General features: G+C 30.2%; 3 protein-coding genes across 3 annotated transcripts; 2 read left to right on the top strand and 1 right to left on the bottom strand.

The window, feature by feature from the left end:
• The first annotated feature begins 15,516 nt into the window (after positions 1-15,516).
• LOC111688699 (endocuticle structural protein SgAbd-6-like) lies at positions 15,517-16,035 on the top strand. The gene is made up of 2 exons (XM_023451202.2): positions 15,517-15,528; positions 15,596-16,035. The coding sequence occupies exons 1-2, from the start codon at positions 15,517-15,519 to the stop codon at positions 15,977-15,979; spliced, it is 396 nt and encodes a 131-aa protein (XP_023306970.2). The 3' UTR covers positions 15,980-16,035.
• Positions 16,036-37,616: 21,581 nt separating this feature from the next.
• Positions 37,617-42,837, top strand: LOC111689160 (signal transducer and activator of transcription C). The gene is made up of 4 exons (XM_023451658.2): positions 37,617-38,005; positions 41,467-41,697; positions 41,751-42,009; positions 42,073-42,837. Exons 1-4 carry the CDS (start codon positions 37,985-37,987, stop codon positions 42,651-42,653), a joined length of 1,092 nt encoding a protein of 363 aa, XP_023307426.2. The 5' UTR covers positions 37,617-37,984; the 3' UTR covers positions 42,654-42,837.
• Positions 42,838-45,598: 2,761 nt separating this feature from the next.
• LOC111689155 (pupal cuticle protein 36) lies at positions 45,599-66,063 on the bottom strand. The gene is made up of 4 exons (XM_046955300.1): positions 65,788-66,063; positions 46,890-47,661; positions 46,713-46,835; positions 45,599-46,283 (listed from the first exon to the last, which is right to left on the bottom strand). The coding sequence occupies exons 1-4, from the start codon at positions 65,806-65,808 to the stop codon at positions 46,057-46,059; spliced, it is 1,143 nt and encodes a 380-aa protein (XP_046811256.1). The 5' UTR covers positions 65,809-66,063; the 3' UTR covers positions 45,599-46,056.
• Between the last annotated feature and the right edge of the window lie 6,026 nt (positions 66,064-72,089).

Below are 72,089 nucleotides of genomic sequence, written 5' to 3'. Positions count from 1 at the left end.
CATACAACTGAATCCTCCAAATAGGTCTTTAAAGTTCATAATTATGTTAAATATACTCGTATCTCGACAAAAAGCTGCAAATCCAAGTTCTATACTAGCCTTGATGACCCTTATGAACTTTGTAATTATAGGACCTCATTTGACTCTAGCCCTTATTCGGGGATACAGTTGTATGGGGGCTAGGTGAAATAATGGACCGATCTTAACCATTTTCAATGGGGTTCGTCCCTGTGACCATAGAAGATCATTCAATTATCTTCAAAATTACGGCCTGTAGTTTGATTACAAAGTTTACTTGGAAGAACAGACGGACGGACATAGCTAAATCGACTCAGAAAATGATTCTGAGCCGATTGGTATACTTTAAGATGGGTATAGGACCAATATTATTGTGCGTTACAAACATCAGCACAAACCCAATATACCCACCCCACTAAAGTGGTGTAGGGTATAAATATCACTATAAAGAACTTGATTATAACGAATCAGTCCCTCAAGTACAAATTCATACAATTTTCATAAAAAATTTTAATCTAAGATCAATAAAAGTATATATATACATATATGTATTATAAATCATTTTAAGCTTCTAATACCATCTAGCCATGTCCGTCCGTCCATCCGTCTGTCTGTTGAAGAAACGATAGAGTCAAAATAGAAATAACTATTTTTAGTTGATGCAGTTTGTTTGGTATTAAAACAAAGACCCGTATAATGTCCCGTTCCTAACTGTCTAAATAAAGCATCTATAGTGGTGAAATTATGGTTAATGATGTTTTTTTCTTAGGAACACAAATCTATTTGTTAAATTTTATCGGTCTATAATTGCCTCCTACATAAGGTCCCCTTCATTAAATCGCTTTAAAGCTCTTAAAATCGAAGAAAGCAGTGATCGACAATATATTTTATAAGAATCTAAATCTTTTTGTTTAATTTTATAAAGACTGGTCCATAAATGACCATACCCTTCATATAATGTCCACTTCAGAAAATTACTTTAATGCTCATGCAGCCTTTTAAAAGCATTTATAGCAATATAATTCGACCAAGATGATATTATAGAAATTTAAATTTTTTCTTCAAATCTTATGAGGTTCGAGATATAATTTACCTTATACTAGGGATACCAAACGGGAATTCCCGATTCCTGAAAATCCCGGAATTTTCGGGATTTGAAATTACCGAAAACCGGGAATTTTAAATATGAAATCCCGGGGATTTTCGGGATTTTAAAATCCCGAAGTTTTTTTCCTCTAAATTTATACAAAAATAAGCAGGATCATAAAATTTTAAACATTTTGAACTATTTTTAAATCGAATTACATTATTTATTGAATAATTAACTTAAGATGACTCTACTAACTTACAAGCTGAAATATCAAATATAAAAAGGGCAATAAATAGGCATAGACACTATCGGATATCTAAAAATAACAAGTAAGAAATTATGATTTAGTTTTCATAATAGCGCATTTGACTTGATTTGTACCTCACCTTCGATATATTTAAGCAATTTATTGTTAAAAATTAATTTTCTGATATGCGCTTTATATAGGGGCTTCCCCCAAAGCCTCCTATTTGAGGCGATCCTCATAAAATAAATAATATTTATAAATTTACTATAAATTTACGGTCACATAAAATGTATTTACGCTGAATTTCACTATGGCACTAGTCATTTTACGCGGATTGTGGATATTAAAGTCATTTTTTGAAGGGGGGATTTATAAGGAGGCTTGGGTCAAAGGAGGCCTGAAATTTAATAGGGTCTTCAAGGCTAGTATAAAACTTAGTTGTACCAGTTTTTGTCGATATACGAGTATATTAAACATAATTATGAGCATTGATACTATCGGATATGGGTATATCAGAATATATACTGGCAGTCAACCTGTTAATAAGATGGCGAGATGATAATTCTCTTATTTGGGTAAGAGGACACGATATATAACTGGAAATAATATTGCTAATAACTTGGCAAAAGCTGGAACTACGATGGCTATACTTGATATAGACCAGTTTTGTAGTGTTTCCCTTGTGGCCATTAAAAACCATATATCCGATATTCAGCTCAAAACGTTTGGTCACATGAGTGGTGTATTTAGAAGCACTGTATTTAAATAACTATTTTTTTTATTGTTAGTACTTTGAATTAATTTGTTTTCCAAAAATTTCACAAAATACTTAAGGAAAAGCTTTCTGTATTAGTATACGCATACTTAATGTATTCATATTGTAATATGAAATAGAAAATGTTATTTTTGTCAGTAAATTATTAAGATTTGTTGAAAATTTATTTATATTTTTCGGGATTTATAAATCCCGAAAATTCATTTAAAAAATTATCAAAGAGTGCCGGGATTCATTTAAAAATCCAGAATCCCGGGACTTTTAAAAATTAGTCCCGATTGGCATCCCTACCCTATACCTACATAGAGTCTCACTCAAAAATTGGCCTCCGGTAGGTTAGTGGTTAGTGTTCTAGCCTGGTAGACAAGAGGCACTGGTTAAGGGGCGCATAACAGACCCGATAAAGGTTTAGGTGAATTTCTTCGGAATTGATGTATGTAAATTTGTACATTCTTCTTTCCAACTAACTAACTTTACCATTATTTTAGCAAGAGAAAGTTTAAGAATCTGTTTGATGTGATTCATGGAAGTTTTGAATGGACTTTTAGTTGTTTCAAATTTTGTGGACAAAAATTCGTTTGTCATAAATTTCGCAAGCAAGACGCCTTACATTCTTTGATAATTTTTGGCGTAAATAAACATTCTACATGGTTTTAATGGCTATCTGATTATATGTAGTTATATGGACTTACTGTTAGATATCCGGCAGCTATTTTGAAGGCATTATTTTAAAGAGTTATGAAAATTTTTAAAAAGTAACCTCATATACACCTAGGTTATATCTTTTAAACAATTTAGAAATATTTCGAATTGTCCCTGTTATTATGTTATTTTATAAGCTGTTTATAAATTACATTTTGTATGGAAATTTTGTTTTATAAACCTTTAATAAAATAAAAATGTTGTTTGTGAATAATGGGTTAGAATACAAAAATGTTCGCTGAAAAAGTAAATTATTGTTTTAGTTGACAATATGTGTCAATGATCTTTTACAAAGTTTTGTTATAATTTGAAGCATATTAACAGATATTTTACTAAAAGCAAATGTTTAATAAGTTTTCATACAAAAGTGTTGAAAAATTACTTTTAGACATTTGCTTAACAAAATGACAATATACTCCAGTTTAGCATACCGTGTGTAACACCATGAAAGATTTCTGTGAGATCCAACAAAGTTTAAAATTCTGAGTTGATTAAGGTATTTCCTTCTGTCCATCTATCTGCCTTAAACACACTCAAGTTAAACTTAAAGAAATCAATCAAATTCACCGAAAATATTATTATCGTATTTGGTATTGAAAATATGCAAAATCGGTTAGAAGTTATTATTTTCATAAAATCTTATATAAAGCACAATTACAATAACTCCATTAAAATTTTTTTCTAGATCGGTCAATTTCATTGACAATCAAAGTTATCGGGATTAAATTAAACTTGAATACATTTTGTGTATAAATACATATATATCAATAAACGGAATCCTTAACGGATTGGTTCATATTTAGTCATAGCTCTCATATAAGATTCTATTCTGAAAATGACTTAATACCATTATTAAGTGATTATATCCGGATAAAATTCGACATGAGCATCTCCTACGTAGAAATAAATCAAATGTTTTCCAATTGGCCCATTTTTGTTTGTAGATCCCATATAAGGTTAATAACAAACTTAAACGAATATAATTTATTAAAAACATCGATGTCAGAGTAAAACTCGACAGAAATTTGTTGGCATCGGCTAGATCTGGCCATAATAGGTACTCTACCTATCTTACCTGAATTAGGTGAGAATTTCAAAAAGTACTTTTGGATTATTGTATAATATTGAACCAAGGGACATAAAAGGGAACATTTTGGTGCTTTTTCGTTCTTACCTTGACTGGGTAAGAACCTAGAAAAATGGACTTTTTGGTACTTTTTCGTTCTACATAAAGTATTTTTTAAATTTTCTTTAATATTGGACTTAGAAACATAAAATTAAGTGTGTAGAGCCCGGATTCGTCGAAAACCCTTAACCCTTTTGTACTTTTTCATTCTACAAAAGGTACTTGTTCAATTTTCTATAATATTAAACCTAGAAACATGAAATTAAGTATGCAGAGTCCGGATTAGGCGATAAAACATAAACCTTTTGGTACTTTTTCGTTCTTCTTAAGGTACTTTTTGAAATTTCTTTAATATTGAACCTAGAAACATAAAATTAAGTATGTAGAGTCTGGATTAAGTGAGAACCCATAAAAGGGAACTTTTTGGTACCTTACCGTTTGTAATAAAATTCGTACTGACTGTTTTTTAACACATCATGGTGAAGGGTATACAAGATTCGGCACAGTCGAATATAGAACTCTTACTTGTTTTTATTCTGTTTGCGTTTCCTTATTATTTGTGATTATTTTTATTTTAACATTAATTTTTTCAATTCTATTTGTTATTCGAGATTATGACTTGATCTTTTAAAATCAATCATTTCACATCATATTTTAACTTCAAACAAAATCATCTTTTGTTATTTTAGTTTGAAACATAAAATTAAGAATGAACATAAAAAATGAAGTTAAAAGAGGTTTTCTACCTTTTTAAAAACAAAATTATCAATGTATATTTAATTTCTGAATTGGAAACAGGTATTGTTTTCAAAACTAGTTCCTTAAGTGATTGTCTATGAGATTCACATGTTTTTCTCTTTTTTGCATTTCTCGTCATCGTATTTTTATCGACAAAAAAAGAACTTAATTCCAGATAAAAGGAATATTACGTATAAACCTGTTGAAATATAACAGATCAAAGATGACACAATAAATAACTCGGCTGAAATTCAGGTATTGATTGTTCGATTTATATCTTAAGGGTGTTCAAAAAATATATTTTTTTATGTTATATGTTTATTAATGAAACTGACATCATTGTCATAAATATGACAAGACAAATTATCAGATAATCGACTCGAATATGTTAAACTTAAATAAATTTTCAAATGTCAAAATTTTGACAACAATGTCCATCTTTACTTTAAAACGCATATCATTTATGTTTTAAATACAAAATACAGCATTCAATCAGCACATTCCAATTTGTTGGATGTTAAATTTATTGATAGTATTACAAGATTTTAAAAAGGTTCTTTTGTAAAAAATGCAAAACAAAAAAAACTTTTAAAAGTAAACTGTAAACTGTGATTGGTGGAGAGAAGCAGTACAATTAATTATAGACAAATAGCAAACAAACATTTGAAATAATCATCAATTGCAATTGTTAAAATTCCGAATCAAAATGGAATTTATCTGGGGATTGGCCAATTCTAACAGCTGTCAACAGGCAACAGCTTAACGTACATTCATTTTTTGCCAACGAGGAGGATTGACTGTCTAACAAGTGTAGGTGAAGATTTACACGAAAAAAAAAACAATTTTTATTAAAAAATTAATATTATAAATTTTATATTTAAAATCCGAAAAAACTCTCACACCTTACAGCAAAGAACGAGCACAAGTTGTATTGTAAATTTTTACATAAAAATATTTTCTATTTATGGTTTTTTTGTTGCAATTTTTAAGACTATTACAATGAGCACATTGATTGTGAAAAAAAAAAAAAACTAAAAATAAAACAAGTAAGAGTGTTATATTCGGCTGTGCCGAATCTTATATACCCACCATCAAACCGTACGACGTAAAAGGAAATCTCCCCTATAAACATCAGGGTAATATTTTTAATATGGCTTAAGTCAATTATGGCCCGAGCTCTTTTAAACTAAGAAAATATTTATTTTAGTTAAATTTTTAAACCGTAGGTGTATGAGTAATTTTCTGATGAAGACCTTTATATGCGTCAATTATGAACCGATACACATAAAATTTTGTACATAGATTTCGTTTGTATAGAACCTGTTTATGCAAAATTAAAAAAAAATGGTGATTTATCGACACATTCCGCATGAAGTTCGGAGCGAATTTCATAACCGTATTTCACAACTCATATTTTTAAGTCAATGATGATCGTTTAAGTAATTTTCTGAAGGTGACCTTATATGGGGGGTAGGGTCAATTATGAACCGATCCACGTACAATTTTATAGAAAGATTTTGGCTCATATGAATCTTATTAAAGTTGGAGGTCCACTTGTATGGGAGCTATACGAAAAAGTGGACCCATATAGACCATTTTCAATACCAAACAAACCTTAGCAATAGGGAATATCTAGCTTTTTTCTTGTGGTCCCTATCGTGATTTCAACAGACAGACGGACGGACATGGCTATATCGTCTTAGAATTTAATAAAGACCCGGAATATGTATATACTTTTATGGGTCTATGATTAATATTTTGATGTGTTACAAACGAAATGACAAAATCAATATATACACCATCTTTTTTGATCGTGGGTATAATTAGACATAGCCAAACTTATTATAACCTACATTCAATGTGTGATCATTTATGCTTTGATCATCAACACGAAAAAAATATCCATTAACCCGAGTTAGAGAGTTTTTCGAAATTGGTCTTTATGAACGTCTTTATGTGATGATATTAGGATCAACATAAGACCTAATTGTTGTTGATATTTACATTCATTCAAGTTTAAATGATTTTCGGGAATGTCTATGATCAATTACCAGCCGATCGCAGCAGAATTTTTTTAAACGATTTATATTATTTGCATGTATATGAACATGTAAGACCACTTCCTTTAAAGTGGTGTAGGGTATAAATTGTCTCATATAAATATAAATGGAGTGTTATTTCAAATGAGAATGAAACAAAATAAATAAATTAAATAAAAATACATTTATATTGTTTTGTTCTTTAAAGTACATTGTAAGTTCTTGTATTTGACACTTTTGACAAATGATTATACATTACGAGTGTAAATAATAAATATTTTTTCTATATTTATTAAAATGACATTTATATGCAAAACGGGTAATACTATGAGATTGCAGAGTTTTAAAAATATAAAACCTATTTTTAGCAAGCATTGTGGGTAATGTAATTATTTCACGCATTCCTTGGTAATGAGTGGTCGTTATCAATAACATTACATATTGTTTTTTTAATTCTTCTAATAGGGAATTAGTTAGTGGTTCTTATTCTAGTCGATATTAGAAGTTTTAAAAAAAATATTATTTTTTACATTTGTGTAAAAATCATTGTAGATAGCATGATAAAATAACTTGTAAACATTGAAAATTACTGCAAAGCAGATTTGCAACCAACTATTTTTTGGTCATCGTCAAACTAAAATTAGTAGTTATTCACCCAAAAAGTAACTACCTACTTACACATTGCTCCAATACTTCTTGACTACTTTTTTTGAACCAGCACTCAGGTTATGACCCCTACATGGCATTGTGCTGGTACTACGAAAATAGGTTGTGAGAGGGAGGATAGAGGGTGTAGTGTTTGTGGACATTTATTTAAAACCTTTACTCAAAGAAAGTGACGAGAAATACTTCGGCAGGTAGTTTGTTTCATGAATTTTTCCTATAATGTGTTGTGCAGTCCACTGGCTAATCGCTAAAAAATGGGTGTGTTCTTGATGACAGTCGTGTGCTTCGTAAAAATATACGGGTATCGAGAAGGAGTTCAGAGGAACACATTTCATTACAGTACTGATAGAACAGTGAAATATACCAGACGTTGCGACGATGCTCTAGTGAATCAATAGAATTGGATAAGTTCTTTCGTCCATGTTTGTACGCGGTCCAAATTAGACTACGAAGCTCTGGCCCATACATGGGAGTTGTATTACTTTCATTCATAAATAAAGTTGGAATTTTGACATAGAAGGTCATTTATGAATATAAGAAATAGGGTAGGAGAAAGAACGGAGAATTGCGGTGCCATTGAATTAATATTGAATTCGTTTGATGAGTTCCCATCTGTAACAACTCGTATAGTGCGATCTTTTAGAAAGTTCGAAATAAATCGAGTGAAGTTATAACCGACACCAAATGTATAGAGTGCAAACCATGCCGCACGCCTTGGAAATATCTAGAGCCACCATTTAACTTTCGCCAAAATGGTGAATGGAGCGTAGAGCGACTCCTACGAAAGCCATACTGGCGATCGCTAAGAATGATGTTGGTCTCTAGATATTTGACAAGATGGAAATCATACCTTCCATAACTTTGGAAAGTGCAGAACAAATTGCAATTGGGCGATAATTTTCAGGGTTATTTGTCTCTTCCAATTGAACCTTCCAATTTTGCGGAGGCTTCTTGCTATGCTATCGTTATAGTTATTCAGTTATTCATATTTTATGATTCTACCCTCCGTTTCACTATTCCAACAGGCCTTATGGATTTCTTTCTTCAAAAATATCAAATGGCTCTGGTTCACTCAGGTTAATCCAAAATTTTATTACTCTAAGCACTTACTGAGATATGTGGTTTTTACTACTTATTGAGTATAAGTGCGTGGCACATCGGCTACTTACAATTTTAAAGTGAAAGGTAGCCTTTTTTCTTTCAGACATACAAGATTACCCTGTATAAAATTAGGAGAAATCGGTCCAGTCGTTTAGGAGTCTACGAAGTCAAAACAAACATTCAAAGTCACATTTATTATACCCTACATCACTTTAGTGAGGAAGGGTATATTGGTTTGTGCTTATGTATGTAATGCACAATAATATTGGTGCTATAACCACCTTTAAGTCCTATACCCACCTTTAAGCTCAGAATCATTTTCTTAGTCGGTTTATCTCTGTACATCCGTCTGTCCGTCCGTCCATGTAAACCTTGTAATCAAACTACATGTTGCAATTTTGAAGATAATTTTATGAAATTTGGTACATTATCTTATATTATTACAGGGACGAAGAAAATGAAAATGGTTAAGATCGGTCTATGATTTCACCTAGGCCCCATACAACTGAAACCTCTAATAGGTAATCAAACTACATGTCGCAATTTTGGAGATAATTCAAAGAAATTTGACACATGATCTTTTATGGCCTGTTGAAAATGGTTAACATTGCTCCATTATTTCACCTAGCCCCCATACAACTGAACCCGCCGAATAGGGCTTTTAAGTTCATAATTATGTTTAATATACTCATATATCGACAAAAAGCTGCAGAAACGAAGCTTTAAGAGCTGACTATCAACGTTACTCGTTACTCCCGACCCTTTAATAATGTGTGTCTTAATAAGGTCCGCGGATTTCCATATTGCCAAGATCACTGCCTACATTTGTGAGGAAATCTATAAGACACTTTTATATTGCCATCTACCAAATAAAATCTGGCCCAAATGACGCTGAAGTAAGATACACAGAAAAACAACTTAACTTCGGGGTCCAAATCGCAAAATTTCAACTTTTGCGCTTTTAAAATAACTTATTACAAAACTTATTCGTAGATTTATTTGTTTCTACTTATTTCTTGAATTCCTACTGAGTAAATCGTTTGTTGTGATGTAAGGTCTCATAAATTTTTGTAATTATTCGTGTGATCCGGATATTTAAATTAATAAAACACCTGAATAAAATTAATGGTAATAGTTCAAAATCAATAAGCAAATTCCCAATAGTGTTCTAAACCATTCAAGCGTCACGATTTAACGTAACAAATATTTATTTATATTTGTATATATCATTAATTAATAAATTAAGATGGTAGAAATTTACGATTGCAGTTTTTATACCCTACTCAACTGTAGTGGAGATAGATAGTTTTCTATAAATTTTCCACAAATACTAAGGTAAGATTTCTTTGATATAGAAAATGGGTAATATCGGTCCACAGTTTCACATAGCCCCCATACAAATGGCAGGCTGAAAAACAGATGGGCGATGAAACTCAATATAAATAAATCTTAAATGAATCAAATTATCTCTACCAAATTTAATGAGGATCGGTCCATATTGACTCTACCCCGCCGAATATTACTTTAACGAGCATTACTGTTTTTAAAAAACTAAGTGAAAATTGTTAACATCGGTTCAGTATTTTACCAAGCCCCCATACAACTGAACCCTCGGCCTTGTGCGGTAACTAAGTGAAAATTGTTAACATCGCTTCAGTATTTTACCAAGCCCCCATACAACTGAACCCTCGGCCTCGTGCGGGGGTTCTTTCTTCACCAGTTGGAATCATTTATTTAGTATGATTGCACTCCTTTGAATTTCTGACAGCATAATTCATGAAGTAGGGAAGTGGCGCGGTGAATGTGTAGAAAATTACTATTACTATTCTTAATTAAAGAACATTGTTAATTTTGTGTGAAGAAAACACAATTTTTTTCTTATAAATTTTGAGTTTTTGTTTTTTTTAACCAAATCTCATTAAAATTAAGAATTTATTAGCTTTTGATTTGTTAACATTCGTAGTTATATTTTATAAATTGTTTTTTTTTTAATAAACAATCTTGTCCAACTTTAAAACTTCTTTAAAATTTAGCACACGTACAATATTTTATTTTTAACGATATTTAATTTATAATTTGTGATATGCAGAAAATAAAAATTGCTAAAATTTTGTTTTTTTCTCAGCGACAACAACATGCAACACCAACGCATCCCTTGTATGTGTCTCGGATTGAATAAAAATATTTTGAATTATATAATACTTCTAAGTTGCTAATAAAAATTTTGATTTTATATCAAGTAAAAACAAAAATGCTAATGATTATACCCTACACCACTTTAGTGGGGAGGGTATATTGGGTTTGTGCTGATGTTTGTAACATACAAAAATATTCGTCCTATACCCAACTTAAAGTATACCAATCGGCTTCTGAGTCGATTAAGCTATGTCCGTCCGTCTGGCTGGCTGTCCATGTAAACCTTGTGCGTAAGGTACAGGCCGCGATTTTCAAGATAATTGGATGAAATTTGGCACACACGCTTCTTTTGGCCCAATGACGGTCCATTATTTCGACTAGCCCCCATACAACCGTACCCCCCAAAAAGGTCCTTTGGGTTTATAATTAATTTAAATGATCTATTATGTCAACAAAAGTCAACAAAACTTAGTTTTATTGAACTTTAAATGCACAACTGATTTTTTGTAATGATCGGGCTTCATTTGACCCTATCCCCCATACAAACTCCCATTCAGAAAATGACTTAAAGGTCAAAATTCACTTACAAACACTAATAACTCTTTTAAATTCTACATAAATAATATTGAAGAAGACTTAACTCCCCCTACCAACATTTTTTAGGATAGGGTCATGTTTTGGCCTACTCCCCTTTGAGCCCTCTTAAAAAAATCTCTTTTTTGCCAAAAAAAAGTAAAAATATTCCGAAATAAAGTTAAAAAACAAACCAAATGTTTTATTTTTTTAAACAATCTCCATTTTTAACATACATACCGACTGGTATAGTCGGCTGCGCCCGACTATACATTCATACTTGTTTTTATATTGGTCAAGCGCTATAAATCTATGATGATTTAGCGACAAAGAAGTTTATGCAGATTTTGATTTTCAAAAGTCTTGGCATTAATAAGATATAGTTTGAGTTTTGCGATTTAATTAAGTGTCAGCATTAAAATAAATTTAAATTTTCCTTCTTACACTTAGCCGCAAACTCATTAGAGAATATTTGTTTAAAAAAACGTTTAAAATGTCGTTAATTCTTAAGTAAAAATGTTCAAGGTTAGAGTTTCTGCTTCAATTCAATTGATTTCTTTTTGTATACCTTTCAACTGTGTTAGAATGTGTAGTTTGTAATTTCTGCATTGTCTGTATTTTTGTTGAAATAAATTTCTTTATACCCCAGATAAAATATTACTTACGCCTTTCTAACTCCCTAATATGATCTATTGGGACAATTTCAAAAATGCAGTCCTGCAGACCATTCGTTTAGATCCGTTTAGGAGTCCTCTGTTATGCAGGCATGTAACATGTTTATCGTTAGTTAGTTAGTTAGTTAGTTAGTTAGTTAGTTAGTTAGTTAGTTAGTTAGTTAGTTAGTTAGTTAGTTAGATAGTTAGTTAGTTAGTTAGTTAGTTAGTTAGTTAGTTATTTAGTTAGTTAGTTAGTTAGTTAGTTAGTTAGTTAGTTAGTTAGTTAGTTAGTTAGTTAGTTAGTTAGTTAGTTAGTTAGTTAGTTAGTTAGTTAATTAGTTAATTAGTTAGTTAGTTAGTTAGTTTGTTAGTTAGTTAGTTAGGTAGTTAGTTATTTAGTTAGTTACAAAGACGGAAAATTTAATTCTATATCAGATTTAAAAAAGTCGAGACCAAACATTGTTAATCTACCCTTCACCACTATAGTTGGGAGGGTATTATACAGATGTGCTGATGTTTGTAACACGCAAAACTATTGGTCCAATACCTAACATAAAGATTACCGATCGATTCACAATCATTTTTTGAGACGATTAAGACATATCCGTCCGGCTGGCTGGCTGACCATGTAAACCTTGTGCGTAAGGTGCAGGACGCAATTTTCAAGATAATTTGACGAAATTTGGACCAAGCATGTGTTTTGACACAGGGACGAAGCATAAAATGGTTGAATTCGGTCCATTATTTCACCTCCCGATTTGGGTTTTTTATGCCATAATTACGTCAAATATACTATTATCTTTCTAAAAATTGGCACAAATAAGTTTTATATAAGTATAAATGATGCTGCAGACATTCGTAATGATCGGCCCTTATTTGACCCTAGCCCCCTTCCAAAAATGTCTTAAACGTCTAAAATTGACATGTAACCATTTGTAGTGCAATGAATCTCAACAAAAATAACTGTTATTTAAAAATATATCCTTTTCCCAAATTTACCGAGGATCGGCCCATGTATGACCTATATATACTCCTATATAATGCGTCATTTAGAAAATTTTGTTTTTATCAATAAATCATAAAAGTTTCTTTATGGAAAACAAAAATTTTAAAAACATTCTCATGGTGTAGGGTATTATATGGTCGGCCATGACCGAATATACTTTCCTACTTGTTTTCTTTTCTATAAGAGAGAGGGCCGAACAATTTCGGATGTTTTCTTTCAAGTCTTTCAGGGTCATATGAAGGATATATGATATACATATATATTAAGGATTTATTTCGATATTACCTTAGAGGTAAAAGCATTGGCAAACAGTGAAATGTTTGCCAATGCAAGCTTATTGGAAATAAATCTAAAGTTGTGCCACAGGACAACTACACTTTTTAAGTTCTTTATTGATCCTATCAAAGCCAGGTGGAATCATTACCGCTCTGTACATTCAGTAATAAATGCGATATGAAGCTTTAAGTCCCATTGGAAGCTTACAGTCGTTGAAAAATTATAACTTATCATGAAAAGGATTTTTGTAAAACAATAATCTTGTCTGACAATCGTGTAAATACATTAAGTTGAGATTGCTAGATTATTGTCTAACAATTTTTATTGTCAGTTGTGCGAATTGTCAGATAAATTTTTTCTATTGACAACACGGAGCATTAAAAGAACATATGCACATAAAATAAGATCTGGCAGCAATCGGACAACAATCATTTTCAGTACATTTCCAGACTGATCTAACAACATTGCTAGATCTATCAACCATGTATACATTTCTTGATTTATCTCTAGTCGCAACAATTATTGGTTATCATTCGTAATTCAGTTCTGGGTGGATAAAGACCTGCCATTATCGTTTAAGGGTAATCAGGCCGTCCTTCGCATTGGTTTAATGTGTGTCGCCGCATAACTGTACCGCGTTACGGTTCTTCGAAGTTTTATGTATTAACCACATGCATTTTATTTGATAACCCAAAAATTTCTTTGATACATGGTAGAGTACCAAACAAAACTCATTTAAGATTTTGGTGGATACCAATAAACTCAGGAGTTGGCTTCCTATACGAAAGTATAAGTCGGATTGGCAGGTCTTGGACGAGGCTCTTTTAGGCGAAAGCCGTAATTGGTGATGGCGTTATGAATATTTCAAGGCCAAATAATCCCTTCTTAGTGGTATCATACTGTTAAGGGGGCAACTTTAAATTAAAACAATTAAACAAATATTGGTTATTGTAACAATTTTAAAATATAATATTATGATTAAAATATTTCATCATAATATATTAAGGGTTTTCATTTAAACGTTCAAAACTCTGGTAAACTGTGCAACCTGTGCATGTTTCCATCCTCGCATTTGAATTGTATGAAAATTGACTTGCACAACCCTTATAAGTTTGAGCGACTATTTAGACTGGCAAACTTGAGCAAACTCATTGTGCATTTAATAAATCTGTTCACTTATTGGTCATTTTTGAATTTATGGACTTGAATATTCACATTTTTAACATATTTTGTACCATTTTTTGCTAAAATACTTTATTTTTTATTTTTTGATTTCGTTTGATATTGCTGTAAAATGTTTATAAATATTGTAATTGAACAGAATTTGAACAGGGGTTTCATGAAACAAGTCGAATAAACTTGCCCACTTGCACAAATGGGAAGCGTTTAAATGAAAACCCTTATTGTATTTACAATAATATTGTTCGCTATACATGACTACATTGTGATCCAATTTGATCACAATTTTGTTAAAATATATCTATAATGGTTATATAACAACATAACATATAATGATTATTTCAAATTTGAAATTATTGTAAATAAGTATTCATTAACCATTATTTAGTTGTTGCAAAAATAATTATGTTACAGTGAATCATATTTAAATTTATATTTGCCATCAACATGAAAATGATTACAGTAACTAAAATATTGTTTAAATCTAATTAAAATAACAATTATAAGTTTTTGATTATAGTTATATTATATTTATATTTATTAAGTTTAAAGGGAAATTTATTCTCTCTATGTTTATCGGAATTATTGAGTGTTCAACATTTTTAAAAATTATTCTGTTCGAAAAAAATAAAACAATAAATCTACAAATTTTGTTAACATCTTTTTTGGCCGACGTTTTAAATAATTTGTAAATGAGTTTTACAATATTTGTATACTAAACATGCGCCTAACTTCTAGATCTAGCTACAAATGGAATACGATATACATAAGTATATAAAATTTAAGAAGACCAATTTCAACATTTTAATCTATTACAAAAGAATTGTATGAATATTATGATGTTAATGTATATATCTAAATATAACAAAATTCATTAACCAATATTCTGACTGATCTATTTTAAAATCAAATAAACAGTTCATAGACCTTTAAACTATTGTTAAAACAGCAAACATAAGCTGATTACAAAATTTATTAAAAGAAACCTTTCAACACAAATTTCTATGACCCAAATTTAAACATTAACATTAATGGTCCAAACAAAATTATATAATAAATTAAAAACAAATATATATTTAAATATTTTACTAATGAAAACTGGTCCAGTATAAAAGAACAACTTTCTCAGAACAAGAAACTAGTAAGATTTAAATCATTCAAACATTAATTCTAATTTAATATTCTAAAATGTTTAGAACTGTAAATTTAACTGTTTAATAACTATATTAATAATTTATGAATTGAATTAATTTTTTTTTTTCAACAGATTATATTTATTGCATTCTTTAGTCTAACATTGGCCGCCAGTATAACCAACGACAAAGCTGACAAGTTTGTGCACATCTTAAGGCAGGGTGAGGAAAAGACAGAAGATGGTTCATTTACATACTACTACGAAGGGGCTGATGGAGCAAAACGTCAAGAGGTGGGAATTGTTAAAAATGCTGGCACTGAAGAAGAAACCTTGGTAATTAAGGGTTCATATAGTTATTTTGATGAAAATGCTAATGAGGTAATTGTAGAATATATTGCCGATGAAAATGGTTTCCAACCGCAAGGCACACATATACCACAAGTTATATCCCAGGCCGCTCATGATGCTGCTGAACGTTCTGCTCGTTTACAAAATACAACAAGTAGCCGTATGTAAAAATTAATTAAAATTTCTGATAGGTGTATAAATTTAAGTACTTATTTAAAAATAAAAGCTCATGTGTAATTTATAGATCAATTTGTTTCTGTTTTTTTTTTTGAAATGAATTGAAAAATATGAACATCTTAAGTACCCAACTTAGTGGCCAAATGTCAAAATCATTAAAACAACACCAAACTAATTGTAAATTTGTAACCTTTTTCTACCGAAACAAAAATAAAACCAAAACCTTATATATAAGACAATCATAAATGTTTGCATTTGACTATGACGAAGAAGCAAAGAGTATGACTACAGATAGTCGTTCGTTTTCAAAATGCTCTATGCATCCACTATGTACAACAATAACAAGTGTAATAAAATATTTATGTATAACACCTCAAGCCTTAGTGGTGCCTCTTTCTTCAGTGACTTTAGTCAACGAAAAACACCTTTAAATTCCAAACAAATTAAATTCACGAAGGCGAATTAGTTTTTTTACACAAAATAATAGTGTTCAAATCATCTCCACTGAAAAAACAATCTATATAACGTTTAACGGTTTATTGTACATTTAACCCTAGTACATCGGTTGAATAATGTAAAAAAGGTTTAATTTGATTCCAGCTTTTTCCCAAATTTAGCAGGAGTTGCATGCCGCAAAGTCATAAAATAGGTAAAATACTATCTGAGCTCCAACCTGAAAAAATACATCTAAAATTTAAAATATTTACGTTTGAAGAATTATATTATAATTTTGAAAGCTTAATACCATAGTCATCGATTTTAACAAAATAGGGTGAGCACGTGAGGAGCGGTCGACAGTTTTGAGAAAGATGTGATGGACTCTGTTGAGTTTGCAACAGACCTACAGACGTAAGAAAACAGAAGTACGAATACATCAAATAACCCAAAGACATTAGCAACTCTGGTAAGAACAGAGTTTTTGTTGAACATACCTGGACAAAGAAGGAAAATTCAATGGTATAACATGTTTTTTACCCATCACCCTTCAACCCTGCACACTTCGAATTCATCAGATACAATTGTAAGATAATGACATACGACAGACTCACCGTAGGTATACAAGCGGATGAGATCTCTAAAGGTTATGTGGTTATGTGGTCAAATCATTCCAAGGGAAGTCCGAGAAGTAAATTGACATCACCAGTTTGTAGTCCGGGAAAACTAAAGGTACTGGTAGCATATATTTACCCCAGGGATTACAATACACCAAGATGTGAGTTTTTCATCTAAGAAACATGCATCGGGGGTGTCTGTGTGTATCTTAAAATTAGTTTTCAGAAGACCCAGATATCTGCGAGATCCAAATCATGAATAATTCTATCAGGCATACATTTGGGGAAAACGTTATTTAAAATCAGCAGCTTTATGTCGAGATACGACTATATTAAACATAATTATGAACTTAAAAGCCCTATTTGGCGGGTTCAGTTGTATGAAACCTAGGTGAAATAATGGACCAATGTGAACTATTTTCAATAGGCTTCGTCTACGGTACCATAGAAGATCATGTGCCAAATTTCATTGAATTATCTCCAAAATTGCGACCTGTAGTTTGGGGCTTACTAGCTCTATTCGGGAGTACAGTTCTATGGGGGCCAGGTTAAATAATGGACCGATGTTAACCATTTTTAATAGGGTCCCTGGGACAATAGAATATTATGTACAAAATGCATGCATGGACGGACGGACATAGCTAAATCGACTCAGGAAATGATTCTGAGCCGATTGGTATACTTTAAGGTGGGTATTGGACCAATATTATTGTGTGTTGCAAACATCAATACAAAATACCTTCCCCACTAAGGTGGTGTAGGGTATAAAAACAAACACTGCAATACAGTAAATTTTGTTCTTTACTGATGAAGCTATGTGTTATTGGAGTAAAGCGTGTAAGTCTCGGAGTTTAAAAGGTATTGAAGAGTCTATATTAATGAACCTAGAAACATGAAATTAATCATATAGAGTCCGGAATTAGTGAAAACAAATAAAAGCGAAATTTTCGGCAGTTTTTCGTTCTTGAAAAAGCCTTTTTTAAATTTTCTGTAATATTACAGCTAGAAACCTATAAAATAGAACATTTTGGTACTTTTTCGTACATTTTGAACTTTTAATAATATTTAATATATTATTATATTAATAATATTCTATTATCCCGCCAAACAATATCAATTTATATGAGATCAGTATATCAAAGTTTTTGAAAAATTCTGTATTTTGTATGGAATCGGAAACGTCCGAAATATTGGTCATAGGACTACAATTTAAATATTTTAACGAGGTAAGTAGACGAGTTCGATATTCAAAACTCATTCTCTGAAATACATAATCTCGACAATATTGGCTTCGTGTATTATATACATTCATATTTAAATATACTAAAAGTACATTCTGTACATTATTATGAGTAAAACAAATTTCTGTTATGTCTTTTAGACATTAATACATTTATTTAAATAAAATACACAATAAAAAACTACAAGTTACTTAGGAAATTTAGTACCGAACATTTTTGAAATATTTTATATTACAGTTCTATTTGCTAAGGTTAAAGAGTCAAGCAACAGCATCACAATGCTTTGATCAAAGGGAGCAGTTTTTTTTTGCATGTTCAGAAACTAGATTTATAGTTTTTACAATCGACAAAATTTAATAGGGTATATAAATTGACTCGTGATTATATTTAAGAAGAGGATGTTTTACATTAAGTAATTAGATTTCAAATGTCACTTACGTGTTTTATAGCATTTATACAGTCAAAGGGAATACAGAATATAGAATATATACACTGATCTTTACCTTACCCTATTTCTTATCTTCCCAAAAGACCTTCTATGTCAAACTTCCAACTTTATCTACTCTAATAGATAAAAAGCATTTAAGTGTCTCGAATTTTTGAATCGATCTTCTTACTATTTACACCATTTATATCCGACCGAAAATTTAATGCAATTATCATGTATAGGCCGGAGCTTAAATGTCAATTTTGGAGCCACTCGACTTATTGTTGACAGTAGGATATTCAACTCAATTGCTTCACCGGAATGTGTTGCTATGAAATTAGGGAACTCGTTCCCGATAGCCGTATATTTTTACGCAGCACACGTGGACGATGGTGCACTGTTCGTATGTGGAACAAATATCCTGCAGAAGTATTCTCCGACACTTTCCATTTTGAAATTGTTTAAATTAAATGTCTATTCTTCCTCCCACAACCTATTTTCCGATATCAGGTGATAGAAGTAAATCTAAGACCTTATTAAATTGTAAGAAAGCTTTAACTGAATACTCCCCCAGAGGTAAGGTTTACAAGATCTGTGTAACAGGGCACTCGGGAGTAGTCGGCAACAAAAGGAAGAATGTAACAGCATTAAAGGGAAGGGACCTCGAGGTAGTTAACCTGACAAACAAAATCTAAATAAAATTTATCGGTGAAAGAACCACAAAGATGGGATGACCATGATGAGAAAAAAATTGGCCGTGCGGATTCAGACGAATGCAGAGTATGTGGAGAACACAGCGAAACTCTGGAAGAATATGGTTAGAACCACAAACTAATTCCTTATTAGACATACGCTTTGTACAATTGGCTACTAACCATACTTAAAAAATGTATGAAATAACTACATATTCAACATGTGAAGGAATTGCTAATTATTGATCGATCCTCTTGAGCTGTTGTTGGTAGTTTTATGTTCTAGTTATTGTTAGAGTTTTAAACGTTAAGTAATTCTCCGAGAGTGGCATATATAATAGCTTGCAGAAGAGTCTAGAGTAGGGTTCTATAAATCGACTTTCGAATAATCAAACAATCAACTTTTTGACGAAAAAAGGCGAAAAGTTCTTAAAAAGTCGATAACTCGACTATCACCTATAAAAAGGTCGATTTTGTAAATAAAAAAAGTTAAAAACTATAAAATAGCCGGAAAACCCCGAAAATGTCGAAAAGACGGAAAAATTCGGAAATAGTAGAAAAAAGTCAAAAATAGTCGAAAATTTTAAAAAAGTGGAAAAAGAAGTCAAAAACTCTAAAATAGTCGAAAAACCCCGAAAATATTAAAAAAGCAAAAAAAAACGGAAAAATTCGAAAAAAGTCGAAAAAAGTCGGAAAAAGTCGATGAGTCGAAAAGTCGACTTTCAATTAAATAAAAAAGGCGAAAATCGACTTTTCTTAAAACTCAAAAAGTCGAATAGTCGACTTTTAACTAAATGCAAAAAGTCGAAAAGTTGACTTTCGTTTCAACTATAGAAGTCTAGAGTTACCAGTTGGGATGAACTCATGTATTAAAGATAACCATCTTAAATTTCTTACGGTATCGACCTCCCCTTTATTCTAAAAATTTTGTTGATCAAATATAGGGTATCGGTCGTGTGCGATTCAATCCGCCATATTCTATAACTAGTTTTCTTATTTCCTATTAATAGTAGAACTATTTTTAATATTATTAAATATAATTAATTATGAATTCACAATTATCAAAATTAATATTTATTTAGATCAATCGAATAATAAATATTCAAATGCGTTTCAAGCATTTGTTTAGTTTTGTCTGAATTTTTTTAATAATAAATTAAAACAAAATTTTAAAATAGCGAATAAATATTAATAGATTTTTTTTCTTTTCGTCGATTTTAAAAACTTTTAAAACAAAATGTTTATACACAGATAAAAAATTCTGAAAAAAGTAGAAATAATAATAATTGAAATTTTGACAGCATATTTATTAAATTAATAACTTATCTGTCAGATTGTTTATGACTTAAATACATTAATTATTTGGCAATAAAAATGTATTTTAATTTTATTTGAAATGTTTCTTTTAGTTTTATTTGCAGTATAATTATTAACAAATCATAACAATAATAATTTAATTTAGCGAACTTGTAGTGGAAATAAGTAAATTTCTTGTAATAAATGTTTGTTGTTAATTGATGCCATTAAATTGAATGTCTTGCAATTATTTCATTAAAACTAATATTTTTTATGTAAGATTCTTTTTATGAATTTAAATAACTTTTTAATTGCAAGTTAAAGGTCATGAAGTTATTAATATGAAAATGGTGTAATTTTTATTGTGAGATTAATAACAGTTGTTTTTTATATAAAATCATAATAACTTCCGTCTGATTAATAGCATTTTAAGAAATAATTTATACCAAAATACAAGGAAACACTTAACAATTTGTTCTTAATGAACTAGTTCTAGAACGGATTCATTTCAAAATCATATCGCGTTTATTACTTCATGAACCGATCTACATTGTAGCGATTCCGAAGTAAGTTTTTAATATATCCCAATGGAAGCAAGATAAGTAGCGTTGGTTTCCCAAGAGAAGTTTCGAGAGTTAAAGCTCATGATCTGCGAAAGTCCTGTTGTTTTTGTATGCCAAACCGCCGATTTATAACTGTATGGAACAAAAAAAATTAACTGAGTCTTTAAAAAACTACATTCCGATCGAAGGTAAAATTATTTCCTTCCGGTTTTGATAAGCCAAACAGAATCAATTGTACATAAACTCAATATATAGTAATTTTAATTTGTTGTGTTCTACAAAATTCAAAATTTAGAAACAAAATCGATCGGAATAAGAGTACGAAATTGAAACCGTTCTGATCGAAATGTGTGACAGACCTGTATATACTTTTTTATATAATTATACCCTGCATGAAGATTGGGCCTCATTTGACCCTAGCTCCCATACAAAGTCCCCTTCAGATAATTACTTGAATGTCCAAAATTAACTTATAAACACAAATATCGCGATGAAATTCATCAAAAATAAATATTTTTATAAATATATTCACAAAACTTTATCGGGCTTGGTCCATGTTTTTCATAACTGGTGTAGAGTATCATATGGTCGGTCAAGCCCTACTATACTTTCGTACTTGTTAAATATTTAACGATGGAATTCCCAAAGACATATATCTTCTCTGTACTCATAAACTATGAAGAAATAAAACCAATAAAGTAATAAAATATATAAAACTAATATGAACACTTGTTCGTAACGAGCAATTAAAGACAATGTTGAAAGCAGAACTAGAATGACCATTTTACATACAAATGTCCATACGTGTTAAATTAAAACTAGTAAGAATATTTTGTCTGACATGGCCGACTATATGAATTCTTTACGCCAGTTGTGAGTATATTTAAAACTTTTTTGTCGTATTTACCCAAATTCTTATATACATATACCTTTAGATACAGTTTAAAAGGCGTTTTGTACCAATATCGATATAACCCGCTCAATCGGTCAAGAACTGTCCGAGTTTGAGAGGATCAAGAACTGTCGGAGTTTGAGAGGATCAAAGTTGGACATTTTGGTTATACAAGGTTTTTCGAATGAGGATAACTTTTTACCTAATGATTATAGGAAAACGTGTCTAAAGAAATTGCTATCTAAGCTATTTCTTCGCTGTTTGAAAAAAGTAAACATATATTAATTATAACCATTATATATTTATTTTAAATATATCAATAATTATAATGATAAATTTATTCCCTACACCAATTTTTGTGAGAGGGTATATTGGGTTTGTGCTGATGTATGTAATGCATTGAAATATTGGTCATATACGCACCTTAATGTATCATTTTCTGAATAGATTTAGCTCAAGGTCAAGCCTTTTAAAAATGGTTAAAATCAGGTTATTATTTATTTATTATAAAAAACATATGACATAGAACGTTACGACACCGATTATGAATTGTGTAATATTCATAAGTAATTAAAAGTAACAGAAAAAATTGGATTCAATCCGAAATATTTTACTGCATTTTTAACAAATTTTAAATTTTAACCGAAAATTTGTAGTACCCCAGCAAAAACTGGGTAATGGCTTTCAATTGTAATTACTTACCTAACAACATACCTTTCAAAGACTACTCGATATCGCCTGGATTACATAAAGGTAATCTAATAAGGTTTTACTAATAATGTATTATATAAATACTTTCTAATTCATTAGTCATCTTGCGTGTAAAAATATAGAAGCTGTATACGTTTTGTCGTACGATTTGCAATGACAACTTTTTCTAATTACTTGTAATCGTTTGTGGTAAGTACTTGCCTCCAATGACATCACCGTGTTAAAATAATGACTTAAAATGGTATTGTGTAAGTAAATTTTAGCATTTAAACCACTTACGTGAAAGTTTTTACTGGGACTTTATTGAAATACTGAAATGAATTTAGCCGAAAGTATTGTTATAAGGATAAAAAAAATTTTAACTTCCTTGCAAGGCAATCTAGTTATGCTGCAATAACTGTCATCATGATTATACACATTAGTTAGTTAGTTGGTTTGAAAAGAGGATGTATACACATCAAATCCTAAGAAATACACATTAGAAAGAAAATTTTGTGTAGATTTCCATGTTGTTAACTTTGGAATTTAGTTTAAGTAAACACTTCCAAGAAGTGGCCTAAACAATGTCTGTATAAAAAACGCAATATCTCAGCAGAAACATGGCAATGATTTGCACTTATTCAACATCTTACCTTTTTAATTACTACTACATACTGCATTACTTAGAAGGAATGTAGTAATGACTTATAAATAATATATTATGAAATTACTTACTATTTAGTCATGACATATTGTTTTTAAACTTTTTTTAACACAAATGAAAAAAAAAAATTATTTGTTGTGTGAAAACTAAAAAACAAAACTATTTACAGGCGATCGTAATAAGTACTTATTTATTTTCCTAATTATAAGTGTGTCAACTAGTTGTTTCTAGTATCATCCCTGTTTTAGGAGATTAAGGTAAAATGCTATTGCGTATGTAAAGTGTTTGCTGGGAATAAGATTAAAACTTGTAACAGTTAACAATTTATAGTAGTTTAACGATACTCTAATGTGTCATTAGTTAAAAGCTTATTGGAATTACGGGCAAATTTTAATCAATCAAATTTAATTTATCTAGTATATTTTGTGTGTACTATAAACCAGGGATGGATGCATTTAAAAGTGTACTTTTTTGAGTCCTGTTTAGTGCCAAATGTATATTTTTGCAAATTTAAAAGCATTTCAAGCCGACTTCTTCAGTCAGTAAACTAATCAGTATTTTTATGTAATAAATTTATGTAACAAACTTTGACTACACAATAGGCTATTATATAGAAAATATTGACGGGAGACTAGTCTATAACAACTATATAGAGTTTTACACTATAGTCCAAAAACTAATTCATAGGATAGTCCCTAGAAATATTTGAAAATACTAATTAAAAGTACTTTAAAACTACACATAAGTCGTTAGATAAATCAATATTTGAGACCATGTAGTCAAGAGACAGGTTCTTAGACTAGTCAATAGACAGTTTATTATCTCTCTATGTACTAGATCACAGAGTAGTTTATAAACTAGACAAAATACTAGTCTATAGATTAGATATTTTATTAGTGTGTTGTTTTTTTAGTCGTTTAAAGAAAAGTCCACATAACAGTCTAGGGACTTATACATAAAAAAAGAAAAACGAACGGTTGTCTGGTTATCTCTGAAGTTTATTAAAAATTTGATGAAGTTGGTAGTTATTTCAACAATTTTAAATTTTACAATTTTTAAATAATTATTTCAATAAGGGAATATTTTTTAAAATTGTACAAATTGAGCCATTGGTGAACTATTGAACTTTTGAAGATCGAATTGTACCAACAAATGTACAATTGTACTAATTTTGCCAACCTTGCTATGAAATATGTTTTTCTTAAACAGTAATTGAATAAAACCATTTTAATATTGTATGAATACAAATCTAACCCAAAGAACAATATGATTTGTAAAGAGGAAAATCAGACTAACCAGAAGTAGAATGTGAGGAGGCAAGAACTTAGTTTGTAAATGAATCTGCTATTAAAATAATTATTTGTGTATTTGGCAACTTCACACCTCAATCATAAATAATAAAAAAAAAAACAACATAATAATATACTTAATCAATTCTCCAAAATAGAAGATGAAAAAATTAAAAAAAACACACAATCTAAAAGATTAACAAAATTTTAAAGGTGTTGTTGCATGCAGAGAATTTTAACATGAAAAGAATTTGTAAAATAAAATGATGATGTTGATGATGATGCACCTGAATTATGAAAACATAAATTGCTGTTGGATGAATATTTCTAACTTAAGAGTATAAACTCTGGTAAGTAGCTAAAATTTTAAACAATGATTATGAAGAATACGTTACAATTACAATTCAAACATTCATGAATGTAAAATGAATGAACGTTTTACGATTTTTTAATAAGTTTTTCATTTAGCGGTTGCCAAGGTAAATGCCAAAACACAAACCAACCTTTAAATCCAACAAAGCAACAACAACAACATATAAAAATATATGCATACGCTTCAAACTCCATTCATTTTTTTCTTTTTGATTCATCCACCCCGATCATTAGCCATACTTGGACCACAACGATATCTCTACAACATGTATGTATATTATTGTAGTCGTATTTAGTAATGTTGTGCAAATTATGATTTGAAATTGCAAAAATTTATTAAGTTGCCACATAAATGTTAGTAGATTCTCAGATCCAAGAGAAATAAAATTAAACGCAATCAAACAAAAATTTATAGAAAACACCCACTTTAGTGGTACATAGTGGAAGATAGCAATACTCTTTACTTAAGTGATAGCTTTCGAAATAAACATGACCAACTCTTAAGCGTTTTAAGTTTTGTTTGTAGTTCCATTGTAATAACAAGTAACTGACCGAAGACATGAATCTGGAACTTCGGTAGTTAGGACCCTAGTGAGATATCATGTTTGATTTGGATCTACAGAATGTGTTGTTAACTCAATACAATCGGTCACATTCAAATCAAGTGTTTATTTTAGATACAACAAAATATTAAGTGTCTCTATAAAACTGCAGTGGCAAATATCAAAATTAAATAATATTTCTTAGATTTTGAAGCAACAAAAATATTCATAAAACACTAAAGATGTAAACAAACTGCAGTCAAGTGTAAAAATATGCAACATCTTCCGAATTAAATTCACTAGAGTATACAAAACAAGAAAAAAATTATATTAAGAAAAAATTATATTTGAAACAGTTTCCATTTCAAAAATGTCAAATTACTCGTTCAACCTCGATCATAAAAAATTATTAAATATGATTATGTATTTCTCGCTTCAATGTTTTAAATATTTATTAACACTTTTTGTCAGTAATACACGTTCAATTTAATCCAACTCAAAATGCCACATTTTTTTTTGTTTCATCTATATGGCAAATGTCACTTGAAATCATTTTGAAAAATATGTAGAGTTTAAAATATTTTATTGTACATTCAAATTGAGATTTAGATTAAGATTCACATTCATATTAAGATTCTGATTGTTGTATTAATAAAATCATTTATAAGCTCCTACACAAACTCACATTAACTGAACCTGTGCCTGTAATTTTTAATTGTAGTCACATACTTGTACCTAAGAGAGACAGACAGAGAAACAGCCAGTTAAATGGACAGACAGCTGGAGTTTTGAATAGATTGTGTTATTTTACATTTTAATAAAAATAATGTCTAAAGATTTAAAGACAAACTATAGAAATATGTTTGAATTTAAATGATTTTGTTTAACATGATTATTTACAAGTACATTTGTACACATCTACACATTCATTTACATGTGTAGACTTGCATGTAAAGAATTGAATTTACAAATAATTTACTACAAATTGCTTATAAATTAACAAAAAAAAATATTTGTGTTTTAACGTACAAACAAAAAAATGTTAACGAATGTCAAATATTTTAATTTATTCATACGTCACCACATCTATGAACATAAACGTTGGTGGTGGTACAAAACTGCAATTTATTTTATAGTTATTTATTTGGGTATACAACCGTTTACTTTTTTATGGTAAAAATCTTGATATGTTTATTTAAACATAAATATATAAATATACAAACATATAGTCTGAGAGGCAAAAATTTTAAATGGTATGCAGAAAACAAAGATATGGATGTAAACTTCGAGTAGTATTAATAAATTGTTATTCTTGACACCTCAGCATATAGTATGCATAGTCCCGAGTCTAGTTTAATATATAGTCTTGTCCATAGATCAATCTAATATCTTTATTAAAGATCAGATTTTGATTACAGACCAATCTATAGGTTTTACTATAGATTAATTTATAGTGAATATAAGTATAAAATTATCTTATACCTTGGTAAAACTATAGTCCTTAGTATAGATCAATCAATGTATATAGATCTTTCTAAAGTCTTTACTAAAGATCAATCTCTAGTTTTGACTATAGATCAGTCTATGGTCTTGTCTATAGATCAGTCTATAGTCTTGTCTATAGATCAATATATAGTCTTGACTATAGATCAATCTCTAGTCTTCACTATAGATTAATCTATAGTATTCACTATAGACCAATCTATAGTCTTCATTATAGATCAATTTATAGTCTTCACCATAGATCAATCTATAGTCTTCACTATAGATCAATCTATTGTCTTGACTATAAATCAATCTATAGTGTTGACTATAGATCAATCTTGACAATAGATCAGTTTATAGTCTTGTCTATAGATCAGTCTATAGTCTTGTTTATAGATCAATATATAGTCTTGACTATAGATCAATCTATAGTCTTGACTGTAGATCAATCTATAGTCTTCACTATAGATCAATTTATAGTCTTCACAATAGATCAATCTATAGTCTTCACTATAGATCAATCTATTGTCTTGAATATAAATCAATCTATAGTGTTGACTGAAGATCAATCTATAGTCTTGACTATAGATCAATCTATAGTCTTGACTATAGATCAATCTCTAGTCCTGACTATAAATCAATTTAAAGTCTTGATTATAGATCAATCAATAGTGTCGACTATAGAACAATTTATAGTCTTGACTATAGATCAATCTATAGTTTCGACTTCAGATCAATCTGTATTTTTGTATATATACCAGACTACAGTCTGATCTAAAGATTAGTTAAAATTGGTAATATTCTAAGAATTACCATTCCCTTATGTTAAGAGTTGACTACTGGCGTTATTTCTATTGGAATAGATCTTATTTACTACTGACGCATCTCAGTGACAGTCCAGATCATGGAGATTAGTTCCACTAAACTAAGGTCTGTGATATTGTATGGCTATAGAAGGAACATGATAGAAGGAACATAGTGCTTCTTCATTCGACTTTCAACATTACATTTTCTCGTGAGCTTAGAGTCTAAACCAATAAGATATTTGGCGAATCGATTATTGTAGATATGTTTTTTTATAACCAAAAGAGATGCCATAACATACTCTTTTATGCCTTCTCTATAGTTCCGACAATGCCATACAATGATGTATCCATCAACACCCCTTTAAGATATGCCCGAAGTTATCCGAGAGATAATGAAACCCTACATAACATTTAATATGGGTAGTTTTTAAAGGTACTTTTCAAAAATAACTTTTATTTACAACTTAAGTAACTTTTATTAAACATTATATACATATATAGCATTCTAAAATTCTCAAATAAACTTATCAAACCAATAGATCTTACCACACATAGAAGATCTAGATCAAAATTCATTGTCTTAAACATAACAACTAACCGAATAAATTTACTGCCGTTTTTAATTAAAACATTTTTCAAAATAGTATTTATTGAAATCATACTATTTGTATAAAACCAATGAAGAAAAAATCTTCCCATCATAAAATTAGACAAACCAAAGAAAATTCTCATAGAACTCATACGACTACAAAGACAAAACTTTTAACACACATTTACATATACACCTACACCATCAACAAACTAAAATAATTTATTCCAAAGTGCAACTGCAACAAAGAAAAAATTAAATAAAATAAACAGAAAAATAACATCTAATAAATTAAGATTAATTGTATTGTTAGAAATGAATTTAGCATCACTTTAGGTGATGGGTGTAAGCATTAAGTATAATTTCTTGTCAGAGAATTGAGAAAAACCCCAGAAACAAACAACAACAACAACAAAAACAAAATCTACTTACAACAATAGCTTCTTCCTTCATGAGGCAGACTTCATGTCTATTGATTTCCCATAGTGGCATGACGACTTACTAGCAAAACGAAATAAAATCTCAAAAGATTAATGAATGTAATATTTTGAAATTCAAATTTAAATCTAAAATAAAGTACATTTTTCAATTAACTTTTATTATCAAATTGATATTTTTATTTAGACAAATTTGTGAATTTATTTGCAACATTTTAATTGTGTTTTTGTTTCGTTTTGACTTAAATTTTTGTGTAAATGTTGCACAGCAACTCGTTACTGCGGCATATACCGCAAGGTGGGCAAAATTTCAATGACTTATCATCGCCGTTTGCTAATAATGAAGAGTTTTTATGTTTTTATAAGGCGAAGTGAAAAATATTAAATGTTTTTATTTTATTTAAGTTGATGCCACATTTATGTTTATAGCCGCAGGCAAATGAAATTTGTTTTTTTAAATTACTACCGCCAAATATCAAATATTAAATGTCAAATATTTTTAAATTTCAACTTAATTTAAATGTAATCAAAAAAGTAACGTATTAGCTAATGGTTTGTTTCAAATTGTTAATACTTTTGTATTAGGTAAAAATTAATGTAGCTTTCTTAAGTCTTTTTAAAAGACTTAAGAAACAAACTTAAAAACGAAGGAATTTGTGTATATGAAGGTGTTTTTTTTATTTGAAAATTATCAATTTGTATGCAATTACTCACCTTATTGGTCCAACATTTACCACATCGGTTCAGAATCATTTTCTGAGTCGATTAACTTTTTCACGTATACGAGACACTGGTGTTCTAAAATTTTTTACAATTTTTTGATTTAGAGCGTTATTTTGATTTCACGACTAAAGCAAATAGTTATTTTGAAAAAATTTTTAAGAAGGTGTAATATTCTGCAATATTTTTGAAAACACTTTTTTCCATTTTTTTATCAAATTATCGATATACATCAAAACAATAAAAGCAGTTAGTACGAATTTTATTACAAAAAATAAAATTTCAAAACTGTAAGTTGCAAAAAGGTGTGTTCTAACTTAATCCAGACTCTCCATACTTAATTTCATTTTTCTAGGTTTAATATTATAGAAATTACAAAAAGTACCTTTTGTAGAACAAAAAAGTACCAAATAGTCTCCTTTTATGTGTTCTCTCCTAATCCGGACTCTACATACTTAATTTCATGTTTTTAGGTTCAATATTATAGAAAATTCAAAAAGTACCTTTCGTAGAATGAAAAAGTACCAAAAAGTCCCTTTTATTTGTTCTTGCCCAATTCTTGGCTCTACATACTTAATTTCATGTTTCTAAGTACCAAGAAGTCCCCTTTTATGGGTTCTGACTTAATTTGGGCTCTACATACTTAATTTCATGCTTCTAGGTTTAATATTATAAAAACATTAAAAAGTACCTTTTGTAGAACGAAAAAGTACCAAAAATTCTCTTTTCAATATTATAGAATATTCCAAAAGTACCTTTTGAAATTCTTACCTAATTCAGACTCTACATACTTAATTTCATATTTCTAGGTTCAATAGTATAGAAAATTCAAAAAGTACCTTTTGAAAAACGAAAAAGTACCAAAAAGTTCTCTTTTATGGCTTCTAACTTAAGCCATGCTCCACATACATAATTTCATGTTTCTAGCCAATAACAACACACTAGTGCTGCTCTCGCTATTCTACTCTTGCTCTGCTGCTCTCGCTCTGCCTTGTTTTGTTGTTCGTCGTTGTCGTAATTTTTATGATAATTTTATGAAATTTATAGTCTCATTATGATCAAACGACGAAGCATATAGAAATCGGTCCATTATTTAGCCTAGCCCTCTTGCAACTATAACCCCCTCCCTAATAGGGCTTTTGATCTTATAAATATAAATATGATAGTTCCACATTTCAACCATAAAAACCCCTATCAGAAAATATCTTGATGATCAGAATTCACTTATAAACACTAATACCACGATGGAATTCTGCATTAATAATTTTAATATTCATGTAAATGTAAATTCCTCTAACATTATCAGGATAGACTCATATAAACCCTATGTCGCCCCATAAAACCCCTGTCTTTCAAAATCAGTGATAATATGAACTTCGGATTGTTAGTTAAATATTCTACACACTGCACAAAAAATTTAATTTCTTTTATCAAAGTTTATAAATCAAATTTGCATATAAATTTGTTTTATAAACCTTTGATAAATGTTTTTAAAAAATGCAGTAAGATATTTTATTATGTATTAACAAACCATTATTATTACAAGTTAATCAACCGCTTAAGTACACTACTGTGAAAACGACCTTTGTGCATTCATTTTTAAAAAGCTTTTGTCATAAATACCCTCCAAGTGTTGCATACTTTAAGGCAGCATTTGTAAATTAAAAATATCTTTAGGAAAATAAATTTTTTGATTTTTTTATTTTGCGTCTTTCTTGAAAGATTTAAAAAGTATTCTTACGTTACAGTCAAACCTAAATATGTTGATTAATATGAATAGTATATTTACATAAAAATCATCAACTATCAAAATATAATAAAGAGGAATTTGAAAGTAAAATGAAAATTCTGCTATCGGAGGCCTACTATCGGGCCTAAAAAAGAATTGATATTAATTAGTAAAAAACATTCGAAAATAGGACAATTTTATATTTTTAAATTTCAACTCTATGTGTCTTTCACAATCATTCTACCCTTTATCAAAACGAATTCGTGATTAAAGTTATGCCTCCATATTTAAGCATAAATATTTAAGATCTAAAACTTAATCAACTTTAAAATAAAATAAACTCAAAAGTTTAACATAACATTTTATAATTTCTAGTCAAGTAATTTATTTAAACTTCACTAACCCTTTAATGAATCAAAAATACAATAAAATGTCATTAATCACGTTGGAAAACATGAAAATTATTTGAGGAAACATTGCACTAGCATAAGATTTTCTTACGAGCATAAATTTGTATTTAAAGTTTGCTACAAATTGCACTACGCACAGGCATAATAAAAACTTCCATTGCATGTAGTGTACTTAATATGAATTATTAATCATCATTTAATTAGCATTAAATTATTAATGATTTTGATTTTATATGTGTTTTGTGTTTACTTTAAAGAATGCACGAATACTCTATTAAACACATGATTAATTTTATGGATTTAAAGTGCCATACAGGTGAGGAAACTTGTCAGCAATAAATCACCTTTATTACAATTTTACACATATTTGTAAACATTACAGATTGCCAAGCAGATCTGGGTGACTGTCGCGACTTAATCAGATATTTTGGTGTGGTCCCCTTGTAATGTAATCCTCTGTGATATTTTAAGAAACAAATATCTATCTATCTATCTATCTATCTATCTATCTATCTATCTATCTATCTATCTATCTATCTATCTATCTATCTATCTATCTATCTATCTATCTATCTATCTATCTATCTATCTATCTTTCTATCGTTGGAGGAATGTGTAGATCCTTATATCCAAAGTCCACGTGTTCATTGAGGGCCTGTTACGCGGTCCGGACACCACTAGTTGACTAATAAAACTACTGGGTATATTTAGACATCATCTATCACATTAAGTAGCTTATAATTTTTCATAGATTGTAGACTTTTTGGTCTAAAAATGTTTAACGTAAAATGCTATAGTGATAAATTGATTTAAACAATTACACTACATCAACAAACATATAACAATTTACAAAATTGTAATGCTTGTGTTTTTTACTTAATAATAAATTAAGCTTCATATTTATTTATTTATTTATTTATTTACATTTTGGGATTGGTTGAAATTATTATAAAGTGTCAAATGACCTAGGTTTTTTAAACCGATGTCTCTCGATCTGGAGGCAATTTGCACCAATGTTAGTCCTATTGGATAGTAGTTTAGACTGTCAGAAAACTGCAATGTTGCAGTTGCATTGATACGTTGTCAAAATTACAACGGTGGTTATTAAAATTATAACTAGGTGTTATTTAAAGTTTATACACATCACTTTTGACAAAGAATTTTAATGATTTCGGTACTTTTCTACCGCCTTTATCCGCTGTGCACTAGACAAGCGTCTATTTTAGGAAATATAATTTATATTCCTGTCAACATTGATTTTATCTCCTGTATGCTACTATCTGACAAAATATTTGAGCTATGATCAATTCATTTTATTCAGATAATGATCCATACACATAGCTAATGTCTTCAGTGATGAGGTTCGCACTAGCGACTCAACAATATATTTCAGTTTTCTTTATTATCTTTCAAAGTTTACATTACACGAGATCTTACGCATAAGATCTCATAACATTCGAGAAAAATTTATAATTGTCATAATTAGTCTAATATTTAACAATTGAATTTTTTTCTAATTACAATACATAAATATTTAGAATTGTTGCTCATATCTTATGTTATGCTTAACCAAACATGGTTAATTTATGTAAATACCTATCAAATAGCCCCTTTTTAAAAACCTTAATAATACCATAATTCAAGTACGAGTACATTTACATGGGATTTATTAAAACCTTAACCTCTTCTTAAAAAATCATAAATTTTCTTAGTTGCTTATTCTTCTCATTCTTAATTGTATAGTCAGCCCAAATATTTTTTCGGAAAACAAAAAACTTTACATATTGTTGTAAAAACATAATTTACATAAAACCAAAATTCTACAAATAGAGATCATAAAACTACAATACACTGAATTTTACATCATAAATTTATTAAACTGCAACCACAGACCAAGTTACAAGTTTAAAACAAACAAAAATCAAAAGAAACTGATTAAAATCTAAAAAAAACTACAAGTAAAGAAAAAACAAATTGTTGCATCTTAAAGATTTATTTGTCCTTCTGTCAATGGTCAATAGAAAAACTATAAATTTCTGCAAATATTGTTGTTAGTTGAATGTAAATTTGTGGTAATAAACATTGAACATGATGATAACGTTAATATTTATATTCGGTACGTGGGTGTATTGATAATGAGCTAAAGATTGGCCTGGGTGTCCAATTTTCTTTTTCATTTTATTAAAAACTTGTTGATCTAAGGATGCTGGCAATTTGTGAAGTTGTCAGCATCTCAGCGAATCTGATTCGTTTGTCTCTTGTCTCCTGGGAGTGTTCGGTAAATATCAAAAATTATCATCTGGAGTTTTTTCTTCAACTTTTTCACCTGAGCCCCACTCGTATTCAAGTCAGCCAGCTCCGTTCAACATCATTCTTGTTAGGGTTAGGTATGATGGAGTCATTTTTATCGACAGATGAGAGATTGCAAATCAAATCCTGATTTTTGCCAATATCAAGAGTTCTGAATAGGTCAAACGACATTCCCTTCCGCGATCCAGCATACTTTAGGTTTTGCCAAATTAAAATTTTTAAAAGGACACACATTTTGTTTTTTCTGTATCTTTTTTAGCTTTCGATCGTGGTCTATAAAGTGCATAAAAAGTGATAACAGATTTCACTTGTTTTTGCCGTATCTCTTATAGTTTTCTAGAAAAACATACTTTTATATTTTTACTCAAAAAAAGTGTTCACAGTTTTCGCTTGTGTTTGCCGTATCTCTTATTATTTCCGAGACAAACGGACCTTTATATTTTCAGTCAAAAGATGCGTTTTTAGTATAAGATAAAAGTGATCTCGTTTGTTTTTGCAATAAATCTTTTGTTTTTGCTATAACTTTTATAGCTATCGTTTTTACTAAAAATCTATATTTTATTATAAAATAAAAGTCAAAAAATAAGCTTTTGGAATCGAATTAAAGTAATTACAGATTTCGGTTGTTTTGTTTTCAAGAACGAATTTTTTTGTTTTCACTCAAAATATCAGTATTGGATTTTATTGTAAAATAAAACTGATCACAGATTTCGCTGGTTTTTGCTGTATTTCATAAAATTTTCAAGAAAAACGGACCTGTATGTATTCACTCAAAATATCGGGTTTTGGAATGAAGTAAAATTGATTACACATTTCGGTTGTGTTTGCTGTATATCGGAAAAACGGATTTTTATACTTCCATCACAAAAAGTTTTTAGTATGAAATAAAAGTGATCATACATTTGGTTTATTTTGCTGTATTAACTTCGAGAAAAACGTTCTTATATGTTTTCACTCAAAATTTCGGTTTATAGTGTGAAATAAAACTGATTACAGATTTTCCTTCTTTTTGTTCCAAATATTGAAATATTCAAAAATTCCTTCTTAGTCGATCTACATAACCCAAAAGACATATAATATCAAAATTTCAAGATTCTAGGTTTAGCCGCTTAGGTTGTGCGATGATGAATCAGAGTCAGTCAATAACGCTACTCTTTTATAATACTAGCTAATACCCGGTGTGCTTCGCTACCCCTATCGAAATTAAATACATAATTAAAAAAAATTATTTATTTATTTAGTTATTTAATTATGCAATTTTTCTTATAGTTTTATTATAATTTCATATGATGACAATATATTATATAATATAATAATATATTAATGATCTTTTACTTTTATTCTTAAAAATACACAATAATTTTTGTTTTACCTTCTAGAAAATTTTAACTACAATAGTTTCCAGATTAACAATGTGTTTCATATGAGAGTTGTCAAGGAAATTATTGCAAGTTTGCCAATTTCTATACATATATGTGGTGTCAAGCCCCTATTGAAATTCCGGCCATTATTCTCTAAATGTTCACTGGAATGTCAAAATTCTTCATGAAAAATTTGAAGATTCTATATGTAATAATTTCTTCGATAAACGAATTTTTCTATTTAATACATGTGCAGGCTTCAAGCTCCACAGGTGAAGGTCCATCCTTTTTTTCCAAAATGTTCAGATGAATATTAAGGTAATTTGTGCAATGTTGAGAGAATCTCAGTTAAAAGAAATTTTGTATTTAATTCATATGGGAGGTACCCCATTAGAAGTCCGCCCGTTATACTCTAAATGTTGAGATGACTGTCAAAGTTCCTCAAGTAAAATGTAAAGATTTTAGCTCTAATAGTTTCTCAGATATACGAATTTTTCTATTTTATTCATTTGGAGGATCCAACCCCCCCTAATAAAAGTCCTTTATTTTGCCTTAAAAAAGTTCAGATAAATTTCTTCATGCAAAATTTTAAGAATTTAGTTCTTTTAGATTAACAGATAAACGAATTTTTGTATTTAGTTAATATGGGAGGTGCCGCTCCCCTAATCCACCAATTTATTACCCAAAATATTGATATGGATGTTAAAGTTATTGGTGCAAAATTTTAAGATTCTAACTGTAATAGTTTCCAAGATTAACAAATTTTTTTATATCATTTATGTGGAAGGTGCCATGCTGATTACTTTTTGTTAGAAATAATCATAAGTCGCTCAGACAAAACTTGAGGACCTTAACTCTTATATTATATCAAATATACGGATTTAATATTTTCTTAATATGGGCAAGGCCCACTTGAAATTTCAAAACAAGAAGTATAGATATAGAGGAACACACAGCGAAAATTTCAAGAAGATCGTTTCAGTAGTTTAGTCTCCTATTTTGATTTTTATATATACAGATAATTATAGATTGCTCCTATTTTGTCGGCATATTATATTCGACTAAGGACCTGATATAAGGAATAGAACTCTTTCTTTCGTTTGTTTTCTATAGAACTCGAAGTGGTCTCAGAAAGGAAAAGACTTCAAAGAAATTGGTATTATACGTTTAAAATGACAGATCTGTAAGCCCCAGTGTTGTTATTGTCTTTAAAATTCAATGTAAATATACTATTACATAATTACTGAACCTTTATAGTTAAATACTTTTGTATCCTGACTAATGGATATAAAATCGGACTAATCGTCTGGCAGTCCGATTTGATAAAATCGGAAATCTAAAATCCAAATTTTTGGATATGTGGACTCACTACATAAAGACCTATATAACCCTGAAATCTTAAAACTATCGATTCGGCTGTGTGTAATTTAATACTGTGATGTAATCGAACGAATGGAAGTTTAACAGAAACACTCTATACGAATACAAATTTGAAATTTTGTCCTATTTGATGTTGTTAGTTCTTGAGTTTATCGATTAAGAAAAAATTATTTATAATGGTTTGCTTCTTCCGATTTTATTCGCAATATAAAAATAAACTTACACGTTTCATTATAAATGAACCTTCCTATATTAACTTGAAAGATCAAATACAAAGTAAATAAAATTTGTAAACAGAAATGATGCTGAACTTGTGAAGCATCCGAACAGAACCGGAAGTATGCAAAACTTTATTGATTTCGTTCTAATACGAAATGATGCTTTGACAGATTACAACGCGCATGTGGCACTTTTATACCGCTATATTTGTTTTTTGTATTTATTTTCAACTTTTAATTTGTATTCGTTAGGTTGAGGCATTGTTAAGCAGTAAATACACACACATATATACACAGCATTCATGCAAAGTAACTATGCTGTATGCCTAAATGCATAATTATGCAAAAATTCTGTATTAGTTTCTTTTTTTTGCGTATTTGCCACAAATGCGTTTTTTAAAAAGATTCATTTCATATAAATACACGTTCTTTTTGTACTTCAACAATTAGTTTAACTGGAGGATTTAACGCGAAATTAACTCAAACGCTGATTATTATAGGAAAACGTCTGTAAAGTCTAAAACGAAATCGTCATAGAAAATTTTCAAGCCATCACGTCAGAGACAAGCTTCGCGTTAGTCGAGCGTGAAATAAGTACATGAGTTTGTCAAATATTCACGTTTCTAATTCAGTTTTTATTTCAAACGACAGCCGGCATTTTAACAATCGCAGCAATAATAAGTGAAAAATACTATATACAATATATGTACATAAGTATCAGTAGTTTGAAAATAAACGGAAATTTTCTTTACGCAATTTATCAGTGAATTTATTTGAGAAGCGTTTAATTCGATTTGATTACATTGTAGTGATATTTCCCACGCTAATCTAATGGATAAAATAAAATATCGGGTAAATTTAATTTAATAATAAAGTGAATGTTTAAATTTAAATAATTGAAATTTATTTAATACTTAATATACAAATATAAGAGGACTACAAGGATATAAATATTCTTTAAAAGAAGTATTCTTTTGAAAATAAAAAGTCAATAAGTGTGGCAATTAAGTTAAAAAGAGGCGAGGCTGACCATATACGAATAAAATGTGATTAAGTTTTCGTAATGAAGCATTTAAGTTGAATTGTACTTTGTCTCAGATATACTAAAGCCGTTTATTGTTTAATAAATCTGTGAATATTTAAGGAAAATTTTGATGGGGGCTTTTTAGAGGGGTTAGGGTCAAATGAGGCCCTTAATTATAAAGTATACGAGCATATTAAACATAATTATAAACTAAAAAGTGAAAGGTAAAATAATGGACCGATGGTAACTATTTTTAATAAGCTTCGTCTACGGTACCATAAAAGATCGTGTGCCAAATTTCATTGAATTATCTCCAAAATTGCGACCTGTAGTTTGATTACCAGGTTTACAAGCTCTATTCGGGGTTCAGTTGTATGGGGGCTAGGTGAAATAATGTACCGATGTTAATCATTTTCCATAGGCTTCGTCTACGGTATAATAGATGATCATGTGCAAATTTCATTGAATTATCTCCAAAATTGCGACCTGTAGTTTGATTACAATGTTTACAAGCCCTATTCGAGGGTACAGTTGTATGGGGGCTAAGTGAAATAATAGACCGATCTTAACCATTTTCAAAAGGTTTCGTCCCTGGGATCATGTACTAAATTTCATTCAATTATCTTCAAAAATGAGACCTATAGTTTGATTACAAGGTTTACATGGACGTACAGACGGACGGACATAGCTAAATCGACTCAGAAAATGATTCCGAACCGATTGGTATACTTTAAGATGGGTATAGGACCAATATTATTGTGCGTTGCAAACATCAGCCCAAACCCAATATACCCTTCCCACTAAAGTGGTGTAGGGTATAAAAACGAAAAGGTACAAAAAATATTCCATCCACCATCCAAAAAAATGGGAGGGTATATTGATTTTGTCATTCCGTTTGTAACACATCGAAATATTTGTTATGGAACCACAAAAGTATATATGAAAAATTCTAAAAAGGGGCCACACGGAAAGAGCTAGACAGTTGAAATTTTCAATTAATATTCTGTATTACTATGGTTTTTATAAACAAACACAACATTTACTTTATCAAAATGTATGTTGTTGTTATATCTTTCTTTTCATACACAAGAAATCTAATTGTTTTTCAATTGCAAAGATTGCCATAGAGTTTAGCTTATATTTCAGTTATTTACTGACCGATTTTAGTGATTTTAAATAAAAAACTTCTTGAAAGCATAACTGACTGAATGGTTGAAGAATTGGGACCCAAAGATATCTGGAGTCTTAAAAAAATTAATTTAAGCAAACGTACAGACGGACCAACAGATAGCGGATAGACAAAGCTTAATCGACTCCTATAAGGACTCGGAATATATATATTATATATATTATATATTATAGTGTAAAAGTGTACGCTTAGACGAGGAACGCTCTTATCCCCAAAAGAATCCCTAAAATCACTTGGTTTTTCTAATACCGGCTTTGCTTTAATAAATAGACTCTTTGAAATCCTTCGCCTTGTATGGTAGACTTCTACTAAAATAAAACTTATTGTTGAACAATTATACAAAGAGGTCAGCATGCATTGGAATAACCGTTGTTCTAATAACTAGTAATGTAGGACTATAATTTTTTATAATTGTTCAACAATAAAATTTATTTTAGTAGAAGTCTACCAGAAGTAGGACATTCTACATTCTACCAATAGATCAAGCAAGGCTTTACTCAAGTAAATCTACTGCCCTCAAACTTATTTAACTATACGACTTCATTACCCCGCAAAGCGACTTTGAAGTCGGGCAGGATATATCTGGTTTTGGATGGGATAAGTATTTTCAACCATCTTTCTAACAGGTTGAAATATTTGCAGTAATGTCAACCTGTAGAACATTAAATGATCAATATTCAGGACAATATAGGAATTTTTGTTGACAGCCAAATGGAACTTATTATATTAAACTCTTTGTCAGACAATGCAAATAGGATTTTCCAGACTTAAATTTTCTTTATTGCCTGCGCACTATGGCAATAAACAACCGAAAGAAAGCTGTTTTCAGTAACAACTCTGTTGGGATCTATCAAATCAATTATGCTCAAGTTCATTTCTCAAATTTCTGAAAATAGATGGATTAGTATGGATGCATGTAATATTAGGTTATCTGGTTCGAAACTGAATAACCTGCAGAAATGTTTCAAGTGACATCTAAAGGTCATATATGAAAATACATACATACATATCCCAGCAGTTCGACGGGACAGTCCCGAACTGACCACTTAACCTACCATTAGTGGTGGCCCCTAATTACCTGACTACCCAGGTGACCAACCATTTTAACATGGGCTTGTCCTACAAGGAAGTCAATCATCACTCTACACCCTACAAAGAGACAGTCAAAAGACGGTCAAAAAGTATCAAATCATAGTAATCTCCAAATATAAATTTGAGTCAACCAGATGGTGACATATTAGTAGAAAGTATAAATCATTTCTTCAAAAGATGGGTAAAATATCTACTGTCGGAAGTTTAATAAAACGATAACAACTTTTAAGAGTCTAATCTCTAGATTACTTGGAGACAGTAAATAGACGATTGCCTCCGCTCTCGCTTACAAAGGGGACACTTAAGTGACGACTGTCTTCATTTTCGATTACAAAGAGTTTATTTGTGACGAAAGACCAAAAACATACGAATTGGAGTCTGCCAGGTGGTAAGATATTAATGGAACTAAAATTTAAAAATTTCAAGTGTCTACTCTCTAAAATACTGTGGGACAATGTGACGATGGTGGCATATTAGTAGAAAGTAATAATTATTTCACGAAAAGATGGGTGAAATAACTACTTTCGGAAGTACTTTAAGACAGTAAAGAGATGACTGTCTCCGCTCCCGCTTACAAAGAGGACATTAAAGAGACGACGGTCTTCATTTTCTATTACAAAGGGTACATTCGTGACGAATGACCCAAAACATACGAATTACAATCATCCGGGTGGTTAACTATTAGTGGAAATTACAATCTTTTTCGTAAGCATTGACTCTTTGTCAAACTGCTGGGATGTATGTAGGTACATTAAAAATAATGACTTAAATTTTGTATGGAAATTTTATTGACATTTTATGAATGACAAACAAAGTAAATAATTTCAACTTAATTCAAACTTAAGTTTTTGTAGGATACCTTAGCTGAAATAATAAAATTCATGTTAAAACACTTTATCATACACATTTCAATTACATATAAGGTCAAGAATTCAGAAGTTATATTGTTAACAACAAAACATTTTATTTATTTCTTCCAAAAATGTTTTTTCAATTGTTTTTCTTTAGCTTATAGCCGGCTTTTTGTTGACATTCACACTGTTGCTGAAAACATGTCACTGTCAGCAAAACACACTCTTCAATCAATCACCATTCCAACGACAATCGCCGTTTCAACGTCAACAACTGCGCCAACGTCAGCAATTACAACAGCAACAACCGCAACAACTCTTTCCCAATGCACTAAACACACTAAATCCACTCAATACACTTCAACCCATTTCAACGATATTACCACAAGTAAGTGGAAATGATTTGTTTCTTAACTTTAATTAATTAAAATTATTTTATAGAACATTTACAATCGTAATTATAATCAACTGAATCCTCAGAATTTTGTACCAATAACGGCATATCAGAATGAATTAAATTATGATGGCAGTTTCTCTTATGGCTATTCTGCTGGTGATGGTACTACGGCACAGGCACAGGGTTATGTTAAGAATTTGGGCTTAGGAGAAGCAGTTGAGGCTCAAGTTGTTCAAGGTTCATATTCCTATACATCGCCGGAAGGTACACCTATAACGGTACGCTATATAGCTGATGAAAATGGTGAGTTAAGTTTATCGGTTAACCAGCTAGACACAGATATAAAAACATAAATTTACATTATAGGCTTTCGTGCCGAAGGAGCTCACATACCAACACCACCACCCATACCAGATGCTATTGCAAAATCTCTTCAGTACACTGCCAGTTTACAGAATCCGTATCAACAGGACTATAGTCCAAATATAAATCCCTATCAAACACCTTTTCGACAGTATCCCAATAATTTAAGACCAGGACAAGGACAACTTACGCCACTTCAACTACAGCAACAACAACGTTTCCTACAGCAGCAACAGAATTCTGGTCAATATACACCTGATAATCAGTTCGGTTTCTCTCCACAGTCCTCCCTGACAGGGAGTACACCATTTGGACAGGGAAGCCCAAATCAATTCGGTAATAATTTGCAACCGCAAGGAAATTTCCTACCGCAACAGCAAAATCTTACACAGCAACAGCAGCAAAACCGTCAGCATCAGTTAAATAATCAGCAGCATCAACAAAATGATCAGCAGCAACAACAACAATTAGCCACACAGGAACTTCGAGCACGACCCAATCAATTGGTTAATACCTTTGGCTACAATCCCTATCGCCGATATAAGAAATCAGCGACAAAATCTTTAATTACAGAGGAGCATTAATACAACACGATACATAATTGTTCATATTTTCTCTATAAAATTCATGAAAAAATAAGAAGATTGTTTTGACCAACAACTTCTTGCAAAAAAATATATATATAAATATTTTAATATTCTAATATTTGTTACATAAAATATAAGAAATTAAATTGAATGCATGAAATACATGTACTGAAAATCCCAAGTAAAGTGTTGTCTATCTTAAGGCGTTCTCATACAAATTTATTAAATTAAAATACAGAGTAACTTAAAAAATAGTCACGAAATTCCATACCGAAACACAAAGCTAAAAATATTGTTCAATAACTATTTTGTGAGTAGTAAGGAGCGTACAGTCAGTCCTCTAAGAAGGGATTTTTGAAAAATCTTATGTCTAATTTCATAACTTTACTCTTATTTTATGCCATCAATTAGCGTTAAAGTAATTTTCTGATGAGAACCCTCAGGATGGGCTATTTACAGATCCTCATAAAATTTTGTAAAGTGATTTTGCTTCACACAGTATTTCTTTATGACGAATTCTATCGCTATACTGTTTTAAAGCCAACAAAAAGAGTTTTTTTAGTTTAGAGATTTTAACTCATATGAAACCTATTTAAAACAGTAATTTTAGACATTTTCAGTACCTAACAAAAAATAAATATATAAAATATTTTGGTAAAAGTTCAACCATCTAGCTCTTTCCGTTCAAACTCGATCAGTTTTTGAAAGACAGACGGATGGACTTGGCTAGATTGACATAGAAATTAATTAGTACCCAGTTTTTATATACTTTTATGGTCTATGACCAATATTTTGATGTGTTAGAAAAGGAATGTGGGCATAAGTATCATAATAATTATATTAGTTTATGGTTTAGTTTAAAACTTACATTTTTTTCTTGTACCAGCACTCAGGTAATGACCCCTACTCATGCAGTACATTACGCTGGAACTAGAAAAATAAGTTGTTGGAAGGAGGATAGAGGGAGTAGTGTTAGTGGACATTTGCTTTTAATCTTTTCTCATCAAAAGTGGTGTGGAATACTTTTGCAGAAAGTTTGTTCCATATACGATCAGTGGGGCTGAGGAATGAATTTAAATGTATTGTAATATGGTCCACAAATGGGTGTGTTCTTGATGAAAGTCGTGTGCTGCGTATAAATATATAGTTATCGAGAACGAGTTTACTAATTTTAATGGAACAGTTTTGTTGCAACGGTGCTTCGGTAAATCAATAAAGTTGGATACCCTACTATCGCCGAAAGGTACCTTGAAACCGTCTATCAACAGCAGTGTTGATAGAGGATGTCATTATGTGGGATCCAGCAAAAATATATTCCCCTGGAATCACACAAAACACCAATTTCACGCAATGCATTATAATCTAATTCAGACTACTTCAAGATAGGCCATGTAGTATCCTCTAAAACCTCTATCAATAATCACATAAACGGCCATATTTTATTATTATATAATGATATTGTGATGAAATTTCTAAAGAATGTATTTAAGGTATGTGTTTATAAATCAGCCCGCAAAATTCTTTCGATATAGGTAAATTATTGGTCATACGTAACATATAAATTTCACTTTCGAAAAAAATATCATTAACAAGTAAGAGTGCTATATTCGCCTGAGCCGAATCTAAAATACCCTCCACCAACAGCTTTTATTTCAATACTTTTATAATTGATCAAATATTTGTGGAAACAAGTTTTCTCATGGTTAAAGCGTTTTTAGAGGCTGGACTTAGTCTACGACCAATTATAGACCGGTCGTAAAAGATTATTTAAGCTAAATTTCTGTACATAAAAGTTATATTTCAGTAAAATTTTGTATTTATATCGTAATTTAGTAACAAGTAATGTGTGTTTAAGTGATTTTCTAATGGGAACCTGTATGGGATCGACCGCACCCGTGTTATGAACCGTTTGTGAAAAAAATCATGAAATATAATTTTCTTTTATACATTCTCATTTATTGCGGGCTCTGTATTCTTAATTTAATGTTTTAAGGTTCAATTTTAAAGAAAACTTAAAAAGTTCCAATTTAAGAACGAAAAAGTACCATTTTATAGATTCTCATTTACTTCCTGTCGTACATGTTAAATTTCATATTTCTAGATTAGTTAGAAAGTTTGAAAGGAGGATGTACATATATACATCAAATCCGAAGAAATACACCTACGCCTCTATCGGGCCTGTTGTGCGCTCCTTAACCACTGCCTCAGGTGGGAATCGAACCAACAACCTCCGGTCTACCAGACTAGAACTCTAATCACTAACCTACCGGAGACCACCATTTCTAGATTAAGTTTTAATAAAAACTCAAAAAAGTATCACTGAAAAGAGTCTTTATTGTTTATTATCTTCGTGTTTCGATTTCAATATCATGGAAAAATAAAAAAAAATGGAAAATGAAAAAGTAGCAAAAAGCGAAATCTCATAACCCAACTTTGTGAGGATCGGTCGATAATTGGGCCTTCTTTCCATATAACGTCGCCTTCAGAAAAATATTTTTACGTTTATTACAGACTTAAAAATATTAGTGCGAAAATCGAACGAAAATCCCCTTAGGAAACTTTTAATTTACGACATATTGTTTGATGGTAGGTATATAAAATTTGGCAATAGCGGAATATAACATTCCACCATGTTGTATATTTTTCTAGTTTTGGAGATATGAGGTTACTGAATTTACCAGTTTTTAACCCCTAAACATTCGAATTTTAAAAACCACCGTCGAAATAAAATCTACAATTGTTTGGAGACCAACCTCCTGTCCATGTTTCAGGTCTTTAGCTTCAATCAATTACCCAATTCTTTCTAATTGATTGATTCAATCAAAAATATCAAAGAACTCAAATAATATTTAGTTAGAATAATAACTGTCATTTCCCCCATGGATACGCGACTGCAATACAATCTATAGATGGTATTTGTAGTTTTAATAAAATGTTCAAAATTACAAAAATAATTAGTTATTTTTATTAAAATTATTTTCTTTTTTAATTAATTCCCTTTTTGTTTTTACAAGTACAAACTTAATTATATTTACAAAGAATTTGGCAAATGCTGTTTTAATTTCAGTATTTTAAAGTTTTTTTTTTTTTTTTTTGAATTTTGCGGGTCACTAGCCATATTCAAATATATTTTTAATTACCATTAAATATAAAAAATTAATAAAGAAAAGTTAAATAACAATCACTTATACTATGAGCCATTTTGTTTACAGCGAGAAGATGTTTAAAGTTTCTAAAAATGTGTAACTTAAATGTAAATCCTGTCAGATGTTTATATAATGTTAGGTGAAGGGTTTTTTTTGAAATTAGTTCCATGTTAAGGTAAGAGAGAAAACACTTAAATGCTACGAGTATTTGTGGCAGATATCGTTGCATGTAAATTTTGCATAAGAAATTTAATTTAGTAGTTGTAGCCAGTTTGAGGATTGAAATCGCCGCTTGCATGACCGCGACCAGGTTGGCCAGGTGGAGGCGGAACATAAGATGTACCAGGACCGCCGGCACCGCCGCCAAATCCTCCAGCACCTCCTCGTCCACCCGCACCACCTGCTCCCGTTCCACCACCAAAACCACTAGCACTTCCTTTACCACCGGCTCCAGCTCCGCCACCGAAACCACCAGCGCCACCTCCTCTATCCCTATTAAAATGCCCCCTTCAGAAAATAACTTTATCGCTTAAAGATGTATGCTCATATCTGCTCATAACATATCTGCTCATAACATATATATAAAGCAATAAAATTCGACATAAAAAAGTTTTATAGGAAATAAAATCATTTTCATAAATTTAACGAAAATGGATTTATAATTGACCTTACCAAGGTCCCCTTCTGAAAATGACTTTAAGACATATTACTGACCCAAAAATGTAAGTACATCAGTAAAATTCTACATAAACATGAATGATTTGATGGTGGGTATATAAGATTCGGTATGGCCGAATATAACACTCTTACTTGTTCAATTTTAAAATATATTCTCCTAAAGCTTGATGTAATTTTATTCGTTATAAACAAAATTTACAAAAAAAAATGTCATTTAAAGTTCTATAAACACCAGCACCTCCGGCACCACCTCCTCTACCACCACCAGCGCCAGTTCCACCGCCAAAACCACCACCAGCTCCAGTACCACCACCATAACCGCCGGCCCCAGTACCACCACCAGCTCCACCAAAACCTTAAAATATTTAATAAGAAATTTTAGAATTTTAAAATGTTGTAATAAACTTACTACCAGGTCCACCAACTCCCCCACGGCCAGTACCTCCTCCAAAACCGCCACCAGCACCACCGCCTCCACCTGCTCCGGTACCTGGTCCACCTATGAAGCCACCACCTGGTGCAGGTTGAATACCTTGGGCTGCAAGAGCTTTTGCAATTGCTTCGGGAATTGGAGGTGGTGTTGGCAATAAATCTCCAGAAGGTTGGAAACCATTTTCATCAGCAGTGTAAGCCACTTCAACTACCTGTCCATCCGGTGCAGTATATGAAAATGTACCCATAACGGATGGAATTTCGTTGTCCGAACCTTTATTTTTAACCGTACCCTCTTCCTGTGCCTTGATGCCATTACCGGTTTCATAGCTAAATCTATAATTTCCATCACCATCATTTTCATTTACAAATGACAATATTGGTATAACAGGACCAGCAGGTGCAGAAGGCCCAGAAGGAGCACCTGGTCTAGGGCCAGCACCACCACCCTGAGGACCAAATGGACGACCTTGACCACCAGCGCCAGTAAAACCACCCAAACCATTATTACCGCCCCCAGTGGGTCCTCCGCCACCTCCACCACCAAAACCTCCTCCCGTACCACCGCCACCTCCTCCACCCCCACCAAAGCCACCAGATCCACCCGGACCTCCAGGTCTACCACCACCACCTCCTGGTCCCTGTAAGCCAGGACCTCCACCAGCCGTAGCTGCATTTGGCGGTGGTGGTAAATATTTATTATCTAGGCGGGCAGCATGTGTTAATGTCAGCAACGTCACCAGTAATGGCTGCAAGAATACAACAAAATATAACACAAAGAATTTAAATTTTTGTTATTTGAATAATAGACATAAAATTAACAAAAACAGTTGACAACAAGCACAACAGCAAAACAAAACATGTCTTTAAATATTTTGGCAAATCTTCATATTTTATTCATTTGCAACGTGATACACGTTTTTCATGCCGCCGGCAATTTTTCGCCACTGTTAACATCCATCGCTCATCTTCATGTGGCACAACCACACACAAACATTGAGTGGATTATTTGTATATGTTTTTTTTTTTTTGCATGCAAATAAAATACATAATAGTTTTAGATAAAAATCATTTTTTTGGGGAGGAACATAACAATTATGTCTTAAATAGAAAATGTTTAAACAAATTGTTTAAATGTCAATCGATGCAGACAGAATGACTGGCAAAAATACAGCAATAAAATAATTTATTGATAAAAATTTTAAAGTCCTTTGGAGATGTTAATTCAACTAAGCTTTTTAGTTTTAGAATACATTTGCGTTCATTTTTATACCCTTCACCTTCGTGAGAAGGGTAGCAGCACTAGTGTATGTGGAGCCAGGCATAAATTAGAAGCCAAAAAATGAACTTTTTGGTACTTTTTCGTTTTTTAAAGGTACTTTTTGAATTTCTCTATAATATTGAACTTAGAAACATGGAATTAGTTTGTAAAGTCGAATTTAGATGAGAACTCCAAAAAGTAAAATGTTGTATTTTTTTGTTTTTCAAAAGGTACTTTTTGAATTTAATATTGAACCTAGAAATATTAAATTAAGTATGTAGAATCTGAATTAGGTGAGAACCCAGAAAAAGGAACTTTTTGGTACTTTTTCGTTTCTCAAATGGTACTTTTTGAATTTTCTATTATATTGAACTTAGAAATATAAAATTAAGTATGTAGAGCCCTGATTATGCGAGAACACATAAAACAGATCTTTTTGGTACCTTTTCGTGTTTCAAATAGTACATTTTAAATGTTCTATAATATTAAACCTAGCAATATGAAATTAAGTAAGTAGATTCAGAATTAGGTGAGAACCCATAAAAGGGAAGTTTTTGGTACTTTTTCGACTTTCAAAAGGTACTTTTTTAATTTTCTATTATATTGAACCTAGAAATATAAAATTAAGTATGTAGAGCATTGATTATTCGAGAACACATAAAAGGAATCTTTTTGGTACTTTTTCGTTCTACAAATGATTAATATTTGATACTTAGATATGTTGGCTTTAATTTTATGTCTTTCAATCTATCCTAAGTCATCCTCATGTACATATTTTTTTTAATTTTCCGCACTGACCAAAAACGGCGATACCGCCCTATCCATGGGGTAAATGCGCCAAGGGGATGAGACATATTTGTCATTAGTAAAATAAAAGAAAAAATTACAAAAATAAAAACATATTTTGCTGTTTTATACTTTAATTCATTAAACAAAGTATAATAAACCAGATATTTATTGTTTATTTCACAAAACTTAACAAAAAAATTAAAACAAATTATTACTGATTTTTTTCTATATTTTAACCAAATTTTGTTCTACATCAGAATCATTACATATATTTGGCGCATGTGCCCCACGGGCAGTTTAGTTTCAATTTTTTTGGGCTTCAAATTATATTATCGAAATATTATTATGTCTTATTGTTCACCATTATTGACGTTCTAATACTGACCAATATATTTTTTCTATCACAAAAACTAAAAAAGTTAGCACATAAACTTCACACATTGAAATATTTTCACAGGCCTTTGATATACAATTAATCAAATCTGCCTCCCATCATATGTAAAGTTAATTTTTAAAATTTTCAGGGATGATAAAATCGATTACTCGGTTTTCAACTTATTCGCGTTGACAGATGTGCCCCAATGGCGCATGATCTCCCTTCTACCCTACGTAATCGCTGATAAATGTGTGTATTTTTATACCCTATAATCATGTAGTTAAGTGGATATATGCGTTTGTACTGACCAAAAATATTGGTCCTTAAAATAAAAATATATCAATCGGCACGCATTAACATTCTGTGTCCATGTATACCTTGTACACATGCTACAAGCCAAAAATATCGAGATAATTCGAAGGAAGAAAGCCAATTGATAATGGTTAAAATCGGTCTGTTTTTTCGCCCAGCCCCCAGAACCGTACTACTCAAATGTGCTTCTGAGCTCATAATTAGGGTAAAGGTATTACAAAAATTTTCAAAACTTAGTTCTATAAAGTGGCTTCCGGTAGGTAGTGTCCTAGTCTAGCAGACTGGAGGTACTACGTTCGATTCCTACCTTACACAGGAACGTACAACAGACCCGATGAAGGCGTATTAAGGTGTTTTTTCGGTTGATATGTATAAACATCCTCCATTCAAAGTAACTAACTAACTTTTTTAAAATTATTATTCATAATTAATATTATTCAAAAATTTTTTGGTTAAAATTTTAAATATAATTCCGGTTAGATGTAATTATTTAAAACAACAATAATTAAATAAATGCCAATAATGCCAATAATAATAATAATTACTAAAAATCTTATTAACTTACTCAGCACCTATCATAACCAAAAAAAATATGTATAAATTAAAAAAAATCAAAGTAAAGTCGTCATTATTTTATATTCATTACTACAATGTTGTTGCTGTTTTAATTATTTAAGTTCATGCCCAAAAGTTCGAAGTAAAACAATAAAAATGCATTCATTCCACTAGATATAAACTACAAAAAACTCTGGGCAGAAAAAAGTGAAGGGAATTTCCGACACATCAAATACCAACAAATGAAATGCACGTTTTTATTAAGACTGGGTCATACATACATGGAATAGCAACAACTAGCACTACTGAAACATCTTTGGCGGCACTATACTTGTTGAAGTATTTTATCAGAATGACACTAGAAAATAATCTTTACCTGGTACTAAATGTTTAAGAAGTTTACATTAGTAAAGACTTGCAGAAAAAAGCAAACATTTTGTAATTTAAAATACATCTTCAAAAGGTGAGGCCAAGTTGAGAATTCTTTAGAGCAATTGAAAATGAAGAGTAAGGTGAGGTAAGTACTTTTGCGATACTAAAGTAAAAAAAAAGAGTTGTAAGCAATTAAAATTGGTTAGTATATTCAGCTTAAGCGAATCTGTTATACTCTATATAGAGATATATTAAGTTTAAATTGTTAAACATTTGTTATTGCAGCATGTAGACTATATAATTGTTAATATACATTTGGTACTTTTGAATTCCTCATCTCAATAGTACTTGTTGTATTTTTGAAATATACAAGTAGTGATAGTTTTATATAGACGAGCATCAATAGGTGAAAAATAGTGTAGAAAAAGTGATACCAAACTCTATATCACGAGATTGTAAACTCAAGTGATGTTTCTGCATTTCGGCAGTTATGCAACGGGGCAGCAATGGCCAGAGATAAATGTGAATAAATATGGCGCCCACAGGACTTAACAACTTTACCGAAAACCAAAAGGCAATTATGGAAATAGCAGATATTGAAGTTAAATTTGAAACCGTATTGAATTGTAGTTAGGTAGGTAGATTGAAAGAATACAATAAGGCCTCTTGGAGTAATAAAACGGTGATTTTTAAAGGAGACCCTAATATATTAGAGCAAGATGAGAAATCTCCATAAAATGTGCATGTCTGAAGTTAATATTGATTACGGGCTATAGAAAATGGGACATTCAGATTTAGACGAATGTAGAGCATGTAAAGAGGACAAAGAAACTCTAAAGGACTTTCTTAGACACTGTTAGGCATTCGTTGAAGTGAGATCCAACTATCTTGGGAGTTATATTATTTCGGAAATAAAAATCCCCACGAACATTAGTTGGTAAAATCCAAGGAATTACATTCTAGAAACACAGAAAAAATTATCGGTAGTTTATTTTCAATTAACATGTTTTAATTTTATTTATTTTTTTATTTAAACAAATTTTTATTTGTCTTAATTATCTCGTTTTTTGAAACTGTTTGAAACATAAGTATAAAATTTTGATTAAATTTTTAATTAATTCAATTAATTTTTTAATTGTTTGAAAAAATTTTTCTGGCCTACTTTTCTATTTTAGTTTTGTTTTTTAATATTTTATTTAAATTTTTTTTGCGAGGAATATTTATAATTCCTAAATAGTTAATAAAATGTTAGGCATATAATATTCAAGTTTCTTGACAATTTGTGAAACACTTTATATGTTAAATTGTGTCAATAATGTGATAATTTTTGTAAATGCTGAACGCATTGTTAATGGTCTAGTATTCCTTTAACGTTATGTGTAATCGATTAATAATTAGATTGTTTTAATCACCTTCTTAATTGATTTTTAAAAAATTCTCTATTAAACAGTTTAATTTATTTGATTAATAAATTAATAAAAAATCAATTTTATATTTATTAAATATTTAATTTTTACAATTAACGAATTAATCAATGTTAAATCTTGTCTCAATTATTGACATTAATTGTTTTGATTAATTCGTTATTAGGAAAAAAATATATATTTTTATTTTTTTACAAATTTGGTAATTGATATCATCATTTTGGTTATAGGTGCAAAACTTGCTTGATATAATTATTTTGATAATTAAAACTCATTTTCAGTTTTTTCTGTGAACTGAAATTCTAAACTTTAAAATATAATATATTTTTTACCAATAAACATTTTTCTTCAAAAAAGATGGAAAAATGAGTCGAAACTGATCCGACAAATTATAAATTATGATAAGAAAATTAAGGCAATGACCCGAAAGTGATGAAAAATACTACCTGGGAGTGGTCACCCACATCATCAGGGGACTGGTGGATAAAAAATATTTTATTAAACCATACAAAATTGGACGAATAGATTCAGCAAGCGTAAAGAACAGTGAAATGCTGGAATAGTTTCTCAGTCATTGATAGATATTAGACGCTATTAGATTTAAAGATCTTGGAAGCGATGTAATCCAATATAGTACATCTATCATATCCATAATACATGCAAAATGAACACTGATCGGTGAACTGACTCTTAACAGTATTTTCTTTTATAGATCATTTCCATGAAAAGGAACTCTTATCACATAACCTTACTGTTTTGTTTTAGTTCGAGTTTTATACCCCATAAAGTATATATATTCTGGATCCTTATAGGAAGCGGCCTCGATTTAGCCATGTCAGTGCCTGTCTGTCCGTCCGTCTATAGGTTTTAGTCAACTCCAGATATCTGCGAGACCAGAATCTTCAATAATTCTGTTAGACATGCTTTCGAGAAGCATAAATTATGGTAAATTTTGTTTATGTACGCTAGAAATATGAAATTAAGGATGTAAAGCCTGTATTAAATTAAAACCCATAGAAGGGGAATTTTTGGTACTTTTTCGTTTTTCAAAAAGTAATTTTTCTATTTTATATAATGTTGATTCTAGAAACATAAACGTATGCCCGGATTAGTGGCCTCCGGAAGGTTAGTGGTTGTGTTCTAGTCTGGTAGACCGGAAGTGGTGGGTTCGATTCCCACTTGTGGCACTGGTTAAGGAGCGCACAACAGGGCCGACAGAGGCATCATGTATACATCCTCTTAACAAACTAACTAACACTAACTAACCGGTTTAACTGAAACCTATTAATAGGGACTTTTTGAAACCTTTTGGTTCTACAAAAAGTACTTTTTGAATTAAGTATGTAGGTGAGAACCTATAAAAGGCGACTTTTTTGTACTTTTTCGTTCTACAAAAGGTACATTTTTAATATTCTATATTTTTTAACCTAGAAACATGAAATTAAGTATATAGAGCCCGGATAAGGTGAGAACACATAACATTGTTGGTACTTTTTCGTTCTACAAAAGGTACATTTTTAGTTTTCAATAATTTTGAACCTAAAAATATGAAACTAAGTATGTAGAGCCAGGATTAAGTAAGAAATCATAAAAGGGGACTTTTTGAATTTTTATAATATTGTACCTAAAAACATGAAATTAAGTATGAAGAGCCCTAGGTGACGTTGAATAGAAATAGTGTAAAATGTTTGACCAAGAATACTGACATATTTAATAGCGGTACGATAAAAATAAACAATAAAATATTTCAGAGGTCATTACAAATGTAAAAATAACATAAAACTTTAAATGTTACATGATTGAATGTTTTATTGTTTGTACTAGATACAGAAAAACACACATTGATTTCTTGATGAAGATCATCATCAACCGCAACAACATTGTCTATTAATGATTATAATGATAATGAAGATTCCTACTGAACATGTACATATGCATTATGAATTATAAACATTTTATGTATTGTTAATGTTTTGTATGTTTTATTATTTATTTTATATTATTTATGCAATAATTTAATGATTTTTTGACAGCTAAAGTGCATGTTTTATACAATAAACTTTATAAATAACTATTAAGACGAGAGAAAAAAATATCGAATTGAATTGAATGAATGAATGGATTCAAATGCGAATGAGAATAAAGACAACTAAATAAAAAAACATTTAAAAGAGCAAACAATCAAAACCAGCAAATATATTTATTTATAAGAAGAAAAAAAAGATGAAACCTAAAACATCTGTGATTAGTAAACGAATGTGTTCGAATATGTTTTATTGAACTCTGGCATTACTTTTTTGTCATTTATGTTGTTAGCAGATTTTCTGCTGCCAACTTTTACAGTATTTTTACTGTTGTTGTTGCTATCGCCTAATGCACATTCATCATGTTTAATCTTAAACATTTAAACGAATTATTGTTTTCTTAGAAAAAAAAACTACTTGTCATTATTTTTGTCTTCACCTTATTTTTCTTTTACTTGAAATACACTCTTATACTATCAATTCTTATAAACGAAAATCGTGCGAATCTTTATTGATTTTGAAGTTCTTTTCTAACTACCGAATAACATTGTTTATCTGTTTACCCTACGTCCATTATTATGAAGATTTTATAATACTTGAATTAAAATAAAAGACATATTAAGTTTATGTATATCATTGGATATATAATATAGAATCATTCTCAAATGGATCATTAGAGCTTAAATCCATGGAAGTCTGCTGTGTAAAATGGTCTGGATGAAATATGTCAGAGGTATAATGCATGTTTAGAACCAAAGGACAATAAAGTTATTATGATCCGAAAAGATTGCCTTTAAGGCAGAATTAAACTGTATAGTATTTTGGACTAGGTCTTTCGGGGATAAATGAGCTAATTCTCTTGCTATTAAGGGAAGGAAAATCGTAGAAGTTTACCTAATAAAAGCTAAATCTTTTGAGTCAACAAGATCGATTGGGCGGGATAATCTTACTCAATCGTATGAAATAATGAAACGGAAAATATAAAACGCTTCTATTTTTACTCAAAGGGGATTTATTACCCCGGGCATATAAAATCTCCATCTTTGTGCTATTGAAATATCTCGAGGAATAAAAGTGCCAATACCTTTAGTCTGCCGGGAATGGTGATGTCAAGGTTGGGGATTTTTTTGGGTAGTTTCCTGTCATTCCGTTGGCAAGCACAGCCAACGTACGAAGATTGGCACCTGCATTTTTCATAAAAGGATTCAGGAGCATGTGGTAGTTCAATTCTATCCAGTGGATGAATAAAACCGTCGTAAAATAAGGCCATCAAGAGAGATGTTCACTTAAAGCACTTGACATTCACAGGGGATATATTGCAATATGTCTTGTATGCACGGAGTATACTCTGAATTAACCCCGACAAGGAATGACATTTATATCTATGACTAGGATACCGTACATTCATCACCACTTAACACATCACACAACTCAATTTATTCCGAAATATCAATCAGAACGATCCTCTCTAATAGTTGACACAAAACAATGTCACAATGTCGTATCTTAAACAAAAGTTTTTCTCATCTCCAGGGGCTCAGCTTTGTCCTAACCCTAATGGCTTAATGATGTCCAAATTCCATATTTAAACGTAATAAAACTTCCTTTAAGATCAGACGAAATAAATCCTGGTTCGATATGGTTTCCATAATCATACTATAATCCTGATAACATTATATTGTTGATGTAAACAAATTTTTTTGCCACATTTTTTTCCAACAACTTAAAACTGAAAACTATGCAAACATATTATGTGTTCTTAATTATAATATATTTAGATGAAAACCATTATGAGTTCCTTGCTCCCAGATTATGGTTACCACAACTATGTAATTTTCTACGTGTATTTTCGACATTTACCACTGTGCTACCCTCGGCAGGATTACTGTATTTAATACAATTGAAAAATATATTTTGACCATTACTTTTGAATTAAAGAAAATTAAATATAAAATTTGAAATTCGGCACATTCGTATGAAGCATATTTTCAGAAAATTCAAATTTAATGAAAAAAATTCTGAAAAAAATATTTGTCAATATTTTTATATATCCAAATATCAGCTATACAGTACTAACATGGCGACTATTGCTTAACCACAACAGATCTTGCTCATTTGCATAAGAAGCCTAAACATTTAAATTATTATTGATAAAATTTAACAAAAAAATATTTGCAAATAATACCGCATGGCAGACGCCAAGTTTAAATGATAATGATGTTTTCAAAAATTACTATTATCTGGATGTCAAGTTGAAGTTCAAATGCTAACGGTCTTAAACAGATAAACAAAAATAAACTCACACATTTAAACCTGATAATTTTTTAAAAATGAAAAAAAATTTATATAAATTGCATGCTACATTAAATTCAACACGTTGTATGAGTAAACAAAAAGGTTACAGCGATTAAAATCGAAGCAAAATATCACCTTTCAAAATGTTATGAATCGCTGAAGACACGTTTGTAGGTTTGTAGTTTAAATGCACAATTAATTTAAATTTTATAATATACAGGTGATAAATGAAACGATCGACTATGAGTGTTCTTTTGATTTTTTTTCTATTTGATCTGTTATTTGTTTTATGTTGCAGCTTTGATCTTTTGTTTGAAACATTGTAACTACAATTTTTTAAAACATAATTTATTAAGATTAATTTTGAGACAAAAACTAAAATTGTTTAAAATAACTTTATTATGTGCCATAAATAGATTTATATTATTTTTACAAAATTTAATATTGTATGTATGTGTGTGTGTGTTTTTTTTTTTAATTTATGGTTTTTATTAAGCGTTGACATTAAATAGACTTTAACAAAACGAAAGACTTAAGTAACAAACTTTTTTAAGGAAAATACAAGATTTTGTGGTTAAGCGGATTGTTTGTGTTTTGTTGTTTGTTCACAAATGTTTTTTCATGAAAATTAAATGACTTTTTAATAAAGGTGATCGATTAATTTGGTTGTCATATTTATACATACGACTAAAAATATATTAACATGTATTTAAATTAAACGCAATCATCAAATAGTTTTTCTCTGAAATTAATAAATTCTTAAAATTAAAAAGAATTTAAATATTAAAAAAAAAACAATGAATGTCTAGTACACCCAAATATGTGGTATCTTCATAAAGATCTTTCTTCCATACGTAGAGTTTTTTTAACCTCTGATGAGGCTAATATGCCAATAAATGTGAATAAATAGTTGTATTTTAAGTTAAGTTTTCTTTAGTTGTAGCTCGGCAGTCAAAGGGTTAATATTGTACCGTAAAGTCAGAATTTTTTTCTTTAAACACATGTGGGGCTATTGTTTTATTTATTTAATATGCAATATTTTCTTAATACTTAACAGCTGAATTATGTTGAAATTTTTAATTTATTTGATTATAAATGCTATAATTTGGAGGTGTGTTTCTTTTTCATTATCGCGATGAAGACCGTAATTTATATACATAATTTCCAGTTCATTGCCATAAGTAATAATTTAATTTAAAGATCAAAGTTAAAGGTGACCAATTTTTAAAATAAATGATGTTTCTTTCTAATTTCATTTATATTCACATGTATAAAAAAAGAAACAAGTTGGTTCACTAGAAAAATTAAATTTTGTATGGAGTATAATAAAATAACGGACTGATTATGACCATTTTCGATAGGCTTGGGTCAAGATTAGATTATTTTTCATCAAATTAACTTTGAAATGGTGACCTGTAGCGTGCATACAAGATTCACATGAACATACAGACAGGCATAGCAAAATCGACTTAAAAAGTAATTCTGAGAGTTTCTGCTGCATGCTTAGGTATTATATACATCTGCACAAATGCATCATATAGGGTATTAAAATTGGCTATAGGGTATTAAAATTGGCATGGTCATCACGATTTTAGATATAGCATGTTTTTATATCCCACACCAATATTTGGAGAGTATAATGCGTTTGTGCTGATGTTTGTTATACCCAAAAAATATTGGTCCCTTACCCACAGCACACTAATCGGCAAAGAAACATTTCTAATCTAAACATTTCATGTCTGATCGTCTAGCTGACTGTCCAGTAAAGCTATGTGCAAAAGGTACATATCTCAATTTTTCAGAAAATTTGATAAAATTTGGCAATAGTAAAAATCGGTTTATTACGCTATGACACAAAAATATATAACTGGTAAGTAGTATTATTTCCTGAAAGGTGGGCTTTATAGTTGTCTATTGAGATGTGAATGGGATATCTATCAAGAAACAAACTTTTTAACTCAAAAAAAAGTTTTTTTTTATTATTTGAAATTGTTAAAACATGTAAAAACAAAGCCTCTTTTAGAAAAATGGCTTTTCCTTAACAACCTAAGTGAAATTGATGAAGAAACTAAAGCTGATCATTACACTTTTTATACCCACCATCAAAATATAAATCAATATGCCGATTAGGAAAATATATAATGAAACGATCCAGCCATGTCCTTCCGTCTGTCTGTCCGTCTGTATATCTGCCTGCCAGTTGAGAGCTCGATAGAGTCCGAATGTAAAGAGCCAGTGCCCTTGTTCTGTAACTTTCGAGTCGAGAAAAAAAACATTTAAATATTAGAGTCTTCCACTTTTTCGTTGTCTGATTCAAATAATTTTTAAAAATGAACGCATTACACTTAACCAAAATATGTTTGAATTACGTGTTTTAAACAAGACGATTATAAATTTTTCGATTTTTTTTTGTCGAATCGAAAGTTACAGAATACAGGCACAGAATGTTGAAATTTTCCAGAAATATTTAAGTACGGTTGACCATACTCCTTTTATAAAGTATTCTCCAAAAAAATTACGTTAATGACCATTACTACTTTAAAAACAAGGATATAGGGATCAAATTCGACATAAGCAAGTTTCTTTAGAGTTAAATTTGCTTTATCAAATTTTACAAGGTTCGGGTCACAATTGACTCTACTCACAATATAAGGTCCCCCTCAGAAAATAACTTTAACGCTCATTACTACCTTAATAATTACTTCCATGAACATTACATGTTAGGTATAAAAATAATTACAAACTAAAATCTTTAACCGAATTTTATAAGAATCGGCAAATAATACAATCTAAACCCCCAACAAAAACCCCAGCAGGCATGAGGGGTATTGATTACACAAAGTAATTCATTATATGATCAATTACAATTACTTGTAATGTTTATTTGAGAAATAACCAATTACAATTATGTACTTGTTATTGTAATTGAAGTTTTTCCAATTACATTTACTTGTTATGTGTTATTGACTAATAACCTATTATAATTAAATGTAATTGTTATTAAAGTTTTGCCAGTTACAATTACTTGTAATTGTAATTGAAGTTTACCAATTACAGTTACTTGTAGTTGTAATTTAGCTATTACTTATTACAAATTACATGTAATTATATGGAACAAATTTCACAAGTACAAGTATTTGTAATTGAAAATATTTCAATTACATTTTCAAGTAATTCTAATTGAAAAACTTCAATTATAAGTACAAGTTATTATAATTGGTTTAACTTCAATTACATATTACAAGTAATTGTAATTTGAAAAACTTCAATTACAATAACAAGTAATTATAATTGTGTACTTCAAACATAATTGTAATTGAAAATGCAATCATTAACACTCAAGCCTGCCAATTATGAAGTGATGATTAGAAAATAACTTTAATGTTTTAAGCCAGTAATGAGGCTTAAAATTACAAGTAGAGGTTTGAGAAATTATGTTCTATTTTACATATCAACCTAATGTTTATAAGGATGCGTATATAAATTTAATTAGATTAAGATAAATATTAAAAAAATCTGCAATAAAATACTTAATACCAAAAATATGTTAACCTCAATTATTTCATTGCATTTAATCATGAAAAACCAACCCTCAAATATCATTAATAACTTTAAAGAATTCCTATGAACAAAACAAAAGATTTAAGAAACAAACATTTTCATAAAAAAACCAATTGCATAAATAAGACTACAAGTGTTGTAAACTATTCAGCTAAATAATTTTTTTTTAACACTTAATTTAATGCATTTTATGCTCGCAATATGTGAACGTTCTGCACAGTTACTACTTACAATGTATGAGGTTGTAAATTTTAGAAACAAATTAAGTATTAAAAAACCTTTTGCCAACAATGTTTATGAATTTTAATTAATTCAACATAAACTTCTTTTAACATCTAATTCTTTCACACACACAGAGATACTTAACAACAACTTTATATTGAATAAATGATGTTGTGAGTTTTTTTTTAATTTTTTTTCCGAAATAGAATCGATTTGCATTTAAAACAAGTGACATCTTTTAAGAAAAAAAACATCATAAAAAACGGAACAACTTAAAACAACTGCAAAAGTACAGAAAATACCTCACGCTATTGTCGCACACAGTCAGTGTTTGTGGCAACAATATTATGAAAAGTTTGTACATTGAACACGAAACAAAATATTTTTTATAGCTTCTTCAGTCAATTGATGACATTTAAAAAATCATTTATATATATTGGGAAAAATATTTATTTAAGAAAAAAATTTAAACTGAAACGAAGCAAAATGAGATTTCATTTAACAGCCAGTCATTCTCATAAGTCTGTACATTATGGGCTGTTAAAGCATTCTTCATATATCCATCGATCTTTAAATTTTTCACTTCTAAAGGCTTTAAGGCTCATTGTGCCACTATGGTACAGTATTGTGCCACTATGGTACAGTATTTCTGTGCCATTAAGGTTTAAGCAGCCTGTTTCTTAATACCAACCAGTCAACTCTTTGGAAGGTATGTGGAAAATGCCTGTAGTTAGTGGTGGCTTCTTTAGTTTTAGGTCTCTTCTTGTTGTGGGTTTTTCTTTTGAACAAAATAAACTAAAAGAAGCTTTAACTAAAATCGTGACCATTAACTTTTTTTGTGTATTATTAGTTGTTGTTGTTGCTGCAGTTGTAGTAGTGTATAAACTTACAAGATACTTTATGGGTTTGACTTTAGGTCTCTTCAAGTCAAGTCAAAGCAGTACATTGTGTTTCAAACTACGCCCGTGTCTTAACAATCTGCACAAAACCACAAAACGGTTTAAATCAAAATATTTAAGTAGTTATTGTTGTTATTGTTGTGTGGTTTCCATTATCATTTTCAATTTAATAATCAAATCAAGTTTGCTTATGAAATTCGGAGTAAACAAATTAGTTTGTAATTAATACGTATCTAGTTATTGTGTTTTGGCAAGTTTTAGTGCAAGTTTGAATTGTTTGGTAATTTAAGATTTAAAAACAAATTCATTCATTCAGTCAGTCATTCGTTTAGAAAGATTAGAATACAAACATTTTGTTAAACACTAATAGTTCATAGTTATCAGCTGCTCATCTTGATACTCAATAAATATTGTATTTCATTTTAATTTCGAACTTGTTTGCCAAGTGCTACATAGTCATTTGTTTGTGGCAAGTTGTTGCAAGGAATTCTTATGATTAAATAGAGCATAAGCATCCAAATTTGTGTTTTGTTGTTTAAACAATTAAAATCAGTTTTGATTTATTTGCGTTTTTTTTTTTGTTTTGTTCATTAATTTGTTACAACTCACTAAACAGCAATAATTGAGATCGGATTGATCTAGTTTTGAAATTGGGTCAATAGTTATTTAGTCAATTGTAAATGAAAATTTATGCTCAAATAAAATGTTTCTTAAAAAATGTATTTTTATGTAAAATATTTATTAGAAAACTCTTAACTTTTCTTTCCGGATTTTAAAAAAGTATTTCTTATTAGAGTTTCTTAGAAGCTTCGAATTTTGATTGAAATCTATCAAATAATAGAGCGTAATACTTTTAGGTTTCGAAGTTAATCTAACAGATAGATTCATATATACACCCAGGAAAAACTTTACTTACCCGGTAAGCAGGCAAGTAATATTGAAGCAATGTAGAAGTACTAAATTTTTATGGTGAATAAAAAGTTATTTCGAGGTTAAAAAAATAACTGCTCCCAAATGTGCTTACCCAACTTTGCCAGGCCTAAACGTGGCTCTACAGTTATTTTTTGAATTTACTCTTACTCAGTGCTCCATTAACAAGTTATTTAATAGTACTTTTTTGGAAAAGTTGTTACATAAAAGTATAAATCGACGTTTTTTTAAAAAATACTGATATCATTTGTGTTTCGAACTAAAAACATTGTATAGATGTTTTAGGTAATTGGACTAATTCTCTAAATAATTGGCTGCTATTCCCATTCAAAAAAAAAAAAAAAAAATAATGATATTGATAACGACCTCTCATTACCAGGTAATTCGTTCCCACGACAATCGGTTCTTTGCACCGGAACGAACAACGATAAAGGATTGTCAACCCTGCTGCTACAACAACAAACAGGTAATATATTAAATAACTAAATTATCTAGATTACTCATTACCAAAATTTGAAGATTTTTTGCTGGGTACGTCTTTCTTCGGACTTGCGAATAGAGAGTTATAAACTAATTAAGAAACTCTTTCTTATTTAGAAACTAGTTTATGAATAATGAACCATACAATTGATTAGATCATAGATGATAGGCGTTTAAACTGATCTAAAAACTTGTATATATATTGTACAGTTTTAAGATCAGTTATGAAAACCGAAACAGTATTCTTTTTGATCAAATAACCTTTCCATGTCTGCCCTGTCGACTACTAATTTAATGCTACTAATTTTTATCAATTTATAGATTGAAAGCACTAATTTACTTTTGGGTTTTTATCTATTGATTAGTTTACAGGCTAATCTATGTAATTATGTACAAATGAGGTTCCAAAGAAGCGAAAAAGAAAAAGAATTTACTCCATTGAAGTACTGAAAAATATCTGAAGAAGTGATGATTTTAACGCAGACTTGCCATAGGAGGGATGTCTTTTTTATTTGATTCCAAATTCACTACATCTGAAATCATTTTCAGGAAGTAATATTTATATTCTTTTATGGAAGTTATTAAGATGTGAAATTATAGTATTATAGAATACAATTATTTTTAGTTCATGTATCTTTAAGTAAAAAAATTGTTTTTTTTCACTTCTTTGGAAGTCAAAAAACATCACTTCCACAGAAGTTAAAAATTCACTTAGTGCTACTTTTTTGTTGTGAAATATGTTATTATTTTGGAAGTATTTTGTTTTATTTTTGCTTGGTCGTAGACTAGTCTACGACCATTGACTAGTCTGTGGACTATGGTAAGGACTAGTCTTTTGACAAATTTATTGATTAGTTTATTGATAAGAAAATAGACTAGTTTACTGATTAGGCAACGGACAATCTTTTGATTAGAAAATAAACCAGTCTTTTGACAAAATTTGTTAACAAATTTATTGACTATTCAATAGACTGGTCTATTGGCTAGACAACGGACTAGCCAATTGATTAGACAGCAGTCTAGTCAATTAGACTACTCTAGTTTTACCCAATATTTTATCTAAGTGGAAGTACTTAACTATTTTTGGTGAATAACTACACATTTTTATCACCGATGTCTAAAAAAAGTAATTGGTTCCAAATGTGTTCACCTGGCTTTAAAAGACTTTTCTGCATTTTGAGGAGGGTATATTGGATTTGTTCACATGTATATAATTTATGGAAATAAAGGCTCTACACCGACCTTAAGGCATACAAATCTTCTCAGTATTACTTCCTTATCAGATTAAGCGACGTCTGTATGTCCATCTAGTTTGGCACAAACATGTTAAATGTTCAAGTATTTTTACAAAAATCTGCAATAAATTTGTTCATATAAATCTAAATTATATTGCCGATTTTCTTATGCCACCCGGTCCTCATTGAACCCTAAGCTCTCAATAATAACTCCAAGAAAATTTATCAATCTTAAACTACTATATTCCATTATACAAAATAATCCACATTTTAAGAATACTAATCACTGGTGTAGGATATAATATGGTTAGTTTACATGCTCACTTGTTTCTAGTAAGTTTTAATAGCTTTCGTTTTACCCCACAATGAGTAATAAATTGGTGGGGATCACATAATACTCAGTATATATAACATGATAGAGACCATTTAGACGCAATATTTACTCTTGAATACCATTCAAACTCTTTATTGTGACAGTATGATTGCTTGATATAATGTTATCCTAATTACAAAAAAAAGCTTATGATCTGAAAGGTCCTGAGTCGATTTTCAGTTAGATTTCAAAAATTTCATATTCTAAACTGTTTCATTATTTTTCAATAACGGGCCATATCGAGACCAAACATTAAAAAAAAACAAGTTAGATTTGCTATATTTAGATGTGCCGAATCTTAAGTACCCTCTACAAGCAAGCTTATTGTGCCGATCTTAAGTACCCTCTACAAGCAAGCTTATTGTTTCCGTAGTGAGGGTATTAATGCATGTTTGGAACTAATTTCGATTAGGTCCAGACAAATTTATATTAAGTGAGTTTAGGATATGGACCTCTTACGGATGCTATGATTTAGTATAATGGCTGATCATGCTTAATGAGAAGTAGGATCAATATAAAATCAGTTCTAAAACATTTTATCAGAACAATCTATCTATACACAGAACATACTCATGTCTAATTTTATCCAAATATTAATATATTTTCAAAAATACGCTTGACAATGTGCGTTTAGTAATATTCGGAAATGGTTTTTGTTTCGGAGTTGTGACCAATTATGGACCAATCCGAAAGAAAATCGTACAAATTTTACTCCCATTGCTTTATAAATTAATGAAATATGTGCGGTTAAGTGATTTTCCCATATAAAATTCGGGTGCTATGACTAATTACGGCCTTTCCATGTTCGACAATTCTTAGAAACCTGCTTAGGAGTTACGAGAAAACTAACTTTTTTTCGAAGTAGTCTGAAATTTTTACTAATAACTTTTTATGTTGTGAACCGATTTTGCTGTATTTCAACACCAATTTGCTGAGGACAAATTGGTGGCGAGCGTTTTACGCAGACAGACAGACGGACATAGCTAAATCGATAAATTATTGAATATCCCCTTAACATAATAATCGTTTATTTTTCGTTTACTAAGTACATTTCCATACAAAATTCCTACAATAAACAATCAATAACTTCAATAAGCGTTAATGAATACGACAATATAATAAGGAGAATAATCCATCAAGAAAATTTAGGAAGGGAGGACGTATATCTCGGTAAATAAAATGTAACTTTGTGTTGCAGAAAAGTTAAAGTTGAGAACTCATCTAGAAAATAAATACTGCAATTGGATATTTTTATTTTTCCTTAATTATAAAGCAAGATTTAGTGCCCAGTTTTAGTTGTAAATAATTTTTCCAATGATTGATGAAAGATCCGAAATTACTTCTGGTATAGTTATTTAAGGTAAATTCCGAATCCTTTTTATTTAATTCTTTTACAAACTCAGAAAGTTTTTAAAGTTCTATTCCTTGTATACCAGCAGTTTATATCCAAACTGGGAGCGTAAGTGAGGTCTGAAATCCTTTGCCTCCTCTAGAGAATTTTTAAAGATGTTTCTTTTTTAAATAACTAAAACAAAGTTTATCCAATCCAGTTAGAAACAGATTTATTTAAAAATTTAGAAATTATTTAAAATTAAAAAATTATTTTTTTTTTTAATTTTTTCTTCTAGACAAAAATTCAAATAAACTTTGATTTAGATCAGCAAATTGCACTTTTATAAATATGTATTTCCTTAAAATGTTCATAGTTGTATTTGCATACATATAAATTTCACCATATTTATCGAACAAGATAACAAAAAAACTCACCACTTTAAAAGTGAGCGCCATTTTTCAAAATGTTGTTTTATAATCTTTTAATAAAATCTTTAATTTGCACAATTTTATATATATTTTTTTTTATAATTCAGTATATAAATTTTATTTTATTATTCATCACTTTTTAATAGCAAATTAATTAGATTTTGTTTTGTTCTACTATGATTTAAATAGTATTTTTTAAAATTTATGGATTTTTTATTATTATTTTTTTTATTCTAAGTTTAAAAAACTGTTGTAAACTGTATGTTGAACTGTAAAGTATTGTTGTTAAAACTAATGTGCCATCAAACATCAAAGTTCTCTGCCTTTTATACATTTTTCTTTCTATTAACTTTATTTTTCAGATTTTTTTATTATTCATTTTCATTATTTCTATTTTTGCAATTGAGTAGAGCGTTTCAACTTTTGTTTGGCGCCCAACGATGAAAAAAAAAATCCATGCAAAAACAATAAAATGCATCTAATGTTTGTAATAGAAAAAAAAACACACAACAACAATAGCAACAATTACATATACCAAACAACAATGACAACAAACATTTGGTGTTGCCAACTTCAATTTCTATTTACCAACAAAAGTTCAACAAATTCATTAGACAGACAAACAAATGTGCTGTTGTCGAACTGAGATTCATTTTTGCGGCTTTGTTCTACAACTGAGAGAGTTCATGTAATTTCCTTAATGTAAACAACAGTTAATGCTGATTCATTAGGGTAGTGTGGGTAAATTCATGTACAAGTGTATATAAATTACATAGGTACTAAAACTCACATGAATTCGAAGAACTGTAGACTTAGACAGAGTAATAAGTGGAAGAAATTAAATTCCATGGATCACTCAGTAGGTATTAATGAAATACAAGTAGAGAAGTATTACATAGGATCTTTGAAAATAATGCTAATAAAATGTTCAGAAACAATCTTTGTCCTGCATGTAGTTCCTTAGATTTTTTCAATCAGGATGTAATATCTGAAATAACTTCGCATCGAAGATATTTAGATTATATTTCGACAAAAGCCTGCCAATGTCAATTTTGCATAATTGCGCCCGTAAACGTATTTTCATTAAGAATAGGTACCATTTTACTAAGCAATCCGTGCTTAGTAATATATATTCTTATTCTTATTCAGCTTTCGTAGGGGTCAATTCATAGAGCTTCGCTGCTTCATACAGATTTTGCTTTCATTAGGTTACAATCTAATATGATGTAATTAATAACACTTTAAAATTCTTTGGACTGTCGGAAAATATGTAAATATCTGTTGGCGCCATATGTCATCCAGTTAATACATTCCGTTATAGCACAGCCGTTTGTCTGGATATTAGAATTGTCATTAGGAAGAAATTTGGTTTCTTTGTACCCCTGGGGCATATTACCCTGATAATTCCCCCGTTTTTGTGTTATTGCAATATGGAAAGAAAGTGGTGCCTCCAGTCTAGCGGGACTGTAAACTGATGGTGCCAAAAGGATACTCGGCCTTTCCTTAGAAAGATTTAACCTGGGATCGAATCCAGGTTAAATCTTTGACTTGTCTTTTCGCGGTTATTTGAGAGGTTCCCTTGGGGTACACATATGTATATATTTCGGTATAAATTAGGTACTGCTGACGTGACAACCTATTTGCATACCTAGCGTGAGTGTGTTGTATGAGAGGTATGTCCACATATGTTCAGAGTTTACTCTGTTTATATCGGATTTGCTCTGTTTATATTTCTCTGTTAGTAACTCGGTCTTGTCTTGTCACGGTTATTTGATAGGTCCCCTTGGGGTACACATGATAGCTGTAGTTTAAGTCAAAACTTCTCAGAGAATAATATTGGTTAAAACTTGATATATATACATTTCGGGATAAATTAGATGCAGTTGACGTGACAACCTATCCGTATACCTAGCATGAGTGTGTTTTATGAGAGGTGTGTCCACATATGTTTAGAATTTACTCTGTTCATATAGGATTTGCCACAGTGAGTTCTATATTAGTAAGAACAAATTTTCAGCATATTTGATGGATTTCGCTTTTACGATTACATCTTTAGGTGTGGTTGCCGAATCAGAAGATACCATCCCCTCGTGGTTGTAAACTGAAGTTAAGTAACGGCGCAAGCTATAAGGGATAATGCTTGTAAATGTACCGGCAAAACAATCTACAAAAAAAGTTCGGAGATCAGTCATTAATAATGCATTGCGACTTATGTTGTCGTTTGTGAGTTTTCAATAGCCAACCAACTATGTAACAACAAATATGAACGATCGGTTGACATAATGCTTACAACTACTTATACACAAGCAATATGTATACTAAAGTTCTCATTAAATCCACATTACAAAACACAGGTTCAGCTTATCGTAGGGCTTAATTCTTACAATTTGAACATTGAAATCTGTATAACCCGGAAACAAGTTCTGCTATTTATTAAATTTTGAAATCAAATTAAAGCAACAACAAGAAAATGGAATGTATTGAAATATATATTTCGGATATTATTGCACAAAAGTACTAAAAATTCCTATAATAGTGATGAATTGTACATCCTCGCTATCAAACATGATCATCACCGACCAAATATCTTTCTTTAATATTACAGAGCTTTACATGTATATGTGCGTATTTGAGTACTAATGCAAAAAAGGAGAACGCTCTCAGAGAATCTTTGGGAAATGATAAAAATCGCACATCAATATTGACTTACATTTACAATAATAGATCACATAAACAAAATTTTCTCAACATCACAACGTACAACTTACATACATACATATGTATATAGATGAATAAATATGTATGTGAAGTCTATCTGATAACAAGTCTATAAATTTTATTTGCAAATCGTATCTGGGAGTGTGTGTGAGCTCATAAATTGTCTATCGATTGTTCGATCTTTAGTACGAGCTACTCATACCACAAATAGGCAGACAGACAGACAGACGGTCGATCATTGTGAGTGTGCACTAGCAACCCACAAATGAGCAATAAATACAAATTGCCAGTATGAATTTTAGCATCATTAGTACTAAAGGTACTCCCATTGAACGAGTCTACATAATAAAATGTATTGAGGAATGAGTATGAGACCACATATTACAGCATTTTCTTCCTCAGAGTTTCTTATTTATCTTCATAAGAAGCAACAGAAGAATAGATGTTTAGTTTAATTTTGAAAACATGCCACTTGCAATTGTTGTTGCTGTTAGTGAAGTTGTGGCAGGGGTCTTTATTATTGTTTCTTGATGAGATTTTAATACATTCAGTCAAATATTATTTTGGGTTTTTTGTGGTATTTCATTCATTGTCTTTGTATAGATGTATTTTTGAGTTTCTTACCAAGAAATACTGATTAGTTTTTTTTTTAATTTTAAATGCAACAGAATTTGCTAAAAGAAACAATTGTTAATATGTTAGTGTTTGTTCATCGTCTTCTTCTTATTAATACATTTTATTTTTGTGGCTGGTGATCAGTATATTGGCAATTTTATTCCACAGACTTTTAGTCAAAGTATTCTTCTGTCAGTTGTGCATGTGTCTGTTCAAATCAAAAAAATCGTAAGAAATGAAATAAAATAAGAAAAAAACTACCATTATAGAGGGGGCGGATGTCAATAAATTTAAAATTGTTAAATTTAACAGAGCTTCATTGTAAAGCAATTGGCAGCAGTACCTCAACATCAGACCTCAAATCGTTGATTGTTGTTGTTATTTCAGTGTTTTTTTCGGTTAAAGTGTTAACTTGACTGTTTTATTCATTCTTTTGTTTAAATGTTTAGTTTTCTTCTTCTGTATTTTTTTTTTTGGCCCAAAGTACAAGATGTGATTATATTACATTATTTTTGATTTTTTGTAATTTTATGTATGCGAACATACACACACACACACAAAATGGAGAAGTACCTAATATATGTAGTTGCTTGCCACTTGCATCAGTAGGTTTATTACAAAATTTCAACAAAAATCAATTTAGTGATTTTTTAATTCTTTTTAAGATTTTTTGATTAGAACTTTGAAAAGGTTTAATATATTTGATTCCAATAAATAATTAAAATTAATGATATCTATTTATTATGTATCATGAAAATAAACTAAAATATAAAAATTTAATATTGTTTTTGTCTGCCTCTGTTGCAAGAACTATTTTTGGGTGGGCGAGTTGAATGCAGTTCAACAGTCCGTTCTGCCAACTTTCAAACAAAAACATATTTTCATTCTTCTTCAGATATCCTCACATAAAGCTTAAAAATTGTAGGTTTCGTTATATACACACTACCCCAGCAAAAACTTGGTAATGATTGTAAGCATTTACCTATTATCGTACCTTTTAATGACTACTACTTATCGTCCTGATTACACAGAAGTAGTCTAGTACTAATAATGTGTTATATAAATACTTTCTAAATCATTAGTCAACTTCTTCGTAAAATTGCATTAGCTGTATACGTTTTTTTCAAACGATTTAAATTTCATGATTTCTTTAATTACTTGTAAGCGATAGTGGCAAGTTCTTGCCTCCAATGACATCACTGTGTTCAAATAATGCCATTAAATGCTAATGTGTAAGTAAATTTAAGCAGTATAACCTCTTACATGATAATGAAAGTTTTTGCTGGGACTACTTATATTGCGGGGGGTATTATGCTTTGTATATATTCCCAGCAAACCAAAACGAAGTACTTCCAAAAGAATAATATTTATCACCACTTTAAAAGTAGCACTAAGTGAATTTCCTTATCGTCTGTGGAAGTGATGTTTATAGACTTCCAAAGAATCGAAACGAAACCAATTTCGTTTAAAATTGAAAATATATTTTTTTGTACTGAAATTTTTTGAATTAAACACATTTTATTTTGGAGCTGATTGATAAATGCATGTAATTTATTTATTTATGTTAATAGGTCAAAAAAGATGTATTCCTAACAACTTCAAAAAAAGAACATAAAAAATACTTCCTGAGAATGACTTCAGATGTGGTGACTTTGTTTGGAATAAAAAAATAACTCTCTCCTATGACAAGACTGTGTTAAAATCATCACTTCTTCAGATCTTTTTCAATACTTCAATAGAGTAAATTCTACTTCTATTTCGCTTCTTATGAATTAATTTGTCAATTTATTGATATAGCAAGTGGTAGGCAAAGATATCTCGAAAATGAAAGAAGATATTCTGTTGGTGCTGTTATAAAATCTTAGAAGGGCCCACAAATTGCGTTATTCAAACTCCAAGTCACGATGTCTTGAATGCCGGATAAGATCAGATTTAGATTCAGGTTGTTGAAATATGATAATAATTTTACAAAATTTTCTTTTTAAAAGTATTTTTTAGTGTATAAAAAATCGTCTGGTTAATTTTTGTAGAGGTTTGATTCCTAGATTTACAGATATATTTTCATGTAGCTTGTCAATAAATACTATTTTTAATGATGAATGTTAAATATATTCTTTGTGATAATATAATTTTGACTTAATTACACTCTACGTAAAAATTCAATTTTCAAAAGAGCACAAAAAAACACCGAAACACGTAAACTTAATTTTCAGTAGTAGAATCTAGAGGCATACCCCCTTTTTGACCACAGACTAAGCCGAGTAAGCCTTATCTAATTTGAATAAAAATTCGTACTAGCACATTTATGAAACTTAAAAAGATAAACATAATTTTCAAATTCACAATCGATGTCGTATCCTTGTAGCGTTGTATGTCATAAAAAATTTTCAAATAAAATTTTTGAAACGGAAACAAATCAATAATAAAAAAACAAGTAAGAAGTTATAGCGGGCGAGACCTGTATACCAATAATATATGATTTAATTTTCATTATAAATCATTTAAGTTTAATTGTACCTTGCCTCAGATACTTAAGCCATTTATTGTTAATATAACTGTAAATTTTAGAAAAATTTTGATGAGGTCTATAATTATGAAGTTTCTGAGGATCATCAAGGCTAGTATAGAACTTGGTTTTGATGCTTTTTTTCGAGATACGATACTATTTGGCGGGTTCAGTTGTATGGAACCTACTTGAAATAATGGACCGATGAAAACTATTTTCAATAGGCTTCATCTACGATACAATAAAAGGTACTGTGCCAAATTTCATTGAATTATCTCCAAAATTGCTACCTGTATTTTGATTAAAATATTTACAAGCTCTTCAGTTGTATGGGGGTTAGGTGAAATAATGGACCGATGTAAACCATTTTCAATAGACTTCGTCTACGTTATCATAAAAGATCATGTGCGAATTTAACTGAATTTTCTCCAAAAATAGGACCTGTATTTTGATTACCGCCCCAATAGGA

This window comes from Lucilia cuprina, chromosome 6 (assembly GCF_022045245.1).
Source record: "Lucilia cuprina isolate Lc7/37 chromosome 6, ASM2204524v1, whole genome shotgun sequence".
Taxonomy (NCBI): Eukaryota; Metazoa; Arthropoda; class Insecta; order Diptera; family Calliphoridae; genus Lucilia; species Lucilia cuprina.
The sequence above is the reverse complement of the archived record's forward strand: the minus strand, read 5'-3'. Positions and strand labels throughout refer to the sequence as shown.

Excerpts from the sequence above, each read along its gene's own strand:
- LOC111689160 (XM_023451658.2), top strand. The coding sequence starts at position 37,985 with ATGGATAAAATAAAATATCGG. Across the intron at positions 41,698-41,750 it reads TTTCAACGATATTACCACAA|AACATTTACAATCGTAATTA; the intron begins GTAAGTGGAAAT and ends ATTATTTTATAG. Across the intron at positions 42,010-42,072 it reads CTATATAGCTGATGAAAATG|GCTTTCGTGCCGAAGGAGCT; the intron begins GTGAGTTAAGTT and ends TTTACATTATAG.
- LOC111689155 (XM_046955300.1), bottom strand. The coding sequence starts at position 65,808 with ATGGCGCTCACTTTTAAAGTG. Across the intron at positions 47,662-65,787 it reads TGGCGCTCACTTTTAAAGTG|CCATTACTGGTGACGTTGCT; the intron begins GTGAGTTTTTTT and ends GTATTCTTGCAG. Across the intron at positions 46,836-46,889 it reads GGGAGTTGGTGGACCTGGTA|GTTTTGGTGGAGCTGGTGGT; the intron begins GTAAGTTTATTA and ends AAATATTTTAAG.